The 70,590-nt window shown below is 42.0% G+C and overlaps 1 protein-coding gene across 3 annotated transcripts; it reads left to right on the top strand.

Annotated features, from left to right (window-relative positions):
- The first annotated feature begins 18,379 nt into the window (after positions 1–18,379).
- Positions 18,380–56,794, top strand: LOC139656398 (glycophorin-C-like). Of its 3 annotated transcripts, none has more exons than XM_071533957.1 (5): positions 18,380–18,521; positions 20,787–21,091; positions 50,681–50,713; positions 52,980–53,024; positions 53,732–56,794. In XM_071533957.1, the coding sequence occupies exons 2-5, from the start codon at positions 21,010–21,012 to the stop codon at positions 53,926–53,928; spliced, it is 357 nt and encodes a 118-aa protein (XP_071390058.1). In that variant the 5' UTR covers positions 18,380–18,521; positions 20,787–21,009; the 3' UTR covers positions 53,929–56,794. The 3 variants fall into 3 exon arrangements, with proteins under 3 accessions (XP_071390058.1, XP_071390060.1, XP_071390059.1); XM_071533959.1 differs by having other exon boundaries at positions 52,983–53,024; XM_071533958.1 differs by having other exon boundaries at positions 20,963–21,091.
- Positions 56,795–70,590: the final 13,796 nt, after the last annotated feature.

Here is a 70,590-nt window from a genome sequence, read left to right on the forward strand (position 1 = left end):
TATTTTAGGCATAGCATGGATGCACTTGAAAAGTGGTTGGTTCTAAGTGGAAGGACAGAAGAAAAATAGGATATCGAGCTCTGTGGACTTGCTTTGGTGTTTTGCCTTTCTCCTGACCTCTGTGAGGAGTGGAGGTCAGTACAGTACTGTGTTGTCAATGACAACAAAGACTGACTGTGCAGAATTATGTTTATTTCTGAGCCACAGATCTTTCTAGCGATGCCATTGGCTTGCTAGAATGTAAACAACAATTTAAACATGTCATTACAAAGTGCAGATAATATAATTTGGATGGAGAGCTTGTGAAACTGTGATGGTCAAGCGTCTCATTTGTGATTACTACAGCAGAATAACATGGAGCTGATATCACAATTCATTTTTCTGCCTCACGATACGCACATTTTTGTATTGCGATATATATTGAATTTCAATATATCGTCCCATCCCTAGTGTATATATCTTTCCACTGTATATTGGTGAATCTAGATTCTGCAGCAGAGGAACGTCATCTTGTTACCAAAAAGCCATTTTGCCGTAACAGAACGACTGCGCGGCGTGGGGTCGATCGAGTCCAAGCTCGCCGCACCGAACGGCCCGCAACAATTATATAAAAAGCATGTAAGTTCTGTAATTGAAACTGCATTATTACACTAACACTGAACCATTCCAAATAGGAGCTGTAGCAACATAAAGCAATCTAAAGGCTGAGATATTAGATTAGCACCATGACTAGAGGACGGTGCATGGTGAAACCACCATGAAATTAGATTTCAGTGGGGCAGGTCCGGTGAAATTGACTGGCTTTTGACACCGAGGCTTGCGTCAGCCTTCTCTGTCCCTCTTTTTCTCATCCGCCATTCACCTTATGGCATGTCTTCGCCGGGCTACTTTTGCTCTATGGGCCATTAAATAGTCTTGAAAGGCAAAGCGAGATCTACCGTCGAAGTCTGCATTAGACCACCTGCTGTCTGCTTGTGATGTAGCACTCAGCAGATTTTGTCAGGTGAGGTACTCATTTTGTTAGCCGGGACTCGGTTCACTGACAAACTGCTGCTCTGGCATTTGAGTTAACAGTCATGTAGATATTCATGGCCTAGCCTTTGAAGAAGCCGCACAAAAAATGTCACACACCCGCCGTCCCAGATCCTAGAGGCATGCATAATCCCTCACACACAGGTACAGCAATTGTTAAAAAAAAAAATCTAAGCATTCTTACTGTCTTCTGTCAGATGTTGTGGAAGCATAGGGTTGTGGAAAATGCCTGCTCAGCATCCTGGAAAAGGCTAAAGGAGGGAAGGCTTTGTAAACAGAAACATTATTTTGAAGAATGAATGCAGGCGTTGTCATGTCACGCTGTAGAAATTCAATGGGCTCACTTCAGCCAAGGTGAATGGATTATTTTCCAATAACATTGGTCCCTTGTTGCAGATTACTATGCTCCATTCAACTTTCATTACAATAGGTGGATGGGGTGCAATAGCATAGCTCAATAGGGTGCGTGACCCACTCAGAGAATAATGAATACTAGGCCTTTAGTGAGCCTACAGTGGCATTATCCCTATAGTAAATATTGTATGGATAGTCACTGTGCAGAGAAACATATTTTCCTGACACAATGCCATAATTCAAAAGCTAATTGACGCCATTGGACAACCACTGACCTGGTGACTTAAAAGGAAATCAGTGGATGATGCTGTTGAGGTCAGACCCAGGGCATATAGTCATCCAAGAAATGATATTCTGGGAAATAATTACCAAGTGTAATAGTGTCCTGATTTGTTTTCTATGTCTGATGAATGTAAACTTCAGTACCTGTTTACAGACAAAGTGTTTTCTCCTACCAACAGCATAGGAGGGTGCTTTATGGTTGATGTGTTAAAGGCACAGTCTGTGTCTCAGATGTGCCTAAGTTATGTTTTATAGCTGTAATGTCTAAGGAGCAGGATTGTGTTCATATTTGGTTTGACATTGTTTGACATGTATGGGGGTGTATTATATTTGTTCTTTCACTCTCACTATGTTATTGCTCTTGTTTGTTATGTTTGCAGTGTCTTGTAAGCCCATGCGGGCTGGGCACCTTTTGGTGCATGACACTTTGAAAAATAAATAAATTACTTACTTTACTTACTTACTAATAATAGCATTACCAGCACCAGTGCTTATTTCAGGGAAGAGGCAGGAAGTTTTACTCCAGAAACTGGATCAATATCGCCGTAAATGTGAATTACAGGCATGAAATATGTTTCCCTTTTTTAGGGAAAGATCTACAGTCATCCTTTTACATGCAAATGAACTCATTATTGATATAATACATTTAGAAAGATGCATAAATATGTTATCCCAATTATATATACAATAATCTCTCTGTTGTTGTTCAATGTTAACTGGGGGTATTGACAAGCTTAAATTAAAAGCCAGCCCACTGCCAACTTTCATGAATCGAATTACATACACACCCACAGGCTATGCCAAAAACCAAATTGAAGTAACAGTATTAAGTTCTGTTTATTATGTCAGGAGCCATTAATTTGCAGCCTACTTAATATCAAGCATGCTATCGGAAACTTGGCAAGAGAATGAGACGAAAGACAGGAGAGTGCTGATAAACAAAGAGTAAACAAAATCAACCAATTTCATGCGCTTTGGCAGGGGGAATCAGATTTCACACTGTCTGCTTAGTGGCTTTTAGTCTCACCGAGAATTTTGGAAAATGAATCGGTTCGACCTCATTCTCCCGAGGTGTTTGCACCTGTACGGAGGGGACATGGAAGTTTAATTTTTATCTCCGCCGGTTCCATTAGTGTTCCGCGATGCAGAAACGCAGTCAGGATTGGACTCTTTCTATTTGGTTTTGACACGGAGGCTCATTGTCTGCATTCACGAGACCCTGCCTCTCCTGTATACCGAACTGTGTTTACATGTTCCGTCTCCGAGTCAAACATTGTTCTCCGATAGAAACAACCGCCTCGATTTCCGCCGCGATCCCGCTTCTTTTCCGCCTCACTCCGGAGTTCACTGGAGGGAGAGGAGGTTGTATAAATGACGATCCTTCACAAATTGAATATACATTTGCGAGGACTCAAATCTCATTTCAAAACAGGACTCATCAGACAAATCGCGCTCTCCATCATGACTTGTGATTATTGGCTATTGCCCGTCCGACCGCCGCGCTATTACAACGATCTCTCGCCTCCGACTGAAGGACGTTCGGGGTCACGCCTGTTTTTCTTCCCGCAGCGAGCCACTCAGTCGCTCCGGTGAAGACTCTTCAAGACTTGTGTCAATCAGGACGGCGCATATGTGCCACGCACGACTGCTGAGGTACGGCCAATTCAATCCTCGCACAACACTCGAGTGGTATTAACCAGATAGGCCTTTGGGAATTGGCGCGCCCCGGTGAACAGCGCGGCGCAGAGGAGTGAATGTGCACTTGGAGGCGAGAGGAGGAGAGGCAGGAGGGTCTAATAATCTAACATCTCTTGCAGTGCGGCGCGGGGAGATGGAGTGCTCGCGCGTTCGTGTCTCTGAAATCATTAAAGGGGGGGGGGGGGGGGGGGGGGAAGATGTCGTCTGGAGAGAGCCCTCGTGATTGGCCCGGCGGATCGGCGGGGAGGAGGAGAGGAGGAGAGGCCCGGAGGTGCTCGGCAGCTCGGCCCCATGGGAGATCGGATCAATGGCGCGCTACCGGCCTCCCTCGGACAACATGTTGTACCGACTCAGACTGTTGCCCCCTGACGAGCCGATGTGTTAGGTCGGAAAAGAGCTACAACGGCGATGTTCGCAATGTTGATACTCCAAACACACACACTAGAGGCTATTATGGACTGAATACATATGAATACATTTAGCACCGCATACTCATTGACGTAATAGGATTTTGGACTAGATTTAGCGCTGTTATGGTTGTCGCAGGCATGACAGATATAATGAGTGTCTTGACACTGATTTTGAGCTGGTGGAACCAAATCAAGCAAGTCTAATTTAATCAGCGTAGATTTAGCATGGTCCTGCAGTGGATGAAACGCTGGCCTTTCCTAGAGACAGCTGCTAAAGTGGAGATCTGCAAGATCCTCGTTTTGCAGGATCCTTTTTTGTCTCCATCTTTGGTGCTCAGCGCTCCTTGCTGTGGTGTTTCTGCACTGCACTTCCCAGAGATCACCTGTCAACAGTGTGTCCAGTACTGTGACGTCTTTTTCCTTGGATTTTCTGTTGATGAAAGTTTGAGTTTCTCTTTTCTACTACCCAGTTCTTCTTCTATTTATTCCCAGGAAAGACCTACCTGACACCATAAAAACCTTCATGAAATGGCTAGTTTATAGGTTGAATCACTGTTGTGTCTCATAGCCTGCCAGAGTTTTGAAAGCCTTGTTGCTGAATTTGGGAGAAATTTTGTTGGGATGGGTCGACAGCATCTATCATGACACAGTTAATTGTTTTCAAGAGGCTCTTCCAGTCCAGCACTTATGGGGGAAAACATGGTGCCGGTGTGGACTAAAAGCTGAGGCTGCAGTGGCGTTTCCAGCTGCCACAATGACCCCGTGCCTCCAAAAATGAAAGGCTTCACTCTCACCGCCGCCGCCTCGCTCTCCCTAAGCCAATGTTTCTCCCTCTTTGAAGGGAGAGAGAGCAGAACAATATTAATGACGGCTGTTATGATCACTGTACTGTGCAAAACAATCCGAGGGCAGAAATAAACATTGAAATTTACTATGAGTGCTCTCTCTCTCTCTCCTTCTCTCTCTCTCTCTCTCTCTCTCTTCCTGTATGGATTTGTGGGACCAGTGAGTGGAGAATACGCCGAGCATGTTGTTTTGTCCCAGTTATAGATATTGTACGGGGCTTCATCACGGTCAGTGCATCTCTCTGTCAGCTCAACTTTTTCCTTCCCCATTGATGTTGATTCCCCCGCCGATCGTGGGGGAAATTTACATTTCAGTGATTAGCGCTGCACCTTGTTTTCCTGAAAGCCTCACAGAGGGTGTTTCTACAAGGTCAGAGTCGTGCAACCAAAAGCATGCTGGGAAGAGCAAACACACGGGGTAATTGATTTAACCGCGATGGTGGAGGCTCAGACATGGCTTACTGAGCTGCAGATTTATTACCTTATCTCCACATTTTAGCCTCTCCTCCACTGATTAAAGTCAGCAGCCAAAAAAAAAAAAATCATAATGGAGGTTAACTTAATGGCTGCATAGATATGGCTTGTTATGAGCCCTAGGGGTGTGGGAAATACTTAAACACACACCTAACACAAGAGTATGTATTTATATACACACTTGCATGCACACACATGTACTGTGTAAGCAGAAGCACATATGCACCTAAACACATACAACCTATGCTTTTGTCTATATTGCTGGCCGTAACATGAACCCAGAGCAGCTGGATCAGAGGGAAGAAAAGCCACACTGTTTAAAGTAAAAATAGTGATTCAACCTATAGCCAGTTCATGAAAGCTTTAACACCTTGAGCCAGATGTATAAAACTTTACGCATTGTTCCGTTTTATAAGTCTCAATCATCCTGAAACGTGTGTACGTGCACAAGCCACATGCCCACTCCCACAATTATCCATAAATAGATGTGGACACACCCCTGTTTACCCCTGTCCAACCTTGTTTGGACGTAAACGCCGATCATTATCATGAGCATGAGAAAATCAGGCAAACATCCTCTAACAGCGCCAAAGCAGCCGCTGCATCGTTACATACAGCTATATATTGTGAACCATAATAGATGATTGATTGATCACACAGCAGGTCTAATTTAGAATCCAATGTGTGTTATTCTTATTCCCACATTGCTGTATGGTTTGGGTGGCAATATGTAAATGTATTCACTAGAAAAAAGGATGTCAATGCACTCATCTATAAATGTTATTATATGCAACTCTATTGAGACCTAATAGGCTGCTATGGTACGCTGAAAAGATTAAGGCTCCAAAGAAAATGCCGCCCAAATTCCTTCTCTTTGCCACATTGCTATATCACACACACACAAAGTCTGTGTTCACAAGGTGTAAAGCGAGCCTGTCCTCCTCCAAAAAACGACCCCATAGGTTGTTTGTACAAGCAGCTTATTACGACCTGTAGTTACGTTTTAAAGTTTAGCGACCTCTAGCGGTCGTGTAAATAAGGACAATGTGCTACATTGGCCTGCGTCCACGTCAGGTGACTGTGAAGTTTCTCTCTCAACATTGAAATAGCACGGTGGAAAGTAAGGGAGTTCTGGTCGGGGATGGTGGATGGGCGTATACATTTGCCTTCGACGTCGGCAACCAGGGTTCGATTCCCAGTGTTTCCAAAGGACATACAACCGTGAGTCACATTTAAAAAAATTTTAATTTAACCATGACCAAACCATTTTCCTAACCTTAACCAAGTTGTTTTAGTTGCCTAACCATAACCATAACCTAAGTTGTTTTATTTGTCTAAACTTGACCATAACCTTAACCCTAACCCTAACCAAACTTGTTTTACTTGCCTAAATTTAACCAAAGTGGTTTTAATTGCCTAAATTTAACCATTAACCAACCTTTGGGACGTAATTCAATTTGTGGCGGAGGAACGCTTTCAAATTCGTCGAGGTCGTGTTCATTTCACGTATTTTTGTGAGATCACGTTGGAAACGCTCCTGTGGGTCGTATTAGAGGGTAGGAACAAACCACCTATGTGGTCGTATGGGTTGGAGGACTTGTTGTGTAAAGCATGAAGGAGCGCACATTCCCACGTCTTTTTTATAAATACCAATTTCTGTGTGGAACGTGGCGCATGCATTCTTTTTATATATATGCATCATTTATACATCTGCCCCTCGGTGTCTGGTAGCTCTTTCCAGGGAAAAATCTTCTGTCTCAGGGGAAGTGATGCGTTTTAAAGTTACCGGTTTGCTTGGAATAAGCAGAAGAAGGAAAGCTGGGTAGTTAGCATGAGCAGTGATAGCCACCATGGCTGAACAGACGAAGAGAAGAGAAACTCAAACTTCATCAACAGAAAATCCAAGCCCCGCCCACACTGGTTGATTGACAGGTGATCTGTGGGAAGCGCAGTGCAGAAACACCACAGCAACGAGCGCTGTGCACCAAAGACACAGGATTACCACTTTAACCCTCATCCTACCGACTGGAGTACCCGCAGACCCCAGAGGTGTACTTTTGTCATATCTCACAGGTGCTTTATTCTATCATTCTAATTTTTCATGACTTTGTCAATCAATTTGTTCCTAATGACTTCATATCATTGTTTTCTGTTTCTGTTTTACAGTTTTTTTTTTACGATTGCTAGCAACCTTTTATCAGTTCTGTAGTCACATTTTCATAACTCTTAACACAGTTAGCACAACATCGGTCTGTTGCGGGCCATACCATTAACACATTTCTTGTTCCTTTGACACAAAATGCATTCAGTGAACACATTTTAAAAACTCTTGAATTTCTTTTACACACAAGCTCAACCAAGCTCAACCAAGACCAAAACTATGGATTTTTACTGCCAAATTTACAAATGCTTGCACACTGTATGTCAGAACAGATAACCTCATGTTCTAAACCTAACTTACAGGCTAAAGTTGAAGTGAACAGCAGTTCACATTGTATCTTGAAACACAAATATATGTCCTATATTTTTTTTATTGCTATTGAGAAACAGCTGATTGAAGTTATGCAAATAGACCAATCACAGCTGAACAGGGGTGGATAAGGCACGCCAAAAGATACTTCCCAAGGTGCATAGCCAGAGAAAATATAAGGAGTGATGTGGCCAAATGCAGAAGACCGGGTAGATTAGAAAAGGACTGTGTATTTTTCTTTTTTTTCCTTCTGTGCCTTTTTCTGTTTGTATATTTTTACACAACTGTAACCAGCAGCTATATTGCAGATTTTTGTTGATCTCTTGCAGTAATTTCCTATTGCAAATAAAGCCTTTACTGCAGCAACTCTGTCACTTATTCTTTTTTCATATACTGTACATTCTATGAAGTAAAGATGAGTCATTCACTTTTGATATAGAATGTTTGGAAAAAAGAATAAAAAAAATGCATACATTTACTACACTCAACAAAAGAAAAATGTAGAGTGACTTCAAAAGAAACTGCAGTGCGAAAAATAATTGACTATCAATATACTGTCTATTGTATAAGGGTAGAACTGTAACATGTACTGTAAACACATGTAAAGTAATGCATTTTCTGTAATACCATCTGCTGTTAGTATTTTGTATGTCATTGTGCTATCATTGACTAAATGTTCCTGTTGGAAGAAAACATGTGCTAGTGTTTTGATAGAATTATTTGATTTTGAGACATGTTTGCAGTGTTTTGGTAGAGTTAGTGTATTTTGACATATTGAAGTATTCTTGCATTTTGAAAATCACTGTTGGTGTTTAGTTGACAATATGTGATTTTGAGCATAAAATTAACTGTTTTACCAACTGTGTGTTGTAGGTGAGTTGATGTGTGAAGAGTTTAGAAAAAGTATTATAAGTTTTGAAAAACGCTTGCTAGTGATCGTAAAAAACTGTAATTAGTGCTTTTTAAAAATACCAATGTATCGGGGTCCTCGGGGACCCCAGTCAAAAGCACCCAATTCCGCCTATGCAGTTTTAATAGATGGAACTATGTATTGAGTTCATGTTTGCCATGGGTCCTAATTTAAAGTATCACACACTATCAGGGGGGGGGTAGGGGCTCTCTGTCAGTCATTTTGAAGGAGACAGACACAGATTTCCTCATGTGCTCTGTGACCCTAAATACTGCTCTTCCTAAGGTAAGATGATGTTCAAAGTCAGAAATACAATACATCATTTAATAAACTGTAACTTTCCTAAAATAATAATAATCTGTTTTTTTTTTTCAGATGACATTAATTACATAACTAATAATGTTTTGAGAAGAAATAAGTTAACATTTTGCTATGATGGTTGTTTCTTACAGTAGTTTATTCTTGGGGTCCCCAGGGACCCCAGTCGGTAGTCCAGTATGTTAAATATGTTGGTAGGATGAGGGTTAAACACACATACTGTATATTCATACACACACACGCACACACACAGTCAATAAGTATCCATGCAAGCTCATAAACAAAAACAAACACTAACTGCCTCCCTCCCTCGCTCTCCAGATCTTTCTCCCTCTGTGCTGTGTTTATTGACCCCAGGCAGAGGCATTTGTGTGCATTCCCCCTGGACTGAAAAACATGTTAACACACACACACACACACACACACACACACACATACACACACACGCTGAGAGACCACATTTTACCCAGCAGAATCACTCACAGGACGATGGCAACTGTGTGGAAGAAAGTCCTGGTGGGTATACTGCTGGTTGTATAGTTGACCTTCTGCTGCAGCTGGCTACGTTGACACCTACTAGCCAACGCACACACACACACACACACACACACACTGTGATCTTTGCTTTGGTTCACCATGTTTCTCTCCCACCAGCGCGCATGTGTGTGTTGTATTGGCATTTGTGCAGCCGCTGTCACCCACCACCCCCCGGGCCAAACCAAGCGTCATAGATTTCCAGTCGTCTGGCATTAGCCTCTGACTCCCGCCTGAGTCTTAGCGGCTCCCCTCCGCTCTCGTTCACGCTTATCTGAGCCGCGTGTGCCAGAGAGGCGAGAGGAGGGAGGGAGGGAGGAGGTGGAGGAGGAGGGAGGAGGAGGATAGCGGAAGCCGAGGAAAAAAGGAGGGGACACATGCAGGGAATCCGGGGCCAGTAGACGTAATAAACGATAAGGAGAGTGGGAGGGGTAAAAAAAAGAGATTAAGGGGAAAGAGAGCGAGAGAGTGGGTGGCAGGGAAGGGGAGGGAGGAGGCGGGGAGGAGGGGGGGGGTGAAGCAGACCGAGCAGAGGAGGATGCAGAAGGAGGGAGAAGGAGAAAGAACGGACAGAGGAGGAGGAGGAGGGGGAAGTGGAGTGTGAGTGTGAGTGTGTGTGTGTGTGTGTGTGGGGAGTGGGGGGGGGGCTTTAAAGGGGAACTGGGGAAATAATGGAAGCACCGGAGCCAGAGCATTGTCAGTGTTGATAATGCGGTACACATTACGGCGTGAATGGAATCATTCAGGATGATGAGGGACACATTGTGCGCGAGATGATGACTGAGTATTCGGGTGAATTACAGACCTTTCGCGGCTCCAAAAGAAGGAGTGCGAGCGGGATTAAACCTTCACACTAATCATCAACTATTGTCTCTGTGGTCCGGGTGCATCAGAGTTAGCTAGGAGCCAGAGCTCCTCTTGTCGGTGCGTTCGGGTACTACAAAAGGCATCAAAAAAAAAACAGTGTGATGTGCCTATACACGTGTCTCTCCGCGCTTTAATCATGCTCCCTCCTTTTCCCGGACTCGTTGCAAGCCTGCCGTTGTTTGCGACGATGCTCATTCCGCCGTTCCTTGGTTTCTCCCGTGTAAATCTATCTGCATTGTAGACTCAAAGGGAACCCTACGGTAATGAGAAAGTTGCCTTCTATCGCTCTCCTCTCAGCCCTACAGCGGTGGCGGATGACTCAACCACAACAGCCTGTCGCGCTCCTGCGAGGCTACTCGCGGGGGGGTCGTGGAGAAGCCTTGAAGCCAATCTTACATCAGCTCCCTCTGAAATAGCACTCCAATTAAGTACAAAGCGCCGACGCTCTGTAACTCTGATAACACGCTGTCTGCGGCAATAAAAGGCGGAAAAATGGAGAGGTTCGCCACGAGATGTCTAGTTTGATACAGTGAGAGCCTCTCACACTGGCTGAAGCATGGGCCTAATATGAGCGGCTATAGGGAGAAGTGAGACGCAGCAGATGATTGGTACACAAGCAGATTGGATCTATATCTAAGAAAATCCCCACAGGCCGCCTCCGAAGAAAATATGTTGTTTTTACTTGATGAGTTTTCTCGGTGTTCGGGCAACCTTATCTACGGGGGGGAAATAATACAGGGAATTGCAACACGAGGAGTCATTTCACACCCCGCCCGCCTCCCTTCCCATCCGTCCCTTTTCCTCTCATAAAACTTTTAACCAAAATAGTCATTTCCATTCAAAGGGTTTGTGGATTTTTGGAGATTGCCGTCAGCTTTATCGAGCGATCCCTCTTCTTCTCTCCAGCCTTTTTCCGACACGTCTGCTTCTGGCGCCTGATGAGACGCAAGTACTGGCAGGCCTAAATAGCAGCCATCAGAATCCTCACCGGGGTGGCGCGTGGGTTGTGTGTGTGTGTGTGTGTGTGTGTGTGTGTGTGTGTGTGGTATGGCATCCAGCGCAAATCTCATTCTGTCGTTCTTCAACTTTCCCCCGGTGAAATAATCACGGGGAGAGATGGGAGCTGTGATTGTGATGAATGCGCTTCCCACTGTTCTCTCTAGCGCTCCAACTTTGCATTTCCTCTCCAACATGATGTATATGGTTGTCGTCCAATTCTCAACACAACTACTCCCACTTCCAGCCGACGGAGTTGACATTCGCCAAGTTGGCATTGCGAATACGAGAATGTGCCTAATGTAAATGGTCATTATATTAACACCAATTACAGTTTTTTTCTGCCTTTGTCTTTACCATATGTTGTGCTTAATGGCTCAGTCAGTAGAATTAGCCAGTTGACTCCATCAGACAGAATCACTTGAAATAAAAAGCAAATTAAGGTAGAAAAGAGCCATTGAACATGTTATATGCATCAATGTGACTTCCAATTTTTACATGCGGAGCAACTCATGGACCTGGAAACTAACTAACTAACTAACTCACTCACTCACTCACTCACTCACTCACTCACTCACTCACTCACTCACTCACTCACTCAATCACTCAATCACTCCCTCACTCAATCACTCTCACTCACTCAATCACTCACTCACTCACTTACTCACTCCCTCACTCAATCACTCACTCACTCACTCAGTCACTCCCTCACTCAATCACTCACTCAATCACTCACTCACTCACTCAATCACTCACTCACTCACTTACTCACTCAATCACTCACTCACTCACTTACTCACTCACTCCCTCACTCAATCACTTAATCACTCAATCACTCACTCACTCCCTCACTCCATCACTCACTCAGTCACTCCCTCACTCAATCACTCACTCCCTCACTCACTCAGGACTGGGTTAGGGCATGTACATGAGTAAACATCACATCAGGTAAAAGGAAAAATCATCGTCATGGTCGATGGATTTTGTGGATTTTGCTAGCAGAAAATCTAAATCTAAAACATCAGCGGTAAACATCAGGTTTTGGTGTCAGTCCCTCAGAATCAAAGAGCGAGGGCTTCTTTCTAGAGCCGCCATTTTGCACCGAGAGACGTTCAACAATCATACAGGGAGAAATCCATCGGAGAAGAGGAGAGAGACCAATTTCTCCACCCACAGGAGCAGGAGAGAGACCAGAATGCAATGCAGCTACAAGACAAGAAGTGTTTTGAAGTGTGTTGCGTAACAGACGCGACTCTCACTGTCTCTATTGTCATCGCTCTCTCAACATACATGTAAAACCCAGCGGGATGCAACAAGTCCAGGTGAGTTCTCTGGGGGGTGTCGAAAGGCATTCTGGGAAATGTAGGAAATCACTAACTGAAGGAGAAGTAGACAAGGCAGGATGAGAGAAAGTAGATGCACCAAAAAGTAAATGTATTGTATATCTATGTATATCTATATTGTATTGGACATCACAGATTGATTATATATTACAGTGGAAGTGTATCTGTTTTCTTTGAATACCTACATACTATTCCTATGCTCTAAAAGAAAATTGTTAGAATTACATTTTCCCTTTCCAGCACACACCCTATGACATGTGTCAAACAATATGGATCAACCAAAATAAAACATTTCAATTCATAATATGAAATCTGGCTGCCCAGATATCTGTAATGATGTCACTCACTGTAATATTCAACACCTGTTCCTGAAAGTAACATTTCAGAGTCGTGACCCAGATAACACTGTTTATGAATGTATCCTGCATCCTGTGTCTGTGCCAAGTTTTTTGTAATTATCAATAATGAAGAAGCTCACCAGAGGTGAAAAGGATGGATTTATATAAATCATATCGAGGGTTGATTGTTATGCAAAAGGTAAGATTCTGCCACAGTAAGATATCTCTTCATATGGTGCTAACTGGAAGCTGGTGTGTTTTTCCTGCTCATCCCTCACTGTGTATCTATATTAACACCAATGTATACAAAAGTATTATCATTAGTAGTAGTAGTATTACTATTATTATTATCATTGTTACAGTAATATTATTATTAATATTATTACCATCATTATTATTATTATTATTATTATTGTTGTTGCTGTTGTTGTTATTACTGTTGTTGCTGTTATGTTTTATTTGTATCTTTTTTTTTAATATATTACCGTACTGCTATCTACTACTATTACTACTATTCTAAAATAACACACAGCCTGTTCTGGAGTTTCTGGTGTTGTTGCCTTCGGATGACCTTGTTTGCTCCTAGTTTCTCCTAAAGCTATTATGGCTATAGGTGGCCTGTTGGGTGGCTCTAAAGCTGGTGACTTATGCTTGATTTATAGTACTGGGCCCTGGTGCACCCACAACTTCTGTTATATGAAACAGCGGTCTCTTATTGAGAAATAACACACCGCTGAACGCCTTCATTGGCAAGTCAGACCACGCAGCACCGGAGCGTTCAAGCTGCTCTCCAGTACAGTAAACCGCCAGTCCAGGAGAGGGAAAAACATCAATACCACTGGAAACATGGAAAATGTCAAAGGGCATAATTATGCTCAGTTTGGGCTCTCAATCGCTATTTGTGCATGTCTGTGTGTGTGCATGTGATGGCGGGTGTGTGTCTGTGTGTGTTTGCAGATGTGTGCGCCTACACAGATGTACAAGCGTGCCTCTTCTTCTCCCTGTAAGCTAATCATCAATAGTCTGTCTGGGCTCGCCTGGCTCGGGGAAGGTGGCTGTTTTCAGTAATTACAACAAACGCGCATCTCTCTAATGGGCGATAACACCCGGGTCCCGCCGCGCGTGACAAACCACCCAGAAACTTGAGCTGCGTTCACGAAACCCGCGGGATAATGGATACTGAATGGCGATCAATGGCATATCAATGGAGACGAGCTTACATCACGGCGGTGTGACTGATATATGTATCGCCGTTCGCCGCGCCACGCCTCGGCGCCCGCGTAAATTCACGAGGCCGCGCGATCCGACTGAGCGGGCCCCGTAATGAGCGGCACGGCCACGCGGAGCATCTTTTCGACGGCGCCGGGGCGACGCGCGAGACGAGACGAGGCGACGAGTATCTCCCCCCCCCCCCCCCCGCGTAATTAATGTAATAGCCGGAATGACAGGGAAACATCTGGCGGCGACGAACGGGGTGCGAAAACAGTTTGCCTGGCATCTGTACACTCTGACAACCACTAGTCAGTCTCATTTTTAAAGTAAAATGGCGGCAATTAAAAAGCGATTGTGTTCCGGATTGCCGAGCTTTGTTTATTTAGTGGTCCATCAATGTGTCAGGACGCCCCCGCCCCGCGGCTCGTGCTCCCGAGCGCGCCGTGTGTGTGAATGCAGCGTCACGCTAACTTCGTTTATGTATGATGTCGGGGGGTTTTTTTTGGGGGGGGTTTTTACGCCATTTAACATGCAGATGGTTTGCCGCTCCTTTGTTAGTCATGAGCTAAACAATGCTTGATTGCATTTCTTCCGCGAGGATGTGCGCTCGCCGGGTTGGAAGAGCAGCCATACATTATAAACGCGAGCGGTGGAATTATTCATGACGGCTTGTCAATTTGTGCTATTTCCAGGCAGCTCACACTATAGATTTCACCACTCTGCTTACATTATAATGAGTGAGAAGGACGGTCCAAGTTTGAAATTGTCATTTGCAACTGTGTGATGTTTCAGACAGCTTCCACTTGTAGCCATTTGCACTAGGTATATTTACTCATACATAGAACAATCACTTTCTCTCCTCATTATCATTTTGTTCCGTTCGGTTTCGTTGCAACTCGTCTTCTGGCCCCGCGAACAACAGCCCGCTTTTGTTCAGAGGAGCAAAAGCAAGTATTTTGGGTCATGATTTTGATTCATGCCTACAGTGATGTGTAGGCATGTTCGCCGTGTTTTGTCACATCGTGCCTGTGAGTGGGTGAGCGAAGCCGGAGAGCCGCGCAGTATATTATGAGCGCTCCGAGCAATGACATCTTAGATAAATGGTCAGATGATGAGAAAGCCCGCTCTCCCTGGGTTACCTGTCAGGATGAATATTCACCGCTCCCGAGGCTATGTTTACTCAGTCACACATATCAACACTACAGTTGCCTTCAAGTGTCTCCCAGAAAAGAATAGAGATGAATATATAAAAAAAAAAAAAAAAAAAGACGTGAGATGGGCTAAGATGACTGTGAACAGGGTTACGCATCCTTGTAACCTCCAGCTGGATGCATTCAAGCTTTCAAGTGCCACCTGGAGTAGAGCTGGGGTTTTTTTATATGCAATGTCCACATAACTGTCGATGTGCCCATTAGCAAAAAACCTTAACTCCCAAGCTGATTCAGGTACACTGCATTGTGGCTGAACTGGCATTCTGACCTCTCTGATGAAATGCAAATTGCTGTTGTTGCATTAAAGCCCCCCAAACTCCGCTTTTGGTGATTTTTGTGTTTTTACTTGAATTGCCAGGTTGGTCCCTTAGGTGTTGAGCAAGGTTTAAGCCCCCGGCGCCCAAGAAAGCATTTTAAAATCATTGCATAGCTTCAAAAATATGTACTCATCAGTTTGACAATAAGGTTGTTTCGAAAAGTTTACTTTGTGTGTGTGTGTGTGTGTGTCTATGTGTCAAGGAGAAATTATATAAAAAGATAAATTAATTCCAATTTGGGTGATTTTTCACTTTTTTTTCACTTCAGTTGAAGGATTACATGTGTGAAAGTGTGCAAACACATGGAACTCCCACTCCCACACACTACAATCACACCACCTTCCAGAAAAAGGATGATTGGCTGCATTAATGCTTTCTCGTCGGGGGTTGCACACTCGAGAAGTAGACGTGCTCCCACAATGCAACACCTGGCTCCGTCACTAATGTTATAATGATTTGTAATTGTAACTAATGATTTGTAATGGGTGAGATCGTAAAATACAGCTCTAAAATGACAGACTAGCATTTTTCCTTGGGTGCATTTGGTTAAAAGAGGTGAACCCACAGAGTTTGAATGGACAGAACGGTCCTTAGTGTTTGTCATGGTTATTTGGCTAGTAGGCCTACAGCATAAAATGGCGACTACGGAATTTTAAGGGTTAGTTGCTATAGCGACAACGCAAGTCTGGGCATTAAGGCCCTAAAGTGTCTCACTTTGTGCTCGAGTGCTTATCAAATTGTCAAAACTCAACTGACAGCTAATGTTAGCGACTAGGTTAACGTAGCATTATGAAAGATTGTGCTTCTCTCACTAGCTCTTCTAGTCAACATCAGCATATTATCAAACCTAGCTGGTAAGAATCATCAAACAGGTACCTTTAACTTAGTATAGCCCCTTAAATGCTATTAACTAATGTAGCTTAGCCTAAAAGTTAGCATTTGTCAACTTCAAACAGCTAACGGACATAAGCAGGAACAGATTAACTTGACTATAATCACTTCCACTCACTGTGCAGAGATGTCAAAACTGTTGAGCTACTGGTAAAAGAGCTCCACCTAGTGACAACTTCTTGCTGTAAAACCTCTCACCTCAGCGACTGCCATAAATCGGTTTAGACTATACGAAAGCTAGTCCAACAGTACACATAAAAATGGCCACCACTCCGACCATCCAGGAACGTAGATTTAAGTGGGAAAGCCCGTTCTATCCATTGAAGTTCTGTGTACACTACCTTCACCCAAGATATAGGTGTGACAACATGGTTCCAGTATGGGTTGATGGAGATACGAGGTTTTCAACAGCGTTGTTTAGCTACAACAGCTCTAATTCCATCCTGAAAAGGTAACAAAAGAGACTGCGTGGTCTCTTCTCATATCGGCACACTGTACATGAAACAGTTCAATCAAACCGTATTCAATAACGACGATCACAGTTCACCGTAGCTGTCCCCTGCTATCGTCTAGTTACTGTCATCCTTGCTCTTATCATCTTAGCATCCTGCCAAATATTCATCCTCCACTTGACAAATGTGTTTGTCAGAGGCTGCTGGATGAAATGTTGACTCAGTGCTGTGACATTCTATTTACCCATGTGGACCAGCGGCTACAGCTGGGCAGCCATGTGGCATCTGCTTCTTATAAAATGACACTCATGACACAATGCCTGCCATAATAGGCATCTTTTAACGTGACGAGGGACGTAAATGTTAATTGTTCACTGACGCTCATTAGATGAAATTTACAGAAGTGATGATGCGTCATGATTTAGCGTCATTCATATTATTTTCTCAGCTGAACTCCCCTATACATACATGCTAATTGGACATACTTTACTATGTAAAGTATGAATGCGATGCTCTCAATCCTTTCAATTTCCCATGCAGAATTCTGTGTGATTGGAAGGCGCTGTAGCCTTACTGCCCCATCTCACCAGCCATGAAGATGAAAGACTCGGAGGTCTTTTGTGATGCCTGGAACAGGAAGAGAGAAATGGGATTAGCAGCGGGTATATGCAGAGGATTTCAGCTGGAGCCTAGCTTCCATACGGGGATAACGACAATGAGCTGGCACATGCTGATCCAATACAAATCACCTCTTTATTTTCCACTGCAAATGCGTCTCCATTCCTTTTTATTTCCGAGTTCCCCGGAGATGCAAGTTTCATAAAGCATAATGAGTCCGCCAGGGTCATTGTCAAAGGAAAGCGTGATTGTCGATGATTTCAGTATGTGATCTATTAATAGCCGACTGTACCATATGTAATTATTCTGGTGATTACCTTCTTTTCCTGGCACTAAGTATGATGTCGAGCAAATTGTTGCATTGTGCAGCTGTTCTCTTTCCACACCGCTTTTCTCTTTGTGTCCTCATTAGCCCCGACTAGAACTGAAAAGAATTGTCCTCTTGAAGGCCAAATTTAGTTTTAGTGACCATTTCACAAGCTTGTGTCAGCGTCCAAACTCTGCTAATGAAATTATTTTATGACCCTCCTCCCTACATCCAAGTTCAGACAGCTGCAGATCCCTGACAAATAACTTTTGGCCGGAGGGAATTGCCCTACCCCCCACCCCCTCTCTTCTCTTCCTCTCTCCGAGTTCCTCCCTCTGCACCGAAGTGAAATCCAGCCTACACAACAGCTGTGGATTATTTGCATGGTGCTGGGTGGGGCCTGCCTGGCCATTGGTGGAGTGGAAGAGAAGGGGAATGAAAAAAAAAAACATAATTCACATGCGAGCCACCCTGTTCTAAAAACTTAGCTGAGTGGAGTTAATGGTGTGAGTGAAGAGAGGCCTTTGGATCACTGGAGATCAGCTTCTGCATAGCTGTGGGTAGAAGTCTGGAGAGAGGCTAGGCGAGCGGTGCAGGGCTGACGGAAAACTTGTTGCTGTGCGAGCGCCTGGACAGCCGGCGGTGAGTGCTCCTTTTAGGGTCATCTGTGGAAAGTGTATCTGCGGGTATATTTGAGGAGTCAGAGCGGTGTTTTGACAGTGCAAATTTAAAGAGTGTCTTGTAATAATCAATATGCTGAGGACTGGCCGGTTGTCAGTGCCATCGCTGTGGGCTGACCCCGCTGAGTCTTTTTATAAACACATCACCAGCGCCGAGGCATTCTGGAAGGAAATGTTCAGCTCAACTCAGAACTCAGAAGCATTCATTGTTTCTGAGAAAATACAACTTGTAGCATGCAATGTCGAGGCATCACAGCATGCAGGAGATATCGAGGCAATGCCAGTGTTCCTACAGAGTACTTTTCTTTACCATTCATTCACATTAAGGTTAGACCTATACATATTGTCCTTTTATTGAATATCAAACATCAGCCAGTCATGTCATCCACATCTGATATGCTGCAGGTTCCTCCCTGACCACAGATACAGAAAAAACAGTCTGGATAACCTGCAATGTTTCTGCAAATTAAAATCTTAATGTCATCTTAATGTCCTATTTTCAATGTATTTCTATGCCCTTGTAAAGCACTTTGAATTGCCTTGTGTCTAAATGGTGCTATATAAATAAAATTGACTCGCCTTGCCTTCATTTAAAGGCCTAATGTATCCCAGAGTTTCTCTACCATTGAATGTGTGGTGGGTCACTCTGCCTTAAAGACCTGCTAACCCTAAAAGAATTTCATTAGTCTGGGTTTCAATGGAGAGTTTTAGTATCCCATGATGGTGTAAATGCTCTTTCAGAGTTCTTTTCAAGCCTGATAAGAATACAATTATGCAGAGAAACATGGATGAAAATGGTCAAATTTAAATACAGTGAATATCAGCACTCAAAATCAGCTACTGGCACCTTCAATAAAAAAACATAAGTACTGGTATTGCCCTTTGCTGTGAATGACATTTGTCCTTAAGAAGTGTTAAACGGCAGTTAGAAATTAAAACTTTGTTCCAAACTGCCTCTACCTTCAGTTCAGAGCCAGCTTTAGGCCCTCACACAAAGCCACACAACCTGTTTGTCATGCAAATGAGCAGCTATCAACAGATTAACATCATACCTGCCTCACCAGCTGTCATTTATCTGCAGTATAGTGCATTTATCTAAAGCATAATCTGTCGTATAAAAATCCTGCAAAATGTGAAGCGTTTTGTTTTGTGCTGCAAAAATCATGAAACAGACCATGCAAATGATATCATTAAAATTGACACCTATAAAAATATGTTGTTTCTATGAGGACTGAACTGTAAAACATGGATAGATACAACAGGAAGCTAATCAGCTGAAAGGCTATTGGTGTGAGGAAAACTTGCTGGAGTGCTGTAGCTCCCAAGAGTCCATATCTAACTGTTTGACCCTGATAAGGCGCCACTCCATGCTCCCTCAAAGCCTCGCTTCCTCTGTTTACGGGAAAGCTGTTGGGTCAGCAGGCAACAGATACTGCTCGGTTGGGGGAGGGCTTATGGTCCAGATCCAATGGGATGGGATGGCCTAGCTCAGATTCCACTGGACCCACCCCACTACGCTTTCAGACAGATAATCAGCATGGCGACGTTTGTTCAACTGTTTTGCTCTAACTGACTAAATGAACTTTTCACTTCACTTCGGTTCAGTGTAATTCGATTACATTCAGTAAATCAATCCAGTGTAATTCAGTTTAATTAAATTCTGTCCCGTTTCATACAATTTAATTCAAATCTTTATTGTAACAAATCACCACTTCATATACCATAGAAACATCAAGAAAACACCAGGTAATGAGACTGGAAAGGGAGTCAATAGGTTGATTTAGTTAAAAAAAAAAACGTTGCTCATTACTTGTTACAAAGGCACAAGATGCTACATCATTACATGTGCAAATTAAGCAATCCATTTGTGGGATAAATGGATCTTTTACTCGACAAAAGGACATAAGCTCAAAACTGGCTTTAAAGGGGAGGTGGCGAGTGGGGGAGTGAAGTCTAAAGTAATAATCTGTGATATTTTGTCTGTTTGCCACTCAATCGAAATCAACATCAAGTAGTAAGATGTTAATCATTATTAGATGCAGTAAACTCCATATAAGACATGCAGTCACAACTTCAGCCCTAACCGTATGTGCATCTGGGTGCGCAGTGAAACTGTGTGTTTTAGTGTGGGGATACAGTAATTAGTTAAGTGAGTCTGTTGTATTTAGGCAAGTAAAGAGGAATTGAGAGATTAATGCACCATTTCCTCTCATTTCCTTTCCCACAGCAACGCGTAACCAGAGAGCCGTGTAACAGCCTGACACCCTTCACCTCCTAGCTCTCTCTCTCTCACTTTCACCCTTACTACTTACTATAGCTTTCTCTTTAACTGTCACCACACCTATAATTCTCTCCCTCTCTCTCTCTCTCTCTCCCTCTCTCTCTCTCATTCTGTCCTGTCAGCTGTCCCCCTCAATCCCCTCTCTGGACGTTCCAAAGACCATATTGGCATGGAGAACTCTTCAGTTATGGCATTTACCCCAACCCATCCTCAGGCAAAAGCAGAGGCCACGACACTGCCCATGCCGACCAGTGAGTATCCTTCAAAAGAGGCTTTGCAGTTGCATCACAAACCTCCCAGCAACCACAGCTGGCACCATCATAGAGGTCTGCTCGAGAACTGACTACGCAAATAGTAAAAGAGAGATATCTGACAAATATTGTTGTGGTGTCGGTGTAGATCCATTCAGCAGTGTTATAAGTAAAAGTGTTCTGAGTACACATCTGATAATGAAGATTTGTTATAGGAAACTGTCTTGTCTCTACTCTGAGAAGAAACAGCTCAGTTAACCTGAACAAACTGTTAGCTAGTTAACTAGCCAGCAGGTTAATTTGCAGCGTGATCTCACACAAATATGTGAAATTAACACAAACTCTGTAATGCAGATTTACGTGCTTTGGTCATGGTTAAATAGAAAAACGTAGAAAATAAAAATATGAAGCTGGGAACTGAGCCACTGTCACCGGCATTGAAGGCAAATGCAAACGCCCATCCACCACCCCGACCAGAACACCCTTACTTTCCACTGCGTTACTGCAATGTGACACTTCTTGTTTATATTCCTGATAACCATTTTGCGCTGGACACACTGAATGTGCCTCCAACATGTAATTTGGTGTTAACAGGTCGTGTTCATGTCACGTATCTGTGTGAAAGCAAGTTGCTAATTACGCAGAGCAGCCGATGTTAATGTTAACACGTGACTATAGCCACTACTAACACTAGTTTCTACATTAGCTTGTGTGCTAATCAGACGTTTACAACAAGACAGGGATAGTTAGCTAACCAGGTACTAAAAAGCTGACATCTAAACACAAAATTGATCAGATTTATCAGCGGCAAAATGATCAGTTCCCAAGACATCACAGAAATTGAGCACATCTATTCAGTCCTGTTGTGACGGCCAAGTCACAGAAAAGCAATCTGTGAAAAGCTGTTGATAAAGAGCTGTGGACCTCCAATAGCCGCCACAGGGTGCATTATGTCACCTGAAATACCGCCCACGCTCCTACCTGTAGTTTCAAGTTTTCCCTTTCTCCTAATATGAAAAAAAGCTATAATGGGTTTGACATTCAGAAACGCTGACTCCAATGTGACTGTCTACTCCATCTGCACTGGGGGATAGAGTTTGGAAAATAGTGTGCAGACTGGTGTGTAGTGGGACTGGGAAGTACAACAGCAGACTGACTTTCACCGCAGCTCTGGGGACACACATTGCCGACGCACATGACAGCCGACCTTGTTTGGCCGTGAGAGAGAGAGAGAGAGAGAGAAAAAGTTTGATGGCGCCAGAGATGTTTTGAGCATAAGGCTGGCGAAAAAGAAGTGTTTCACACTGAGTGCTTGAACTTTACTAGGTCAGGAGTCTTACAGCGAAATGAAAAACAAGCAGTCGTCATCTTTCACTTGCCACTCCAGGTGCTCGCATTGTCCTGTCTGCGTTTGCTGTAATTCTCCGCTCATGCCTCTGATTTGAATCGCAGTCATTGAGAAGCCAGACAATGACAAGATAGCTGTTGTTGATTCCCTGCCCTGTATGGCTGTCTCCCCCAAGGTGGAGCGCTTTTATTTATATAAAGACGACTGGGAATTTCACAAAACTTGAAGGGAACACAATTGATTGTGCACAGGGGGTGGCATTTTACTGCCAGCTGCGAATCAACACACCTTGCTGGAAGGCCATGTAGAATTGTATGGACAAGATACAGAAGAAAAGTATATACATTATGTCTTCAATGCCCCGCACGCACACATTGCAATTGTAAAGGACAAGACTCAGTGTGCTTTGTATTGTATGAGCTAGAGAGCGAGAACAGATGGCCACTATAATGGGCGTTAATCAACCTTTTCAGAGCCTCAGGCATGGAGTGGATAGCAAGGGGAGTGTCAGCCGAGTGACAGAGCGGTGTCTGGGTGAGCGGAAGAAGCGGCAGCAGCAACTGTGGCGTGCTATTAAAATGTGCTTCATGGGTTTGTACATAATTTGACGAAGCGTGAAGTTGACGCCGAGAGATTTCTCATTTTTTTCGTCATAGGACGGCCTCCAGAAAAACGGAGCAAACACAAATGTTGTTTGATAAAGCATGCGAGTATTTGTAAAAAAAAAAAATCCCCCAGCTGTAAAGCAGAACTTCATGTTATCAAGCTCAGTGCTAGAAAAGTGCTAGTTTAGTTTAGTTAGATTGTCTGGATCCGATACATGATTTGGTCAGAGCATTGTTTTGTGCAATTCCCCAAGGGCGGATATTTCATTTCACTGTTGGGGGGGGGGGGGGGCGGACAATAAACAGAAAAATTTCTCAAGAGTAATTCCTGAAGGGGACACCAAAGGTGCTGCCAAAAGTACTGTTGTATTAAATGTATATAGAGGAGACCCTTATGTCTTCATTTATTTCCAAAATTATACTCAAAATTACATAGTGGCAGCCATTTTACATGCAGTAAGAAAAAAAAAATATACTTAGAACCTAATTACGTAGGGTAAGTTAATCTTAAATATTATATTATAGAAATATTACTGTTACCATCTACAAAAGATAAAGTATTTTGGTATGAAAACCCGCATTTCAATTTAAAGTGGCATTTGTAATAAATCAAACCGCTTGAAAATCGGTCGAAAATTCAGCGAGTTATGATGATTTTAATTGTGGATAGACCTCCTGCCTCCATAGACAGACATGCATTAGGAGACGCGGCTGCCCCGTACCAATATGGCGGCCGCGTTGACGCAAAAGATTCAACCGCGAGGTAATGGAGCAAACAAATTATAGTCTGGTTACAATTGTAAATGTGTTTTATTCTATTGAGTGGTCGAAGTAAAGAAAAATGTCTGACACATCCTTTACAAAGTAGCTACTTACTGGAGGTCAGCCACCACTGACACACTTCCAGAGATCGCTCCACAGACACTCGTACCGAGGGCTGATGTGTGTGGGGGTTCATGTGTGTGGGGGTTCATGTGTGTGGGGGTTCGGGCAGTGGACCAAACCACTACCACTGTAAGGCATATGGGGGGGGGGGGGGGGGGGGCGCAATCTTTCGAAACTTAAAAACGCATTGTTTTGCGTCTATAATTAGCACAAGTGCTTTCAATGCATATTATTATATTATTTAAAATTATATAGATATGTTTACAATGATATATTGAGGGGGACAACTCTCTGTCCCCCCCCCCTTAATTTCCACCCATGCACTTCCTCCCACCTACACTACCCTGCATTTGAAGTCAAGTCAAGTCAAGTCAAATTTATTTATACAGCACATTTCATACACAGGGCAACACAATGTGCTTTACATAAAAAGACAATACAGTATGCATATGCAATATGCATCAACAAGTGTTAGTGCAGTTACACAAGAATCAGTGCAGAATATGCCAATGTCAAAATATACAAAACACACACACACAGACTCACACACACACACACACACACACATACACATTAAGAACTTAGCCATAGATTGTTGTGAAAAGAAAGGTTTTTAACCTGGTTTTAAAGGTGTTCAGTGTGGGGGCCTCTCTCAGGTCCTCAGGCAGGGCGTTCCATCTACTTGGGGCATAAATACAAAAGGCAGCATCCCCTGCTTTGGAGTTAGTACGAGGGACGGTTAAAAGACCGCTGCCTGTGGACCTGAGAGTTCTTGCTGGTTTGTATCTAATTAGCATGTCTGTTATATACTGAGGTGCAAGGCCATTTAGAGCTTTGTAAACAAGTAGTAGAATTTTAAAATCGATTCTAGTTTTGACAGGGAGCCAATGCAGGGATCTAAGAACCGGTGTAATGTGTTCAGACTTTTTAGTTCCGGTGAGAACGCGTGCAGCTGCATTTTGAATTAACTGTAGTCGCCGCACAGCTGATTTTGGGAGGCCGGTGAAAAGACCATTACAGTAGTCTAATCTACTTGTTATAAATGCATGAATTAATTTCTCAGAGTCTGATTTTGATAGAAAGCCCCTCAGTTTTGAAATGTTTTTTAGATGGTAGAAGGCTGATCTTGTGAGTTGATTGATATGGCTCTTAAAATTTAGATCGCCGTCTATGATTACACCCAGATTTCTAGCTTCACTTTTGCTCTCCAGAGACAGAGAACTGAGATGAGCTGCAATTTTCTGTCTCTGAGCCTTTGCACCAAAGATGAGTATTTCTGTTTTGTCTTTGTTCAGTTGTAAAAAGTTCTGTGACATCCATAGATTAATATCATCAATACACTGAGTTAGGGAATGTATGGGATCTAGGTCCTCGTGGGACAGGGATATGTACAGTTGTGAATCATCTGCATAATTATGGTAGTTTATTTTGTGTTTCTGTATGACATGTGCGAGTGGGAGCATATAGAGATTAAACAGCAGTGGTCCAAGAATCGAACCTTGGGGTACTCCACACATAATACTCACTCTTTCCGAGGCAAAGTCACCAATGGACACAAAGAACTGCCTGTCCTGTAGGTAGGATCTGAACCAGTTTAGAACCGGGCCGGATAGGCCGACCCATTTTTCTAACCTCTGTAGTAAAATGTCATGGTCAACAGTGTCGAAAGCGGCACTGAGATCCAGAAGCACAAGAACAGATAGTTTATTGGAGTCTGTGTTTATATGCAGATCATTCACAACTTTGATAAGTGCTGTTTCTGTGCTATGGTGGGATCGAAAACCAGATTGATAAGTGTCTAGAAGGCTGTTTGATGTTAGATAGTTATTAAGCTGAGAATAAACTGTTTTTTCAAGTATTTTGCTGAGGAAAGGTAAGTTGGAGATGGGCCTGTAGTTAGCAATAACTGTTGCATCAAGGTTACTCTTCTTCAGAAGTGGTTTAATGACAGCTGTTTTAAGCGCTGCAGGAAATATACCTGACTGAAGAGAGCAGTTAATCATTTCCAATACCTCAGGTGCTAAGCAGTCAAAAACAGTTTTAAAAAATGTGGTAGGGAGAGGATCCAAGCAGCAGGTGGAGGACCTGAGCTGCCCAACAAAATTGTCTAGTTGTTGTAGGTCTAGAGGGTCAAAATGAGACATGGCACAAGTAATATTCCTGGAGAACTGGAGGGTAGGTTCATTTATAGAACTTGAGGCACTAATGTTCTGTCTGATGGCAATAATTTTGTTATTGAAGAATGAGGCGAATTGCTCACATTTTTTAGTGGACAGCATCTCTGATGGGGTTGGACATGGTGGATTAATAAGTCGATCAACAGTAGAGAAGAGCACTTTACTATTGTTGATATTTTCATTAATGATTTTAGAGAAGAAGGATTCTCTGTTTAATTTCTTTGTTGTAGTAACTCAGTCTATCCTTGTAGATTTCATAGTGAACCTGAAGTTTTGTCTTTCTCCACTGTCGTTCTGCCTGGCGACACTTTCTCTTAAACTGCCTAACAACCACTCCATTTCTCCAGGGGGCTTTTTGTTTTTTTATGTTTTTAGTTTTAACAGGTGCAATGCTGTCAATGATATTTCGTACTTTTGAGTTGAAGTTGTTCACAGGATCCTCCGTTGGTGATGCCATGAACAATGGTAACTCATTTACAGTTTTCTTAAAGGTTTCAATTGTGTTATTATCAATGGTACGTTTTTTGATTGTTCGAGTACTCTTCTGTTGTACAGGAAAAGCAGACACATCAAAAAATATGCAACAGTGATCTGAGATAGCAACATCCATGACACAGGGTACGGAAATATTACGTCCTTTTGATATGACCAAGTCCAGAGTATGCCCCTTATTGTGGGTGGGGCCAGAAACATGCTGAGTGAGGTCAAATGCCTCCAGTAGGCTAATTAAGTTTCTGGCATCAGGGTCTGTTTGATTGTCAACGTGAATATTAAAATCACCTGAGATAATTAAACAATCGTAGTCAGTGGAGACCTTGGACAGTAGCTCAGAGAGTTCATCAAGAAAGCCACATTTAGATTTTGGTGGCCGATAGACAGTAATTATTAAAATCGCAGCACTACAGTGTATAGATACAGCAAGGTATTCAAAAGACGTGAATTCCCCGAGGGAGATTTCCTTGCAGCTATATATATCAGAGAAGACAGCAGCTATTCCACCGCCTCTCTTATCAGATCTAGTGGTATGGATGAACTTGAAGTTAGGAGGTGCAGTCTCAATGAGCGCGACTGCGCCATTTCTATCCAGCCAGGTCTCGGTCAGTAGGGTGAAGTCTAGGTTATAACATAATAGGTGAAGGTAATAACATAATGACAGCCAATACATTACACAGCCGGAAGTCAGTCATGTTCCTTTTAAATTGTGTACACCCACTTACAAAGTATGTTCTTCCCTAGCGATTTATTTTAAACTCCATTTTCAAGGCAGCGGACAAAGGACAAGAATTATATTTCTCCTCCACTACATGGCAAATTACCGGCTCTTGTGACGCACACGAGGTTTAAAGGATTACCAGTGCTTTCTTCACGGGCACATAGTGCCGTACAAAGGCAAACCGCAGTAACTACACATTTGGTCAAAATTGAGTTCATAGTTGGGCTCTGTACCATCTTATTTATCTTGTGACAAAGTGTCTGGGCTGAACTACCATTTGAGAGAAAAAGGACTGTCAAATTTGCAGTAACTACAAAATCCATGAGAAAACAAAGGCAGACCGCAGTATGTGAAGTTACTGCACTCTGGCTTGGTTTCACCGCGCTGCAACTGCTGTTACTACGACTTCAAGGGCCCAATCCCAAAGTCCGCACTCACAGACTCACGGACTTTGGCGCTCGTTCCCGACGAGTCCGCGAGGGTTCAGGTTCGTCCCACTGTGAAATCGGTAAGTGCTCGAGGGCTCACTGGCGGACTTCATGAGCCCTTTATGCAGACTTTCAGCAAGTCCGCATTTCTGTAGACTTTGCTTGAGGGAATTACCCACAGTTCATAGTGTTTGTGACGTTAATATTCATGTATGTGGAAAGTATCAGCGAAATACACCCGATAAAAAAGAAAAAAAAACCTAATTAAGGAAAAACCACAAAAAAAAAACAATTAACAAGAACTTAGAGAGAAACAGGAATGAAACGGTTGAAACTAGATGCAAGATACAGTTAAAAGAGAAAACATTGCAACATTAAAACAGAATAAACAGCTCATTTGAGAAAAAAGAAAATTACGTTTTCCTAAACGTTTAAGAAGGAAGTTAGATGCCGCTAATATAAGCAGCATGTAATATAGCCTTTTGCTTTCTTATTTGTGCTCATTAAGCTTTATTAAAAGTACCTTTTGTTTTCAATGTACCTCCTACTGTTTCTTTGTTATCTTTTTTTGACATATTTTTCATATTGTAATGATGTAGTGCAGATTAACCTCTAGTAGAATGAAGAGTATTTTCTACATCCATTAGCACAGTATAAACTTTGCAATGTTGCATGACATATACCTAGGCCTATTTAATATTATTCAACATTTTTTTCATTTTAGCTTAATAATGCTGTTTAGACAAAAGCGCAACAAAGAGTAAATTACAAATTGATTAATTGATGGGGGATAGTAACGTCTGACGTCGTCAAGGCAACACGTGATGCCACAAAGTGCTGTCCCATTCCTCCTGTACCATTTCGAGCCCTCATGACTTCTCACACTCAGGAAACTACAGCTGTGCACACAGGTGACGTCAATTAAGTCTGTGAGGGCTCAGGGCCCAGTCTGTAGGGGGGACACTGGGATTGGGCCAAGCTATGCAGTAATGGCGCTATCCAGAGGAAAACTCATGGTGGAACTTGCATTAAAAAACAAATACCCAGATAATGGTAAGCAAACTGGCAAGCTCACATTACATATATAAAATAAGGGCTAAGTTAATAGCACTGCCCTCTGCTGTTAGCGTAGAAATAGCCACCGGCTCACGTCATCTAATAGACTGAAAGAAGGATCTGATTCCTACCTGACTTGCTTGTAAGTCCTCTCTGATATCTCAATGATAATCCTTCAGTCAGTTCAATAACCCGATTCATTCCTCGATTGGGACATTACCACACAACGTGGCTAGCTAACCCAGCTCAAACTTCCCTGCTAGCTATCCTAGCTCGCTAATTAGCGCTATAGTTTCAGTCATTTGCAGAAGTCTGCGATCTGTCTTCTAAAATGTTTTCGAAGCGGGGGAAGAGGCAGCTGTCAGCTGGCATGGTTTGAAACCTATGTCAACGTTGAAATGATGATTATTATAATGCTGAGAGGAGCAGAAACTACACATGATGCTGACTGACTGACTGGAAATGCCATGTAACCCATCAAAATATCACTGTCACCGTCAGTCTAAATGATGTGAGATGACTGATGAAGCCAACCTGCAACTTGAAAACACTCATATTCTCTTCTTTTAGCCCAGCCTTCGCAGTAAATGTAGTCATTTATTTTTATTCAATAACTAGTCCATAGTGATGGGCGGACTCCAAACGGCGTTTTGAAACACTTCGACACTTTTGCGACACTGCCGTGTTGAAACAAACTTCGAGGCGTGTATCAAAGTGTCAAATTTATAGCAACTACTGATCTCGAATCAGTTGTCTTAACTTAGGCTCATACGAACTGACTGATTCAAACGAGATTTGGCTGATCTGCAGTCAGTAATTCCAAGTTTCCTGCAGATCACCTGATGTGCCTTCCCGCTAATATTTACAATAAACATAAATAAAAATGTCCAAATGTTGTATTTTCATGTAGGAGAGAAGAGTCATTTTCGCTGATATTCAGAGAGATTTAGTTGATTTGGAGAAATGGAGGGAGGAAGAAAGAGACGGTTACAAACAACTACAAATTGTTTTCTTCAATAAAAAAAATCCTGATAACATTCAGAATTTTCTATTCCATACACTACTTTTATACACAAATGTTTATTTCATACACAAATGAAGTTTACAGTATTTCATACACAAATCAAGATACAAGCATATAAATGCTTATATCTTATATGACTGTTTTGAAACGCATAGCACCAGCAAAAGAAAAACTCTGGCGCCGCAGCTGGCCACAACTCCAAAAATGCGCATAAACAGCGTAAATTTGGGAAAATAGAAAAATTAGCGTTGTCAGTCCCTGCCCATGCCAATGCTTAATGCCCATGTGCAGTTTCAGATTGATTGGCCAAACCATTGAGGAGCAAAATGGATGCAGACAGACAGACAGACAGACAGAAGGACAGAGTTTTCCTCATTTTATATAGTATATAGGAAGGATAGTAGGATTATATTTATATTCTGATTGAAAACCTGATTGCTTCATTGATTCATTTTACAGATAGATGGCATTTCTGAATATATGTGACCATTATGTTATATTTTCTTTTATTACCTCCGCAAAGGAGGTTATGTTTTCGGTGCCATTTGTTTGTCTGTCCGTCTGTCTGTCTGTTAGCAGGATTACAGAAAAACTACTGGCCCGATTTTCATGAAACTTGGTGGAAGGGTGTAGCATGGGCCAAGGAAGAACCCATTAAATTTTGGAGCGGATCCGGATCCGACTCACGAACAAGCAATAATAGCACGAACCTTGGCGAAGGTCTGCGCTCTCCGAGTGCAATTCTAGTATTCTGAATAAAATGGAAATATATTATATTATTAATATTTTATATTACCCAGCATCTGCCCCACTCTTCCCCCACATCCCTCCTATATCTTCTTAATGAACTAGGTGTTTCATATTGGCGAAACAATACCTGGATTATTTCAGCTGTACACTTAAAAATATTATATTATATATAAATTAATAAGGTAAACCATTGAATACGGCTGAAATAGGTTTCAAACAATTCCCATGAAACAGATAAAACAAAACAACGAATAGTACAAATACATAGATATTGGTAGTTACTGCACTTTGCCTTTGTAGAGCAGCATAGGTCTGTTGTCTTTTTCATAAAATGTCAAAGCCCATTCATACTTTTTGGATATGTGGCAGAACGAGGCTGTCGGAGAATGATTCAGTCATATGCAGCGGCTGTAAAAGCGTGGGGGATTTATTTTAAAATGAAGTGCTTTCAAATCATTCTGAGCTCAAAGAAACTTGGTATGCCTCAAGCTGTCACTTTCTGATAAATATGAACTCTGAAGTCTCCAATCTATGCGAAAGCAATGATTAAAGCATAACTCCGGCCATTTTTTGACCAGGACCCTATTTTCCCATATTTTTCCATCATAACTGTTGATTCTGGCCAAAATCTCATCAATTGCCTCTCTATAGAGCTACTAACGTCTTCCCATCCCAACGCTAAGGCACAAGCATCAAATCAAACACGATGTGGGTGCAGATTTATTCAGTGATTTGTAAGAGATAACCTTGTCTAGCTGGCCAAGTTAAAGCTAGGAATGTTATAAAAATAAGAATTGCTATAGTCTTGCTAGTTAGCATAAATTCAATAGTCATATACAGAAAGGAATGAAACGTACAGTTATATATAGAGTAATGACACCTGAAATCACTAAGGTATGCAATAAAAAAGGTTTTAAATTTAAATTATTATATAATTATAGTAGCAGTATAGTATATTAGGTATAGTACATTGAAGTGCTGAAAGTAACTTTTTATTATCCTATTTTCCTATTATTTATTATTATTATTATTAGTAGTAGTAGTAGTATTATGATTATTATTTTGTAGTTTGTTATTATTGTATTTCTTTTTTCTTTTTCTTTTGTATTTCTCTTTATTTTTTACCTGTTGTATGTGATATTTATGTGTGGACCCTATCCTAACCTATCCTATCCAAAAGTCAGTTTGCTAAGCAAGTTCAATGAAGTTGTCACAGTCTTTGCTGTACTTTGAATGGTGACATTGCCCTTGACTTTTAACTGTTTTTTTCACGTCAGCTATTATTTACTTGAGAAACGAGAGGAGCATAGATAATTGTACAAGACAGCTTGCTAGTCTCAAATCCTGCCTGTGTGACCACAGCGCACACAGGGTAAGCTTCAACTATTTAGAATTAGGACTGAGGTATTTGAGCATTGGTTTAAACCAGTTTCTCTTCTGGCGATTCTTTCCAAGTACAAAACCAGAACACAAAAAAGTATCACTTAGTGGTTGTCAATAGAGGTATCAGGGAGAGAGAGAAAGAGCCAGAGAGACAGCTCAAGCCATGCAGAGGCGTGAAGAGTTGACAGGTAGGAATTCATGTGAACTGCAATGTTATCCCATGCAGCGTCTCCCTGTGATTTGAGCTTTTCTTTGCAACATACATCTCCTTCGGTAATTCATACCAAGCGCAAGAACAAAATTAAACTAAAACAAGTTGTCAGCATGTCACATAGTGGTTGTCAATACAGCCATCGGAGAGAGAGAGAGAGAGAGAGCACCTCAGGCAGGGAGAGACGTGACCAGGTAAGCTGTAATATTATCAAATGGAGCATGTCATTGGTTTAGACAACTTATTCCTCTGGCAATCCATGCCAAGTGAAAGTAAAGGATGTCAGCGTATCGCATGGTGGGTGTCAATACAGGCAGAGATGGAGAGAGAGAGAGAGAGAGAGAGAGTCAATCCCAAAAATGTCTTCAACATATAATGAGACATGTTGGTAAAGACATATAAATGAAAATTATCTGATGTCATGCCTTTCTAACACAGTTATGATCCTACCTTGGTCATTACTTGAACACTTGTTTCCTTTGTCGGCCAACTGTGGCTACACTGCTGTATGAAGTAGTGCAAAATAAATAGTGAAAGTTGTCAGGTCATGGATAAACTGAAAATGTAGATGTCTATATAACATCTAAGTGTTTCTGATTGAACTTAATATTCACTATACCTCCATTCAAGAGAGCCAAAACAGAAAAGTCATAAAAACAATAACTATTCTAAAAGATTTGTGTGTATTTTTGTTATTTTATAGATTTTTTTAATGATACTTTTACCTTTAAATTTGCAGCCTACTGTACTTTGATCAAATGTAAATTATATTATACCTCTGAACCTTTTAATAAAAAAAAAAAGTTAAAAAAAAAAAAAAAAAAACTGATGAGATTTTGGTCAGAATCCATCATGATGTATGGTGGGGGAAAAAGGGTCCAGGTCGAAAATGGTCAGAGTTTTATGCTTTAAGCAAGCATTAAATTAGCTATTGCACTTGACTGCTAATGTCCCCAATGTGCTAGCTGGGAATTTGATTTTGACTTTAATTGACAATTACCTGCCATCATGCCTGCAGGCACAGCTCCTCCTCTGAAAGACCAGGCTCTAAATGTGAAGTCTTCCTGCGGACCGCCAGTACATCTCTGTCATAAAAACACTCCTGGTGATCGTCATTAAAAACATCTTCCCTCATCTTCAGTGGAATTAGTGTGTGTTAATATAACGCAACATCATCGCTGACTGTGTGCTTTCAGGTTTTCTCATTTATCCATGACGAGATAATAATATCTTCAAATTATCAGCGAACAGCTTGGGAGGCTGGCGTGCGGGATTTTTTTTTTATACAGTTATGCATATTTTTTATCCTTAATTTAGACCATATGTTCCAGAAAGACTCCACCTCAGCTCAAGTCAGTGTTATGTTATATTGAAACTAATGTAGTTGTACATTTGACTATTTACAGTAAATCAACTATGAGTCATTCACCAGATTCGTCATTCTTTCTATTGCCTTTCCTAACCCACAGCTCTGAACACATGAAGATTGTGGTCAGACACTTGCATGCTACTATGAACTGGTTATGAACTAAACTTTTCTAGTTTAGTTTATTAATAAGGATCCCCATTAGCGGTGCACAAAGTTGTCAGCTATTCTTTCTTGGGTCCCATTAAAACACAATATACATCCAAACCATATGCACAAAGTTTAAAACCAGGATGCAATAAAATGTAAAATTAGGACCACTTTGATATGGGCTACAGCATTGAAAGACAAGTAGAAATATTAATGACATAAGTCACATTTGTACAGTAAACAATGATTCGTTGTTATATATCATCAAATATTATCAAAAGTCTAAGGACAAACAAAAAAAAAAAAAAAGTGTGAGTCAAATACATATGTATAAAACAAATAGAATTAAAATCAAGCATTTGACCTTAACTCATAATCAAATTTATTTTAACAAGTTAAAAAAAATATAAGTAAATATGTAAAAAAAAAAAATTGCTATTGACAATTCCATAGTGAAATGGCTCGATATACAACTGTTGATTTGAGCAGATTAATTCTTGATCTGGGCAATACAAGGTGCTTGGTGCTTATGTGTAGTAGAGATATTTATTCATCTCTGAGAAAAACAGTGTGGTGTTGTGTCGATGACTATATTTCTAATAAACAAAAGCAGCCATAAATCAATTTTACTTTCAACAGTCGACCATGAAAGTTGCATATGCGTCTTTTCAACACTAACAGCTAAGTAGAAGCCTGCCAGCCTCATTTTGAACACGTTGAATTTCTTGCAGGTCTGTTTTTTTTGCAGCTGATGACCAGATAATAGCACGATAGTTCAAATGTGACAACAGTGAAATCTAACAATGTGTTTTTCAGCCAGTTCGTGGGCTTCCTGGCTCATGCACACAGACGGATATTGTATTTGTCATGTCCTCCGGTGCACGCGTGGGCGTGTGTGCGTTGTTCCGTGTGTCGATCCGTCCTTCCAGCCGTTCATGACGCTTATTAAACAAGAACAAGAAAGCTGTCCGGGACCTGCGGGACCGAGAGGGCTTAGGTGTCGATGCAGGATGTTGCCGTTGCCCCGACCGCCTTTGTCTGTTTGAACTCAGGCATGTCTGCTCTCTGCATGTCATACGGCGGCTTTTCATTAACCGGGATATAATAGAGAGGCTTGTGTGCTCATCGTGAGCCGTACTTTCAGCCTCCGTACGATGTTTCTGATGATATCTGCGCCGCATCTCCATGAAAATAGACCCGTCTTTTACAAAAACCCTGACCCTGTTTGCCTCAGACGAACGGAGAATTCGGCAACTCAGACGCGGCGCCATGTAGGACCGGAAACAACGGAGGGGATTCTCCATTTTTAGCATGAAAGCATGTGTCAGATGGAGCTGAGATGAGATGACAGTGGAGCTGACCTTGGCTTGTCTAAGGGCTGCCAGAGCTGACAAACCAGGGAGAGACTCCTTAGCGAGAGGTGGGGAGGCACCGACACAGCATGGAGATTTTCAAATTCTCCTCTCGCTCTCTCTTTCTCTCTCAACCTCTCTCTCTCTGTCAGTGTTTTGCGAGAAACTCCCCGGAAGGTAGAGGGAGGGAGGGAGGGAGAGGGGAGAAACGGAGAGAGCGAGCGAGGTCATGAGATGACAGAGCGATGGGGAGTTCGCCGGCTGGAGGAGGGAGACTCAGTCAGAGGCAGAGAAATGCAGAGTGACAGAATGAAACAGTGGGTGTGAGGCAGAGAAAGTACAGCAGACGCGCACTTCGAGTGGACGGGAATGAGATGGAGAAAAATCGATAAGTAAAAAAGTGGAAGCAGAGAAGAGTGAGTCAGAGAGGGAGCAAGAGAGAGAGAGAGAAAAAAAACCCCAGCTGGAATAGGAAACCACCTATTCCCAGCTTACTTGGAACAGGATGTGTTGAGTTTTAGAGCTGCGGGCTTTGGAGGTACTTTCTCCTACCGGGAGATGGGGGGGGGGGAGGAAAAGTGGAACTGCGGTGAAGATGTATTTGGAAATCAGTGGGGAGGAAAAGCGCAAAGGCAGAGAATGGCGTTTGGTGTCTGTTTATCTTAGAGCCCCCAGAGCCTCCTCCCCACTTCATCCTCCAGCGCTGCGGCGGAGATAAGAAGGCAGTTGTACAGTAACCCCACCAGACACTCCCTTCTCCTTATCCCTCATGCAGAGCCATGCAGGCAGCGACAGCCCATCGGTGGGGGGGATGCTGGACCGCACGTGTCCGGCAAGCTCTCCAATCCTCTTGGGGTAACACTCCCCCAGTAAACATACCATAAAATCATATACAAGTGCACCAGTAAACCATAGAAATGATGATTACACGTTGATAACAGACACATTATGTGACAAGAGCAGACCAAACTAACCATCAATCTTTGAAAGCTTCCAAGAGACTTAAAGCTACAATCTGCAACTTTTCTCCTTGAAAAAAGGACAAAGTGTATTGTTCGTCCCGCCCTCCTCCCACTCAGTTGGCCAAGTTCCAGCCCCACAATTGCCAGTCATCTTGATGATGTCATCTAGCCTGAGGCTGAGGGAACAACATCTGTAAAGCCTCCACAGGCGTTGAAAAAGCAGAAGGTGCACAATCTGCCACTAAAAAAGCAACGCTGATGTTCACCATGTTTTTGAGCATTTCGCTTTGCTGTTCTTTCTTTTCTTACTGCTTTCCTCCATTGTTGTTGTTGTTGTCTTTATGACTTCCTTGCTCACTAGCCTCACTTTGATAGCCACACCCAGCTCACTGCTGGCCACGCCGATACGACACACCCACAAAAACGTCCCAACATCTTTGAAAAGCCAATTTGAGGCAAAGGAGATTTAGGTATGAACACACAGGGAAACAGAGAGACACAGGCTGCAAATGTAGAATACACCTTTTTTTATTTATCCGTATTTTAATGTGGAAAAGCTGCATATTGAGGCTTTAACTCTCTCAAATACTTCTCTCGGCAAATTTTTGAACACGGTTCAGACAAACCTCTCAGGGTTTGTTCAAACGAAGCAACAACATTCCCTCCCGCCCACTGAAATCTGCCATGCTCTATAAGGCTCAGCTTGTTTGCATCCTCTTCCTAATTCAGTAGTCTCTCTGTGGTCTGTCCACTGTAGTTAGAACAACAGAGAACAGGGCTTTTTTTTTTTGTTTGTTTTCACTCATCCCCATGGGCGGCGAGGCAGCAGGGAGCACGAGACCCCGCTGCACCATCTGTCCCCAGTCAGCCCCGGCCACGCCTGGAGCCAGTCATCTGATCCTGTCATAAGATTTCATAGCTATTAACAAGCTGGCTCTGGCTCTACGCTTTCCCATGGCCCCGGTCAGCCGCTGGCTCGCTGAACTTTTCCAATATATGAGGGAGAAACAACGGCGAGCGATGCTGAGAAAGTCCTGTCCTCCAGTGTTGCAGACGTGTGGTTGGGAGAGATATGGAGCGGAGAACCTCCATTTCCAAAGTCCCAGCCAGATGCAGCTGGACACAAGGCAGCCAGGAAGAAAGGATGAGAGCTGAAAACCTCTTTCCAGGACAAATGTGTGTGTGGGTGTGCGTGTGTGCGTGCAAGCATTTGTGTGTATAGTGTTTGCATGCTCTTGTACTTGGGCATCTGTGTGCATATATTCAGACATGCGTCGTGCATGGATATGTGTGTGTGTGTGTGTGTGTGTGTGTGTGTGCCCTCATCTTCTGCTGAGCTGCAGGGTCATCCAAACACAGTGTGAATTGTGAAGCGGGACCAGAGTTTTACCGAGTCTGACAGTATTCCCTTGAGGATGTCCTGCCCTAGAGAGGAAGTCGCCGCAACACTGATACCATTGTTCAGCTTTCGTTAACTAACAATTCACAGAACACACAGCTGAACTCGGAGAACGGGGAACAAAATCTGGCAAAACTAAAATAAAGTCAGGATTACACATTATTATTATCATGTTTTCCTGAGATCCATCTCTATGATACCTCTAGCCTTTGTCTCTCTGTGAACACAAAAGATAAAAAGTCTCATTATTGCTTCTAAGACTTCTTGAACCGAATATATTATTCACCCCGCAATTAAAACAATTTCTACACAACAATTTCTCCCTGATTCATATATGCTTTTGCCTCAGATTATTTTGCCTTTCTCTGATTTCATGACATGATTAATGGCTTTTCCTTTTCAACGTGTTCAAAGGTGCCGTAGGTGCTGTAATTGAATGGTACTCAAATAATTCCTTTGAGGTTTTGTTAGATGCCGTTATTCACTCTATAATATATGTTTTTCTTGTTTTTTGCATGCAGGGTCTTTGAAAATAATTATGGCCTTCCCCTTATGACTCAAAGTCTCAGCAAGCCGCCACTAAACAATACCAGGATTAGATCCGACCTCTAAATCGTGTTTAAAGAGGCTTGAGACCCCATTTAAAGGCGCACTATAGGTGAGATTTTGGTGTATTTTATGTAAAAACACTCCCATCGAGACACCTGAAAATGTGAGTCTCAGTCCTCTAACAAGAGAACTGAAGTACGGTTCGTTAAGAGTGAGAACGTAATCCAAACCAACTACAGGAAACAACCCCACCATGCAAGGGTTTATAGAAGGAGATGGATGTTGACATCTGATTGCCAGCAGTTCCTCAAGCTTAGAAGGCCTAGATAACAAAATGAAGTGAGGGCAAACCACAGTCTGAACTGATGTTCATATTCAGCTATTTCTTCATGTGTTTCTAACTGCTGTGGACACCAGAAAAGGTCAATTAAGAGTAAGTCCATCAGGCTTAGGTAAAGTTACAGGAACTGGAATCAGATTTGTTTTGTCAGGACACAAAATATCATCTTTAGAGATTGAATTATGTCCAATAATACAAGTTGTTCCATGGTTTTAAAGTGCCAATATGAGTTTTAGTTTTTCAGTTTCATGAAACCATAAGACAATAAAGAAATTCTATCTTAACTGCTGCTACAATGGTTAGACAGTAGGCTTACAAGCTCTTACAGCCAATTTCATATTGCTTCACCACAGGACTATCTTATTCCACTGAACTGAAAAAGAGATTATATCTCATTAAGAAAAGCCTCTCAAACCTTTTATCCAACAGCCTGTACCTTCCCGGTGTAAGCACCAAGCTTCCTAAGCTGAATAGTTGCTCCACTGGCACGTTGGGTGAGATCGGGGTGTTGCATTTTATGTATGTTTTTTTATCCTTGGGAACTGGTCGAGGATCTCCATCCCCAAATCCTGCCCTCAGATAGTCCATCACTTCTTCTGTCCACTGTCTACTCAGTAGGTGTTCTCAGACTCTGATTCAAATGTAAAAAAGTCCTTCTCACTGCTGGTAAAGGCTGTGGGCACAGGTAGAGAGGTGGTCTTGTCTTCCCTGGGGGGCAGTGCGCGACATTTGGCCATCAACAGTGCTTTAGTGCTCTCTCCTCACCTTCTCTCTTAAGAACCTCAGTTTAAACTTCGGCAACATCAGGGTTTGACTGCCTAAAATACTAAATTAAATTAGATTAGTTAGTTAAATATATCATTTGTTGCAGCAGAAAAGATTGGGCCAGTAATAGGGTACAGGTCCTAAGTGAATTATGCAAGAGGCATGGCTCCCAAGGCCACGGTTATCCTAATTGGCTGTAAAAACGGACTATGCAAATTATATTGAAAATAAATCAGGGTAAGGGCTATATCATACTGTCACTGACCTACCTGTGCAATGGCATCAGGGAGGCCAGCTGTCATCTTAGAAAGGCCGTCTTTCAGGGCAAGAGTCTTTGAAATCTATGCTTCAAGGGTCAGTGAAGAGCCATAGAAATAGAAACAGTGCCATAGAAACGGCCTTAGAAACAGTGATCCTCACCTTGTGCTTCAAGAGGCTTCATGGCAGCACGATACTCCTTTAGGAATTGGTACTCCTTGTCGGTGAAGCACTTAAATCCCAGTTTGACGCTCAAGCCATTCAGCTCGCTAATGGGGATCTCGGTGATTCAAGAAACTGCTTCGTAGAAAGAATTCCACCTTGTGCACCAGGAGCGTTCTAGAACTCACCTCCTCCAGTTCTGACACCACTTGCCTTGGTCCAGAGCACGGTGCACTTGGCAGTATCAGTTCAACAGACTGCTTTAGTATCTGGATTGGCTGTTAAACACCTTTCCGGCACCATAGGTGGAGATAAGGTGGATAGTACGGGATCTGTATTGAGGGGGAAGAGAATGCTGAACTCTACTTGTTACTGGGAAAAATTAATATATTACTATTAACACATTACCGCCCAACACTGTCCACCAGACACTAAGTAAAAGACATTTACTTTACAGATTTCCGGGTAATGAAGTCCTTCAACTTTCAAAAATTCAAACAGTTGCCACTTGGGGCTGCCAAAGTGCAAAGTTGCCAATTGCAGCTTCTGTACTGTATATGCTGAATGAGCATGAGTGCATGATTTTAGCTATGATTGTTAGTTTATCCTATAAATGGAAATATCAGCGTTTGCCTAAACTGCCTTGGGCTATTTAGTTATCACAATTCAGACCAGCAGAATCCCAAACCAACCCTTCCAGGTCTGTTTTCCAATATGATTTTTCAGTCTGCGCTCCTGAAACATAATATTCTTCTCAGTTCACTAAATAACTATGTGGCCCACTGACCTGTGAGGTCATATCCAATTTCCCAGATGTCACCACAACTCTCTCAGGACTTCATAATCTATCCCACTGAAATTATATGATATGATATGAAATACTGAATATTATTTCTCACTTGCATTTTTAATGTACATCTTGACTTGGCAGATACATCTTTTGTATTTGTCTGCTGGCCATCCATCCTGAGCACCAGCATTATCATCCACATTCATTTTTCTATAAAGTAAAATATCTGCCTAAATCATCCTACACAATGTATCTCATTCATTCCACTCCCAGTTCATAGACACAGGAAAAAAAAATAACATCTGAGACATCTCTCTTCTTTCTGAAAAACAAGCAAAATATTCCCATCCCTGTAGAAAGGTGTTGCATATGGCAAATGTGTGAAAATGGGTGTAAATCAAATTCCAGAAATGTGAGTCTTCAAATCTCAACCGGAGTGTGACACTGTTCTATCGCTCTTTCTCTCAACAACTTCCTCTTGTTGCACTGTCAAAATTTAAGGTCACACGGCAGGCTGGGAGGTTTCTCCTTAACAAATGTTGCTGTGGGAATTGGGGGGCGGCCTAATTCATTGCCCTGACAGCCTCTGGGACTGCTGAATAAGTGAAGCTACACGTCAGGAAGAAAGAGAATTCGTTTTGTGTTAATCAGAACGGAGACATCGCAAGGCACCATGAGTCTTCCTAATGGCGGCATCTTAAATGATCAGATTTATCATGCGCTAATCTCCGTGCTTTCCCCCCCGCCGACTCCCAGTGTATTCCGCAACAGTCCGACGATTACGCCGCCTCGAACCAGAGGCGCTTTAATTTTGCGACAGAGCTCGCAGAGGGAGCCGAGGGAGCGCATGTGAGGCAGTTGGAGTCGGATAGAGAGCCAACAGCTGAACAAAGTCAGATACGCTACAAAGCTTAGGAAGAATGTGGGGGGAGAGGTAGATAAGTGAAAAAGGTGTGGACTGCCAAATATTTGAGAGGCAGCGTAATGGTGCAGTACTGATGGCCCACTTGTGGATAAACAAGAGGGACTGCCAAGTTGGGGCTGCTCTCAATCCCCTCGCATGCATCGTTCATTTCTACCCCCCCCCCACCCTCAGCCCTCCACTTTTCCTACCTGGGTAAACATTCCCCCCCCCCCAGAAAGGATTTCTGTGAAGAATTGTCCCTGGCTGTGTTTACATGCCAGACAATACTGTTGTACTATTGTCCATACTCTGGTTAAGGTCTTACTCCGGTTAAGCTGTTTACATGAACCTTTGTGATTGAGTCTCTCTGGTTCCAGTTAACAGAATGTTCTCCCTCCCTGTTAGACTGTGAATAATAGCCTATTTCTAAAAGAAATGCTGATCCCAATAGTAATCTGTGCAGTGTTTTTTGTTGACATCTAAATGCACCCCTAATGCTGTGCTGTGTCTTAGTTTTGGCAGACGGTGAAAACCAAAAAGTGAAAGCAGTGAGATGTTTCCTTTCCACAGTAACATGTTTAATATGAGAGTAAGCCAGGCATCTTCACCATGTTTCTCATAAGCAGAGTGATTTTACCAGGTTATTTTAACCCAGTTATGCTGTTAATGTGTCGACCCAAAACCAGCGCCCTGTCTCACAAAGCAAGCTCAACATCGTCAGCCATAGCTACCAAACTTGGACTGACTGATAGACTGAATGACTTGACTTTGGCTCCTGATGAACACTAGCAAAGAGCACTATTTAATAGAAGCTCTCTTTTAGGCGATAGCCAGATTGGGCAGATGGCCTGGAAACACTACAAACATTTAATATATCTCTGATATAATAATTCATCATGGAAAGGGGCTCTGCCGGTCTCTAAACACTGTTGCCTTGTGAAGAGTCCTTCTTACTATCTGTTCATTCAATAGCATCCCCCTGTACAGTTCTTTTTATTACTCGTTTCATTCATTGGAATGCAATGTTTTTGTTCATATCGAGTTTTGGAGATGGAATTGTTGCTATAAAAGTAATTTAAAACAGGTCACAGGATCCTCTGGGAGTGGTGATGCCATTTTTCCAGAGAGCTGATTGGTGATAGCCAGGACATAGGTATGCAGCCCAAGTCAACATGGTGATGAGTCACTGTTGTGAGACAGAAAACAGGGTTAAGACCAAAGTTAGCTCACTAACTCTCTAACCCACTAAACTCGCTTTGTGAGACAGGCCCCTGGTTACTTGTACATGTAAACAAAGTCATCTGTTGAAACATTTTGATGATGTCTGTGAACTTGTACATAACAGTAACATAACAGTTAGGTATTGCACTGGTTGTTGTTATGGCAAAGAGCAGAAAGTAATCACAGAGGGGTAACGGGCATCAGGGATGAACATGGCACACACGCCGACATTCCACCTTGTTAATTTGCTCCAACACACATAACATTTATCTAACTTTCCACACAAAAAGTGCAACATTTAACAAACAATCTCTGGTGCCTAGAAGTGTTGCCTTAAGGACCAATTTTCTGATACCATCTTTCACACAATCATGCCATGAGTGAGAAGAAATACAGCTCACTTTTCACCAGCTTGATGCAATCTGATATTACAAAACCAAAAATAGCAATAGGTTGGTAAAGCCTTTGCAATGTAACAAAGAATCTGTCTGCCAAGTTTTGAATCCAATCTCTAAATCCAGTAATGGGTTGAAATATAGGGCTTTAATGTAGGTTTATTCAAGGGCACCAGGACAGCTTCTGTTGGATTCAGCATGACATGACATGACATGACATGACATGACATATAGCATAACATAAAATAGCATGAGATAACATGACATGAAACATGACATATGTAATTTGTTGGCATATGTTACTGCCACTGTTACTGCCATGCTCTAAAACTCAATTTTATAACCACTGTGCATTCAGTTTGAAGTAAAATAAACAAAACACTTAATTGATAATGATTTCATTTAATTTACAAAGACAACATCTGATATCTTAACCAGATGTTAAGCAGAAGTCAATGGATGCTCAAACAACTGAAAATAATTGGCTTGCCATCATTCAGTGGCACGTGTTTTGCTTAGCCAGCTGAGCTAAATAATCATGGAAGGAATGTCTGCTCTATGCTTTGCACAGGGGTCATTATTCATTATTTTTATTCATAGAAATGTTATCATACTGCCAAATTGCCCTAGCTAGCATTATGACTTTGATAGGAATCTCTTGCATTCCATCAAAGAATATATTGCTGTTGAGGAGATTACAATATTGCCCTTCCTGATCATCAGTGTCTGAAATAGCAGAAGAGTGTAGCTCATTAAAATGGGTTGATTAGTTATGCCTGGCAGGCCATTTCCAGATTGCAAGAAAGTGAGAGAGAGAGAGAAAGAGAGGGCGGGGGGAGGAGAAAGAGGACTTTATTAAAATCTGAAGCCATTCAGCATCCCTCAGGCAATCATTTAGTTTCATTAACCTCTGCAGAGATGATGATCAACCTGCATCACTGCTGATGTAACGTCAACATCACTGCAGCTTTGGCGGCGAGCCCACTGTACCCTCATGCAACATGTATGGCAAAAGAGTTCTCCGAAGACTCGTTTGCTTACTGATTCTTAATGCTTCACTCCCGCCTATCCTTGAGCGCAACACTGCATAGATTGCAGAAATGACTAATATGGGGAATGCATGTAATGAATCCATTAGGGATCAGTATTTAGCTAATGAACTCGGCGCTGTCTGTATGACTCCCTGGGCTGGAGAAATACCTCCCTCAGCCACTTTCCTCTGTCTCTCCTACTCATAAGGTGATTCTGAGGTCAGCGCGTGTGTGAGGAATATTTGCTCGAGGCAAGGATGCCCTGGTCTGCTCATAGGAAGCAGACATTTTTATTGATGTGGTCCAATATAAGTGTCATTAACAATATTGCTGTATACTGACAAAATTCAGTTTTTAAAGGGGCCGTAAGTAACCCATGACTTCTATCGAGCGGTAGCCCGTTGACACAAATAACAAACTTGAGACGAGTAAGCAACCTAATTAGAGCAGAGATCCCACTGCAACGTCTAGTGAAAAGGTGATATATCACCATGCTGAAAACACATCTGATTCCAGTCACTGTAACTTTAACTAAGCATGATGGACTTGAATGTGCTCTTTGCTATAATTGACCTTCTCTAGTGTTCATACCAGTTAACGCTACCCAAGCACAAGGAACTGCAGGCTATCAGATTTGGTTTGTTGTCTCCTGTGCAAACGAACCAAACTAAAGGAGCAAATGTTGCAGAGTTTGAGTAAATTGCACCAAACATGCTGGTGCGAACTCGTCCTTATTGCATCTTTAAGCCTTATGCTGTGCTGACAGCCTGCCCTATCTTTTAATGTTACAGGGTCTCAGGAAACCAAGCTTAGCAGTTCTTTAAATAAAACTGAGTACAAAGCTGCACTGCACAGAGGTTCAGTCAAATGTGTTTTCTTCTTGGGTGGACCATGGAATGCCCCCTTATTGAATAGTCCATTTAAAAATGACTTTTATTAATGGCCTTACTCTTGTAGTGCCTTTATTGTGAGGCATCCATAAAAAATATGTTTTGGTCCCAATGTGAAATGACAAGGAAGATGAATGATGGAGTCAAAGTGATTTTTTTTAGTACCTGCAGGGTGCAGAGAGACACATTCTTATGAATAATAAATCAAAGTTTTTTTTTTTGTTTTTTTTTTAAGTCATAAAGTCAAATAGAGCAGAAGCAGAGATATTGAGGGAATGAAAAAAGGCAGATAAGAGGAGCTCTATTAAAACACCCCACCAAGGATCAAAACAGTTTATATTTACTCTCTTAATGCTCTCTACAGTCACAGTTTTATACTGTAAAGAAAGTTCATTGTTTATTATAGCAATAACACTCGAGAGGGCGTTATTTTCTATAATTATGGGTATAATGGTGATGCAGTATGTAACAGGCACAGATGAGTACCATCAGCATCACCAAAGTAGCCATAATAACAATATAGAATACCATCAAGCGTATTATGGCTTTTATACAAGTTACCAACGCACGTGTAAGTTACTGTCTAAAAAGTTCTCCAAAGTTATATGCATACATAGATTAAAAAACAAGAGAAAGCAAGAAAGATCAGTCACTAGCTCCCTACCATGCCATGCAAGAGTTAGCACAGTGACCAGTAAAGCAGGGTTAGCCACAGGGAGCTCAAATGGAAACGTAGGCCGAAGCCTCTCGATGGTTGACTAGTGGCTAAGTGGCTAACGCGCTTTTCCATTGACCAAAAAGTAGTCTGTCTTCTGCAACTAAACAAAGCAATGAATGGGGTTAGATTCACGTCTTTGCACACAACGTAGTAGAAGCCTTTAGACGATCTGCACCTTTCTGTTATTTTAGGGTGTAGAAAAAAGTTACAGCAAAGACTTTGTTTGCAACAATGGAGAACTACAACCAAAGATGCTCTAAACACACAAGATGACGCATTACACGTTGCGCCAATGGTATGAAATGGTATAAACTTCCTGTCTCCTAAGTGGGCGTGGTCACCTCCCCCCCCCCATCCCCCCACCTCGTTTGGAAGTGTAGTGAACGTTGTGTGGATGGATGCGTTGCATGATGTTTTAACTTTTAATTCATGGTTTCACGTATAAGTCCCTTTAAATTTCTGTTTATCCAGTTGGAAAGCGACGTCGGCAGCACTGCAGTGAAATCGACTGATGGGATATAGGATGATGTTTCGAGATCTCGCGAGAGTGTGTTGCTGAGACAGAGACAGGTCTCGAACAAAGTTAATTTTCTCCTGATTTGTCTGTCTGAAAAAGGCCATTTTAGTGTCAGAATGTTCGGAAGATATGTGGCTTGTGGAATAATGGGTCCAATATTTACTTCGGTGACTATGGGGCGAAAGAATCGGTCATAATCTGTGCTCATGTTCACTTCTCCCATTGGAGTGAATGGACTCAGGACCTGCCACTAGTCTCCTAAAGGGGCGGGGCAGTGGCCAAACCCACATGACACAGATACAGGAAATGACTTGTTTCTAAACCGTCTCTCGCTGAATCCAAATGTCCACCCTCCGGTCTTGTGGACTGAGCCCTCGCGGACTTCAGTCGTACGCACCGTGACGTGTTCGATGTCATCACGTCAAGTCTGTGAGGGCGCGAGACTACGAGGCTATACAAGCCGCTGATAGACAGGACTCAAGGCTGTTTCACTCGTTGCTGTGGAAACGTTCAAAGCAACAGTGTAGCGACAACTACAATCATGTCCACAGTGATCGCTGCCACGATCGTGGTCGAGATCGCTCGTGTCATGATGTGGTTGAATATTATTTCTGGCCTACATGATTCAAGTAACGTTTTAATAAAGTCATTGTTTTACACATTCATAAGTCCTTTTTGTTTTTCTGTTCGGCAATTGGGAAAACTACACCGTCACGGCCGTATTGCAATGAATTGTGGGTAATTAAATCAGTGAAGTCTGGTGAAGTCTGCACCCCAAGCGGACTCTCTGGAAGTCTGCAGAAAGTCCACTTGAGGCCCCTTCTGGACTGGATGAATTGTGGATTTAGACAGCCCTCAGCACTCGCAGACTTCCCGGGAACGCGCCCGCAAAGTCCGCGAGTCTGCAAGTGCGGTGAAGTCCGGACATTTGGATTCAGCTTCTGATACAACAGAGAATGTACCAACTGTTGCTAGCGGGGCTGATCCTCCTGAGTAGGGAGTAGGTTGTCGCTCATGGCTAGGTTTTCACTTTGTGAGATGCAATTTGGGACTTCAATCGTATGAGTTCAGGCTCCTGATAGTAACTGTTTACATTTTGTCACAGTAGCCTATGAAGCTGTAGCTAGGTAGCTAGCTATCGTAGCTTGTTCCCTTTGCAGGAGATGGAACAAAAGCTAGTGTGGCTAGGCTAAAAGGTAGTGTAGTTCGGTAACTAATTTTGTCATTCATGTAAATAATGAATTGATTTTTGTGAAATTAAGCCAAGTGAGATGTGTTGATGCTTACTAGCCTACAACATATTTCAAAATCAAAGCCACATGCTTTTTAGATGTTTTCTATGAAGTAACCTCCCATACACTGAAACAGGGTAAAGTCGGCCCTACGGTTGACGTAAATGACGTCGACATGGGCTCCCTGTACTTTACTGGATTTATCAGCACTGCTGGAACACATCTTTTACTAATTAGATCAGCGTCACACACTCAAGATGGCACTGTTGAAGTATCATGTCAGAATTGGAATCTGACCAGCCGCTTTCTGCCACCTGGCATCTCATCACGTTTTGCTACTGGGAAAACAGCAGTGCCACAGTGGGACCGGTAATATATATATATATATATTTTTTAAGATTTATTTTAGGCATTTTATGCTTTATAGATAGAGACAGTATGAGAGAGAGACAGGAAGGTAGAGAGAGGGAGGGGAGGACATGCAGCAAATGACCGCGGACCGGATTCAAACCCGGGTCGCTGCGGCCGGTAATATAAAACCTCCTTGGGTGGAACTCCAGGTGTAAAGCAAAGTCAAGACTCAACAGCGGCATCTTGAGTCCGTTGGCTAACTAATCTGATTGCTTGGCCTGTAAAATGGTTATTATTTAAGCACTTAGGTCATATAAACACAGACAGGACTTTTCAACAAACGACAAAGTTCAGAATCAGCTCTCTGTATGCTGGCAACTGCAGTATTATCCAATTTGAACATAGTGAACCTCTCCAGCACACACCTGCCACAACTCCAGCAGTGTAGCAGTGTGCATTTCATTTTAAATGCCACTTGGTGTTTTCATTTTTTTCCCCCCTTACTCAGGCAGCTGCATGAGTGACTGTTGTGTTAAATAATAGAAGACAAGCATCCATGCCTGTGTAGGGAACCAAAAAGAAGAGTAGAGAAAGCGACAGAGAGACGGTGGGAGAGAGAAGAGAGGGGGAAAGAGAGAGACAGCCAGCGAGAGGGTGAGATGGAAAGAGAGAGCAAAGGGACAAAGGGTGGAAAGTGGTGGTGGTGGTGGTGGTGGTTGGAGGGGATGAGTTAGCCAGGCATTTAGTGGATATTTTCACCCTCAGTTAGACATGCGAGACGGCACACAGATGAGCCGCATGTTGATGGAAATGGGAACTCTGGCGCAGTCACCAGACAACGACAGGTGGGAAATGAAAGCGCTGCTCACCCCCCACAGATAAAGAGAAGTTTTAAAATTCACAAACCATCATTTGAATAGTCTGCTTACGGAATACTGGGGATTTGAAAAACTGCTTTGAAGATAGTATTTATAGGCTATTCCCATTTTCGTAAACCATTGCCAAGCAAAAGTTCTGCTCTGTGTCTGGCACTTGGAATTGCAAAAGTGGCCAATTCACTAAAGCTGTTTGCTCGTCCCCTCTCCACTGAGTACATTATGCCCTCAATGCCAAACCCCACTCGGTCATTTCCCATTAAATTGATTCAGCAGGGGGCCGACAACTTTAGGACCCCACTAGCCTATACTATTAAAGAGAATAACAAACATTTACACCAAGTATGGACTGATAGCAACGTGATGGCTATTGATGGCAGACATCATTGTGCTTTGACAGAATGGCCGGCCTGAAGCACCAGCTGCCAAGTTCAGGGGTATTTTTGTCATGGCTGCTAGCTGCCGCATTCAACTCTCCAGACTTATCACAACACCATTAAATGCACAACTCATGCCAGTCTGTCCTGAGAGGGCCCAGAAATTGACTGGCCAACTGCAGCACTGCAACACTGGAAAAACTCCCCGAGAACTCAAACTCTATCTGCACAAAGCGATAACATTCTTGTTTAGATTGTCCGCATGGCACGATAGGCCGGGAAGCAAGACGGCAGCCAATCTCGCATGTAATGTGTGTTATTTATTTTCCGTGGGATGCCCCCCCCCCCCCTATTTTGGACCATATTTAGTCACACAGTCACAAGAGTTAAATTGCAGCCAGGCTTCTGCATATATTTATTTCCTGAGAATATCATATCAGCACAGTGTCAGCCACAGTGCTACAGGGTGGAATTAATTTGGCTTCCAGTTTCTACAGCCTTCCTACCGGGAGACACTTACCAGCCCCGCTTCAGAGCCGGCTTTGGGCGAGATTAACGGCACTTCTGGGAATGCGATGAAAGCGGTGTATCGCGCTCCCGGGGCAAGCTATTCTGCCGATGTCTCCGCGAAATGTGCGAAAGCCAAAAGAGGGGGAGAGTCAGAGATGTCGCTCTTAATTCTCTGTGGCATCCGATAGCCCACTGTAACCCCTCCTAGGCCCTTTGCGCCGCCTGCCAGTCGGTCCCTCTGGGTTCACCGATGGGAAGAGGAATCTGCCCTTAGAAGTGGCTTACTCGTCCCCAGCAGAGCCAAAGCAGATGTCCCCTCTCCACGCTGTAGTGGCGAGCGGGATCGCGCTAACAAGGCTAATGAGGAGACACCTCCAGGCAAGACAGGCCCCCCGTGTTTGCTTGGCAAATTTATTTGGGATTTGCGCTCTCTGCCCGCTTACGTTCACTCCTGCCCTGATTAGGGAAAGACCACAGAAATCTCCTCTCGCCTGGATTACGAAGACTTCCGGAACACTTCCTCTGTTATATTACCAGCTCAGAAGCAGCAGCTTAAACTATTGAGCTGCATCATCTATGATTATCAATCTAGCCTGGAGCAAAGCTTCTTTTTTTTTTTCTTTTCAGGGGTTACTGTGAGTTTCTTCACTGTCTGTTTGAAATTGCACATGCAGTCCTAGACCATTGTCGCTCTCAAAGCAATTATGTGTCTTACAAGGACAGATAATTGCATAATTGTCTGATATGAATACACAGGTGCTCTTTGGAGGGACGGGTTGAATCAAACTGATATTAGAAAACTTTGAATCCTTCATTTGCTGGGGAAAAAAAAAAATTCCATACAGCAAAAGTGATCCAAAAAGAAAACAAAGGCAGTCTAGCTCAAGCGGAAAAAAAGAAGAAGATAAAAAGCCCTTATTACATGGGCTGCAAGACAATTAAAAATAACCAAAGCATGTCAACCTAATGGTCTTCATCAGGGTCATACAGATTAGTATCCTAGTATCAATTCTGTGTCTTGTGTGGAGAAACATTCATTTATTAGGTGGCTTTGCATATTTGCGATTACGCGATTATTCAACATTATAAGCATTCAATTATTACTTACAGCGAGTAATTATCAAGACAAGCTTTTTAAGCTATGATTTAAAGATGCTGCTGGGAGTTTGGAGCGCTCTGATAAGATGTAACAGTACAAAACCACAGAACCATCAGAAAAGGCCTTTTCATCAAGCCTTTTTGGGGCCTCCTGAATCATCCCCACCCACCCACCCACCCACCCAGTCGTTATACGCCTGGTTGCTTAGCTACAGTACAGTATGTTTTATCTTGAAGTACTATGATTTCTCTCTCTTTCCTCCGGGTGACTAATCCTTGTATCCTATTTATCAACAGGTATCAGTGAAACAACCACAGCAACCCCTGTCGGTAAGTTATTTTTGTTCCCCTGTTTTTCATGACCTCCAAGAGGGATTTTGTATTCTGTGTCGTGGGATGCATTCTGATGCTCATCTCACGCTCAGGAAATTGTGCTGAGGCATTTTCTCCCTGCTAAGGACACTTCTGTCTGCTCTGGTTTTTTCTTCCCCCCAACAGTAGTCGATTTGAGGGGGGATGCGAGGGGATGCCATCCCCCTTGGAATAACAGTTGTCAAAAACCATCCCCTTTGTAAAACTGCTATCCCCCCTTTCATCCCTCTCTATGGCAAGATATCATTCAATCAAGAAATGTGTGAGCCACTTATTGATATTTAATCATTTTAGAGAATATAGCGCATCTGGATTTTTTTTTGACTAGCAACAAATCTTTTCACAGAGGAAAAAAGCAGAATATATGTCACTGGGCCGGAACGCATCGGGACGGCCTTCCGAAAGTGAATTTGACAACGGAACGCGCGTTCCGGTTCTGAAAAAATAAACAGAACGCTTAAACAACTGGTTCATTTCGTTTTAACAGCAAAGTTTGCTGGCCGGGCGGTGTTTGGACCTTCGGGCCAATCACAGTGCTTAAAAACGGAAAACTCCACCCAACCGGGAAGCCGGGACACATTAAACAAACACAATCAAGTGACAGGCACAGACAGTCTAATCTGAGCAGCGGAGCTGTCAGGTTGTGTTGTGAAAATGTAGAGAAAGAAGAATCTAGACTGAATTTAACTAAATACTGACAGAAATATAAAAGTAAACTGACAGAAATATTGTAATTTTCACATGATCTATCTTTGTAACTGAAATTACTGTAACTATTGCTACCTAGCATGGCAAGGGGAGTGAAGGAATATGTAGCTATCTATTTTATCTTATCTAAACTTTAAATGTATAGTTATCAAACCTCCACGAGCTCCTGCTCACCTTGTGATCCTCTGCATCTGACCCGTCCTAACTGTTCAGGAGCAGTGGGCAGCCACAGTGCAGCGCCCGGGTACCAACTCCAATCCTGAGGCCAGAGCCTTGGTTAAGGGCAATGGCAGTATCTGACCTCACATCCCTAACATGCATGTCTTTTGAGTATAGAATTACCTTTGTGCTGTTACAATATAAACAAAAGGGTAAACAGCTGGTCCCCCACCCTCCACGCTGTCTTCCTCACTATCAAATTGTTTGTCCCCATAAGACCCCACCATCCCCCCTGAAATTTGTGTACAAATCGACTACTGCCCCCCCACCATCTGATAAATGGGAGTGAATACGACACGCTGAAAGGTATTATTTTGCCAGAGTTATCTATTCAACGAAGATAAAAGAGATCCATCCCCTCTCGGCCTGTTGGCAGTGTGGTGAATCGAGAGGCGAAAGGTCTGCCGAGCCGCGCATCGAAAAACAGCTAGTCACGTTCGGAGCGGGAAAGCGCTAATGAAGTTCCGGCGCTTCGTGAGACGGTAAGCGTCCCCGAGTGAGCGGGCGCGGGACGCCCCCCCCCCCACCCGGATGCACACAGCGGCGGCAAAGCAGTGCTCGTTTGCTCCGTTGAAATTAAACTCTTAATTTGGTCCGTGTTATTGAAAGACCCCCCACCCACGGCGATATTCCACACCGCCGTCCCATCGCATCGCTCATTCACTCACTCCGGTTCCCATAACCTGCACCCGCAATAACCCCCCCCCCCCCCCCCCATCTCTATCCCAAATGAGCAAGTCCTGTAATTCTGCTTTAATTGCACGGAACATGTCCGCATCGTAAACAATGCAGCGCGATGAGAATTTAATGAGTGGGCGAACACCTAGATGTTTTCAGGTGATTAGGCATTAATGAGCCCGTCTTTTAATTGCACACATCGGGTTCCCCATTAACAACGCCTGCCTATGCACGTTATGGGACGAAGCCCCCCGGTTTTAGATCTCGCAATGCGTTTCACAAAAAAAGCGCGGGGGGAAAAAAGGCGGCCGACCGTCCTTCAGAGAAAGTCAAGTCAAGGCGGGCAGATGTTGCCTGCGCAATAATTCATGATTACCTTTAATCACTTTCCGTAATGAGCGCTTTGTCCCCCGGTGACGGAGACAAAGAAGCTCTCCCCGCACACCGGGAAGACGGCTGTCTGTAAAAAACAAACCCTGATGAAAAATTCACATTTGTTAAAATAACAAAGTCAAAGTCTGGGGGAAATGAATCTAGATTTATAGTAGATTTATGGCAGGAATCTTTTCATGTGTTGTTCTTCTGATAATTTTTTTTTTTTTTTTTTTCCCCGCTGCAGCAGATTATGACATGGACGACAACTACTTTGATGCCATTCTAGGAGGTGAGTTCAAATACATAGTTATGTCTGGGCCATTCGAAACATTCCCACTGGTTTTTCTCTCTGCAAGCCTCATTTGTGTTTTGCTACAGAGAATGACTTGATGCTAGAGGCAGACATCAGCCATGGTTCAATAAAAACTGAAGGCAGCATAGTTGTCTCTTTCTTAGAGAGGACCAGCGCTGTCTGCTAAATGTATTGGAACAAAGCCTTTTAAAGCCATTCTGAAGTTAGCCAACCAACAGGCAGGACCGCTGATGCTTTTTTTATGGTCCAGAACATTCTCCGTGTCTCCCAACAGTCCTTAAAAATGTATTTACACAAACACTTTGCTCTTCATCTGCCAGTGGAGAACATTTTCCTTCCACAATAAACCGATGAAGAATTTTGAGGTGAAAAATAGCTTTAAAAGTTGCGATTTGGAGCCAAAGCAGAATGCCTCAAATCATAGATTAGGAAAAAAATAACAACACTTCACTTCTAAAGCCATGTATTTGGTTCAGCCCAAGTACAACATTCTCCATAATTTCATAGGAATGTAAGTACATTATATTGTAGTTGCTGGTGATATGTGGAGCATTCTATAGATGTGTATGTCACGCGTAATGGAGCGTAGCTTCAATGTGAAATGCCTTCAGACTTTTGAATTGTAAAATGTCACCCTAGGCCCGGGCTCTGGCTCTAACACCTTCATCTGTCTCCATTTGCAGCTGTCATCGCTGCCGTCGTCCTGGTGCTTATCTGTCTGGCGGTCGTCGTGATCCGCTACATGTACAGGCACAAGGGCACCTACCACACCAACGAGGCCAAGGGCACGGAGTTTGCCGAAACAGCGGACGCGGCGCTCCGCGGCGACCCGGCCCTGCGGGACGCCGTGGACGAGAGCAAGAAGGAGTACTTCATCTGAGAGCGTGTGAGCCGCCGCCGCCGCCACCGCTGTTTCCACTGGACACGAGTCTTCCAATTAATGTGTCTGTTTTTTTAATGTGGATTTTTGAATTGGAGGATGAAAGCTGGAGGACGCTGTTGGTGAACAATAGAAAGAATGCCTCTCAGCAAATGAGCATCTGCTCCTACTTTGCCTTTTTCCCATTTGAACTCAGTGGGACTGATCTGACATCAATTTGCCGGTGAAACATCAGAAGCATCTGCAGATGATAGGCACTTGGTGTCTGTTTCTCTCTGTGTTGTAGTTTAAGACTGGATATGCCACACCATATATAGTATAGCATTACAAGCCAGCCAGATGAATGATCCAAAGCAAAAAAAATACTGTATGGTATCAAGCTTTTGTGTCATGTAGTTATATTTGCCGTGGCTACACTGCCTCCCGTGTCAGCGAGGATCTGAGAAAGCAGGCCCAATAAGAAATCCATGGAAACAGCACTCTTGCAAAGAAATGTAAATCGGATACAGGGAAACGATCCCCAACTCAAGCAGAATGTGAAAGAATGCAGAAACTTGCTTCTCAAACACCAGTTGGTGTCCCAGGTCGAATGAAACCAAATGTTTACAAGGAAGAAACACAGTGACTTCGGAGGGACGCTGCGATGTCAAGTGTAAGCATGGATGTCTTCATGTGATCTTACCTCGCACCGCTCGGCCCGCGCAGCGTTTTATTGCTTCAGTGTATTGCATGAATGGTCTAATGGTGGAGTTCAGGATGAATGCACAGCAGCCTTGGTAGCTTGAGACAGAGATGAGGAGAGAAGACACAAACAGAGAGGCCCGGAAAAACACAAGCAAACAATCCAGAGTCCCTGATGCGTTCAGGGTGTGTTGGAGTATCAAGCCATTCCTCATGAGTAGTTCACTGCAAAGAATCTCCATCTTAATAAGTCTTTTAGTCTATTATTGAGTCCTAAAATCCTAATTTCCTTGAGATAATTTCACTTTTTTCCAATGCAGCTTCACTCGTTTCAGGGACTTTCTCGAATCAGTATCTTAGAATAAGGCAGATCACTGCACTACTATCAAGAAAATGACACTTGATTCTAGAGAATTCTTGAAACAAGTTGATTTGCATTGGAAACAAGTGAACTGATCTCACAGATTCTCTCAGATTTTTTCACTTATTTGAAGAAAATGAGGATTATAGGACTCAATATTAGACTGAATGACTTGTTAAGATGGAGATTGTTTGCATTGGATTGGTTGCACATGCTCCGCTTCATGGTTAGTCACAAGCAAACGCATAACACCACACATACAAATTCCTGCATCCTCAGTTTGCCTGAAGGAATGACTCACTTTAACTTCATCGCAAATCAATAAAAGACTTCAAACTGCAGCTCAGAAGAGTTACAAGGTTTGTGTTCCTGATGTATGTGTGGAATGATGATTAGATTTGACCCGTCGCTCTGACCTTGCTGGGATTGGTCTCTCTCGGCGAAGATAATACAACGGAGCCCGAGGCGCACGTTTCTGAGGATGTTCTGTTGCGATTCCGGTCAAGGCTAGGAACTTATTAGCCGAAATTAAGTTGTTCAACACTGTATCTCCATTTGAAAATGCCTTTGTAGAGAAAAAAGATTAAAGCACATCTAAAGTAAATACCAGTTAAGGGCTAGCGACCTTCACTGAGAAGAGAAACAGCGATCAGTTGGTATTATTTTGTTTCTTTCAGCAGGGCAAAACAAAATGGAAAAAGCTGAGGGTTTTTTTTTTTTTTCGTTCTTTCATTAATTTTATTGCCGCTGAAAATAAGCCCCCGAGCTAAAAATCTCATTTTTATTTCTCCAGCCCCTGTTGTTCCTATCAATACCCACTGGTAAATATGAAGACCTGGAACGCTCCCTTACACTCCTTATATTCTGGGATTTAAAAAGAAAAACATTTGAAATGCATGGGAGACATTTTCGCTCACATAGCGATGGGTCTAAGAAGAGCAAATCCTCCAGTTGCTTTAATAACTGCTGCACAGGCAGGTGTGATTAACTCGCTGCAAATAACTGCAAGATATACATGGTGATATCATTATTTACCACACACACACACACACACTTGCCCAGTCCCATTATAGGCTAACTATCGGGCTAGACACTCACACTTTCATCTCGAACCATTATTATGCAGCTCCATCTACTTGATAATTCTCTCTGTAATTCACTCTGAAAGCAACTGCAGGCTTTTGTGATAATGGAGAATACTCCTGGCAGTGCTCTCTTCGAGTTATTGACCTCGGTCCCAAACTTTGTTTAGAACTTCGGAATCTTTTTCTCTGCAAAGTACACCGTTTTTAGTTGGGGGTTTTTTTTATGGTATAATGGAGGGCTTTCAGAGGCAGAGCTTTTCTTCCAGAAGCAGAGGGAGGCCAGTTGGTCTCAGCAGTAGCAGTAGTAACTTCTTCTCCTTCTTCTTCTGCTGCTACTATTTCTTTTTTTTTCCCTCCCGCATCAAGGGACAACCGGACTGAAATGGTAAGAATTCACCCTTTTTACGAATGTTTCCTGTGAATGTTTTCTGAGCCGGTGAAATATTCATGGATCTGCATTATTTTGATGCTCAAATGTTTTATTCATCCCCATGAGGTAAATCCAACTAAAAGCAAATAAAAGGCATTCCGAGTCAAACAAGCACTATTTCCAAGTTTTTGAAAATGACATATATAAATGTATTAATAAGTGAAAAGTGCCGCTCGGGTTCAGGAGGCTTTACCGCTTGTATCTGTCGAGCCGTGAAAGGCCTTCGGTATTCGGCGTGTGCAGAGCCACCGGTTGTCCGTCTTAGTGCTTTGAGTGTGTGTGTACTTCTGTTCATCAATAAATACTATGAGCCCGACTTGGCAGAAACTCTCACTGGAAACGTTTCAAATGTGTCTATCTCTAAAGAAGATTTCCCTGAATGCAGTGAAGGTTTCTTGGCTGCTTCCGTGTTAAGTGACAGCTTATGAATCTGTTTACTCCAGCCTGATTCAAAAGGAAATCTCTGTTCTTAAAAGGAAAGGGAACTTCTGAAAGCTGGGAATGAATCATTCTCTCTGGCATCACCAGTATAATGGAAATGATTTTCAACAGCAGCAATAACTTCAAGCAAATGTTTCATTGTATAGCCAGGGAAAATGTATGCATATACAGTATTTTCACTGACTATACAATTAAACATTTGAATTATGAAATTAAGAATACATAATAATGCTGAGAATGCATCTGTACCAATAGCTTAGTATCAAAAGATTCATAAGATGTAATGTCGCTCATTGCAGCAGCAGTAATAGCATACAGCAGAGAAAAAGAGAACACAGAGAATACAAAATAAGCAATAAAAACAATAGGAAGTGATAAAAATAATAAAATAGAGTAATAAAATAGAATGTAAACAGACATATGTTCATGTCAACATGTTTATTAGACTGTATTGATGGGGAAAGTATGGATGAATGTATGGACTGAGAGTTTTTACTGCATTCACTTACAGTTACATAACTGAAATATGAATTAATCAAAGGTTTGGACGCACCACATTTTTCTTATTTTTTTACTATTTTCCACATTTTAGAATAATAATTAAGACATCAAAACTATGAAATAAAACAAATGGAATTATGCAGTGACCAAAAAAAAGTGTCAAAACTATCTTATCTCCCTTTGCCTTGATGGAAAGGCAAAGGCTTTGGAAAGAAATTCATGCAATGGATCAACTTCACTATTTATATTTGTTTAAGAAACACATTTTAAGCATTTAAGCAGAAGTCTTTATATCAAAATGGCTTTAAGAGAATGAAAAACATAGAACATTCAATCAGGTGTGTCCAAACTTTTGACGGGCAGTATATGTATATATATATACATATACAGTACTGTGCAAAAGTCTTAGGCACCCTAGATTTTTTATATAAATTTCTTAGAAGTCTTAGATGTTTATTTGTTTTCTGCATTAGTGTGACTGCTGTTTATTGTAAATTTTTGATATTCAGAAACTTTTCATTTCATTAGTTTTGAAAGCATCTTTGCTTTATGGATTTCTTTGACATATGCCTAAGACTTTTGCACAGTACTGTATATACATATATATATATATACACATACATACATACATACATACATATATGGAAAAACTGAAGGAGCAGATATGTGAATCTACAGTAATATGCAGAGGTGAGATGTAACAAAGTAAAAATACTTCATTACTGTACTTAAGTATGATTTTCAAGTATCTGTACTTTACTCAAGTTTTTCTTTCACTGAAGACTTTTTACTTTTACTCGCTACATGTCACAAGAAAAATCTGTACTTTCTACTCACTACATTTTCAAAACAGACTGGTTACTCTCGGGAAATCATCAACTGATTTTCTAAAAAAAAAAATATTTTCAGCATCAGACGGCTTCCATCCCGGAAGCAGCTGATCAAGAGCCAGATGTGATCGGCTGCTTGTTCAGCAAAGTGACACCAAAAATTAGGGAAAGGGACAGAGAGAGAGAAGCAACATGAAGAAGAGAGAAGCAACAAGAGAGAGAGAATTAACGTTAGTGAACTCAGCTGCTAGAATTAACGTTTGTAATTTGAGCTGCAGACTCTTTCTCATCTGGGATTCAGAGGAACGCTCAACAGAAAACCAGTTTAGAACATTAGAAATGACTTTTTTAGAGAACGACTTTTACTTTTATACTTTAAGTAAATTTAAGTCCACGTACTTTTATACTTTGACTTGAGTAAAGGATTTGAAATGGTACTTCAACTTCCACCAGAGTGTATTTTTAAATGAGTATTTGCACTTTTACTTGAGTAGGGAATCTGCGTACTTCTACCACCTCTGGTAATATGCATGATGTGCAAATAGTGCATCATCACCTTAAAGCCCCCAGAAGGCCTTATAAGCACAATGAATGAAAACCGTGTTAAAAAAATATGACAACCCTGCAGTGTAGATTGGCAGCGCCGCCCCCGCTGCTCCCACTGAAGGCTGTAAAGGAAAGTGCTGGAGTTTTAGGGAAGCTGACTTATATCATCAAGGCCGGCGACCGCCTCAGACCCCCATGTGAAGAGAGACACAATAGGTCCCGGTTGGGAGCAGACAAGAGAGTTACAGCCTCCAATTGATCTCTCCTCAGGAAGCGCAGCAGATAATTCACAATGGAAGACGGCGGCCACATCGAGACACTTCTGGCCAGAATGCTCCGATTGTATCCGGCCTCCTCACTCGGCTTGAGCTCTCGGCCAGGGGGGAAGGCGAAGAAGACGAAGAAGAAGAAGAAGCCGTGCAGCTGTATTTTTTTTTTTTTTTTTTATGCGGGTGCCTGAGCTTCCTCTGCCAAGTCATTTCATTTCGATAAGAGGGCCCCAGCGCTGCCGGCCCCCATGGCGCTCATCTTTGTGTTGGGATTTGCTCAGACTCTGCAGATTGCTGGACCCCTCCCCTCACCATCCTCCCTCCCCCCCCTCTGTCTCAACTCTCCACTCTAGAGTGTGTGTACCGAATCTCCCCTTGGAGTCTGGGGGAGGAAGAAAAAAAAAAAAAAAAGCACGGGTGACTTTTTCCAAAGACAAATTGCTTTCTTGAAAGTTTATTTTAGTATTTTAGTCTAAAGGCACAGTCGTAGGGGAAAAAAAAAAAAAAAAAAAAACCGAGATAAGGAGGGGAGGGAAAAAAAATCATTTAAATGTTCTCCTTTGTGATAAAAGCTTAGCGCGGTTGTATGATTCTGTGCTTTGTGAGGCTCGGCGGCGGCGGCACATTGTGACGGGGTTTGTCGTGTCACAGTGGAGCAGCCACAGGGAGCGTTTCAGGTGTTTTTCAGAGCAGCAATTAAGCCAAACTCAAACACTGCCTTTTCTCCACACTGCTTGTTTAGCAGGTATCGACAGTATTGACATTGCTTCTCCTTCTTCATTAACTGGCTCTATATACAGGTGGAGCTCTCACTCCCACTCTTTGAGCCTCTTAACGATGCTCTCGTATGGTTACTGTGGCACGATTATGGTTATTGCAGAGGCCAAATCCTAGAAATGTGTTTGTCGATATATTTATCACTTCATGGTTAGTTGTTCTATGTCCGGTATTATGACTGTAAAAAAGAATTTGGGAACTCAGAACTAAGCACATCCTGAGAAAAAAACCCATTTCAAAATGTATGAATAATTAAGTATAACAGCAACAACTTTATATTATTTTATACTTTTATACTTATACTTCATATTATTTGCAAAAGGGTTCAACTTTGTGGTGTTAAGTGGAGCTTCAAGCCTCGCTGCATCACTGACATTGATCATACTGCATGCACAAAGTGTAATATGAATTTAGAGTAACAAGATAATTATGAATAATACAGCGCAATATAGCGTTTTAAAGAAACAAGATAATTATGAATAATAGAATGCATACTTTTTAATGAGACTGGAGTCTGGACTTGTTACAACTGTTAATGTAATGACTTCTCATTAACGTAATAAAACACTGAGGTAAACGTTTTCAGCTAATAGTGTAATAATCCTGTTAATGAAACATATTTTCCATTAATATATAAAAGTGACCTACCATCAATATAGCAACTTTTTCCTGTTAAGGTAATAATTAGGGCATTATTGGGTCTTATTACACATTATATTATAACATTTTGAAATGTAATCCATTTACAAGACCTATATGGATCTCTTTTTCAGATTTCAGATTTTCAAATCTGTGAATGGGTGACAATTGTGTATTGGATTTTGACTTTTATTACACTATCAATTCATTTTTCTTACATTAATTGGAAATTCATTAACAGGATTATCACATAACTTATTATTTTGTTAATGCATTACATTAACAGGATTATTACATGAACAGGGTTACTTTACCACCACTTGTTTTTTATTCCAAAAAAGTGAGAACTGTAGAGGAGCTAACTTGCTGCTCAGTGCTCCGGTGCTCCGTCTGTTTAATTGGTTTCACACTTTTGATTAAATCTTCATTCTGATGCTGGTTTGTTTTAGAGGAAGCAAGTGACAGATATTCACACTGAAGGTGTCATGGTGCCAGGGGTGCCATAGATACCCCCTCCGTTGGTATTTTTAGACATGATAACCTTAACCATGAACATGAACACAAGGTGGCATGCTGGCCAGAAGCACATTTTTACATTCAATTACTATAGACTCTGTAACAACACCCAACTAACAGCAGTGGTACTCAGGTTACAGTACCTTTTATTTTTATTTTTTTCTTGTTTTTGTTTCTTCTGTACTTTACTTCTCCAGTAACTTAAGTCATTTTAAAGCAATTTCAATCAGGAGAGACTAGGTTGAATGCTCAAATGAAAACTTTATTCAGAAGTGAAACATGATGGAAACTTTGGCGTAAGCTGCATGGAGGAACTCCTCCCGTGAGTCCCGTTCATGAAGTTAGGAGCACATCCGTGGATGGACATAGGAATTAGGAAGCTCCGTCCCCCCCCGGGGAGTTCCTCTGGAGCCTGGACATCGGTGGTGATGGGGTGGAGGAGGGACGAAGGTAAGCACAGCGACTGGAATGACAGCAGCATACAGCATAGATCTGTGAGTAGCACAATAGCATAATAGGTGACGTGTTTATAACTAAACAGAAAGCATGAATGAAACAAGAGAGAGGTGGGTGGATTTAGTCTTGAAATTGCGTAAACTTCACTAGTCCTTTTATGTGAGTTTTATGTAAAAATATGCAGAGTAGAGCGTCCCATCCCCACTAATTGACACAGGGACCTCTACGCCTGTAGGAAGCGACAAATCATAACGTAAAGGACATGTTCGTTCATTTTGGACCTATATGTAATTTGTCTCTTACCTACATCGAAGGCAAGTGGTCTGAAAACTATACATGCCTCATTTTTGGTACATCATTTATTGCCAGGTTTTAACATACATAAGTACGTGTACTTTACTGAGATAACGTGTTTTGTTTTATTTGTGTTATTTCATGTAACAAATAAAATCTATATTTGTGGAACTGCATGTGTTGGAAGACCCCAACATTAGCTTGAAGAACTGTTTCTACTTCCACAACATTAACATTCTTGGCATTCTTGAAAAGTTAAAATTTTTCAACATTTGATTGTTTGACTTAGGTTTCCATGCAAATATTAGGAAAGATCTCTAGTTTTGATGTTGCTTTGTTTGCTGAGAGCTGCTGTTTCTTTGTTAACGATGGACGTGTTGGCTAACGTTAGTTAGCATTTTTTTAAGTTGTAACATTAGCTAGCAAGCTAACTTACCTTCGCTACTGTTATTGCTTTTCTATTAGTAATGTTAGGTTGCGGAGGGTGGTAACAGACCTTGTTTTGTACAAGTTGGCCAACTTCTGAGCAGTTTATTTCACTATTAATTTAGGTTTTTATCAAAACTTGAAATTTGAGTGTTCATTCTCTTTTCTTGTTGTGGGCCCTTGTTTGTATCATGATTTGTTGATTGGTCTGCTAGCTAGCTATTGTCTTGTTGCCTTGATTTTAATAGGGACTATTTTAGTGAAAGTTGTTGGTGCGTTCTGTAACTTGCTTGTATCCTTATATAAAATATGGGTGGGTCATACTGCTAATAAAATGCACTGAAATCAATGCAAAATTGAGGCAGTAGACCTAGTAGATTGTACTGTATGTTATAAAGCAGTGGTCACCAACCTTTTCCAACTCAAGATCACCTATGATGTCAACAGAGAAAGGCTAGATCTACCCGCTCAAATTCACTGAGAAAAAAACTAATATTTACTTTTCAATTGATATAATTTAATTTTACCCACATTTAAGCCAGTAGATACAGCCTTCAATCTTTCAAAGTGATAAAAGGGAAAGAATGAAACACATCATGATAGTAGGATTTCATTTTTAATCCTATTATTAAAGGTTTACATTTGTATGTTGATACAAACTTAAGAACTTCTGCAAGTATAAAATGCATAAAAACCTTTTTGAAAATGATAAAGGTCACATTTGCATTTAGGCTGGGACAACTTATGTAGCCTAATACAAAACAAAACTCATGAAAAGTTGAAACTTTCTTTTTAAATGAAACACCAGTATAAGACTGGAACAATGTATGCAAGTATAAAACACATACATAACATAAAATGGGTCCTCTCTTGTCTTTCTATTCCCAGAGTCAAAACAATTATTGTTGACAACACAATCACTCACTCACTCACTCACTCACTCACTCACTCACTCACTCACTCACTCACATACACACACACACACACACACACAAGTCAAAATAGTGGCTGTACTCACATCAATATTTGACAATATTTACAATTCTTACAACTATAGTTGTCACAGTGGCTGTACTTACTCAGGTCAATCAATGAGCTGTGACTGATTGCTCTCAGCCAGTGTTTTAAAGTTTGGTTCATAACTTGACAAGGCCAACCTCATGCAGTCAGTGAGGTGTGAGTCAGTGAGGCGGCTCCTGTGCTTGGATTTGATCAGCTTCATTTGCGAAAAAGCCATTTCACAAAGATAGGTAGACCCAAAGCAGGCCCTCACTTTCAGTGCACAGGATGACAGAAGAGGAAATGTGTCACTGTTTACAAGGCCCCAGAAGTCACTGTCTTTTGACCTTGCTTTCAATACGATGTCATTCTGAAGATCCAGTATCTCCATGTCAACTCCGGCTGGCAAACTGAACACCTCCTCGAATTTTTCAGCTACCTGCTCCACGTTGATGGGCGTAGCGCTCTGGCTGGAAAGCCTCCTGGTCGCCAATGCGCTGCAACATTTTTTCTAAGTTTGGAAAATGCGCAAGTCTCTTGTTCTGTAGCTGGCTTTTCCACATCCCGACCTTCGCCTTGAAGGACTTCACGGAGCTCAACATATGTGACAGGTCTCTCTCTCTCCCTTGCAGGTCACAGTTGAGCGCGTTCAATTTCGCCGTCAGGTCAGTTAGGAACCCGAGGTCCAGCAGGCATGCATCGTTTGACAATTCTGGATAGTCGCCGTCCTTTCTCGTTGACAGAAATTGTCTGATTTCAGGCAACAAGTCCACAAAGCGCTGCAGGACCTTACCCACCTGACATTTGTGTGGAGGAGAAGGTCTCCGTAGGCAGCCTCCAGATCCTCCAGTAGCGATTTAAAACAGCCGGTGTTGGAGCGCATGGGCGCGGATGGCGTTAACCACTTTAACAACCAGTGGCATAACATGTGAAAAGTCCATCGCTTTACCAACCGGGGCTTGTTGGTGGATCACACAGTGGTAATTTACAAAAGCAGGAAAGTCGGGGTCATTGCGGCAGAGTGACACAAACCCTGCACGCACACCAACCACTGCAGGTGCTCCATCTCATCGCAATCAGTTTCTGAATGGGGATGCCGTTTTCCCGCACATACTGTTTGAAATGTTCGTACATATCCATAACCAGTCGATCGCGATCGACAGGTTGGTGACCCCTGTTATAAAGTGATTATGCGTTCATGTGCTATTGAATATATTGGAAAAACAAATACCCGATTTCGGACTTTCCCACCAGCACATAAACGTACAATGAGCTAAGGTCAAAATAGGCTTTGGAAATAATTATGTTTTGATGTTGTAATAATTAGGCCCCCCTGACGAAAATTAAATGCCCACCCACTGATTGCGCCAGGTCTGCACACACACACACACACACACACACAAAAACAGTCACACACACATATTTCATAAATGATAGACTCATTTGTTACATTTGTTACAATCACAACTAATGCACATGGATGAAAAACTGATCCAGTTTGTGTCAATGAGGTGTCTTTGCCTATTACAGCAGTGTTTTTATTCTGATTCTTATTTACCATTCAAAATGCCAAATAAATGACATTCCCAAATAAGATTTCACCCTGAATAACAAAACCTGGCCTCGCGACACACACACACACACACATACACACACACACACACACACACACACACACATACACACACACTGCACATTTAAATCTGACAGAATGAGCAACCATTGTGTTTTAGCAGTTCATTGACATAGTGTGTTTTAAAAGTCAGGTGAATTGAAATTACCAACTCACCACAGTCATTTGAACAGCCTACGTGCCTGTTGCTAAGACTGCTGTAGTATTTTATCAGGCTGTGTGTGCCAAAGAAGTCAAACCGGTCCGATTTCTCAGCATTGGATGAAAATTATTAGATTTATTAAACAGCATCTTGAACTGCCATTTCCATTAAAAACAAAAAAAGGCTAGCAAATTATAAGTGTCAGACTATTGGAAACATTCTAAATGCCAATGTCATTAGGGAAAATTGAGGTAGCCTCCCTCTTTTTTGTGGTCATGGATTTCCTGACTTTTAGTGCTGAAGATGGAAAAATAAAATACAATTACGATAAACACCCCCTCAGGCTCTATCTGTGCACGTGCCTCCCAGTTGGCACGTGCACAGATAGAGCCTGAGGGGGGGTGCCAGTAGTACACTAGTCTAAAAAGTGCAGTCTTTGATGTGTCTTTACTTGAATGCTCATCTCTCAGCCTTGTAAATCCACAACATTTGTTGTTGTGATGGCACGTTCTTACGCTGCAGCAGAAAAACAATGTGCCTGTCACCGTCACAAACACTGGCCACTACTACGCTTTGTACTGTCATCATGTACAATTTGGGGAATCAATTACCTGTGGAATCCCTTCTGATACACATCAAAAGCAGTGGGAAAGGGAAATAATGAAATATGCATGTATCAAAAAAACTCACAGAAGCTTAAGAAGGGAATGCCATGATCCCATACACCCCATTTTTCAATTATTATTAATCCCTTCTTATTCAAAATTGCATAATCTCAGTTATTTAATCACTAGTCACTGTTGCATAATATCAACTATATGTAATCACTGATCATTCACTGTTGCATAATCTCAGTTGGTGTATGAATATTGCAAGGCAGTCCTACCATAGGATCCAGCCTTTAGATATCATTCAGAATTATTCTGATATTTGACAGCATAGGATCAGAGAGTAGCTAATCATGAGAAAGTCTTGTAGAATTATGTATTTTTATTCCGCTTGATCAAAATGTGGAATAGTGGTATAGCACTGTTGTTGTTGTGAACCCAATGAGCCCCTGGTGCCAGGGTGTAAATCACCTTATCTATGTTATACCACTGAATAGTCTCCTCTGCTCTCTTCAGTCTATCTTGTGCCATTTTTAGAAAAAAATCTAATATCGATTGATTTCCATTCCTGCTTCTGAGTAGCTCCAGGCTATTTCAGTCTAGGTTTTTACCTGCTAACCTTTCCATTCCTTTGACGGCTTCCTTGATTTCTCTACCTGCCACTGGGCTCCACATGACTGTCTGGACTGACCCCTGAAGAAGAAGAAGAAGCACAGATCAGTGGGAAAGTCCCTGCGCTCCCTCAATCCGCCGCTTGTTCTCTCCTCAGTATATTTTAGACCCGTCAGAGTCTGCAGTTTGGACAGACCCGTAGCTTCTTTTCCCTCCACTATTGTTCTGCTGACTTTTGCACTTTGCTTTTCCATATTTGTAGTTGAGACCATGCCTGCATCTGTTTCTGTGCTAACTCCGTGAGTCATCTCCCACCCCTGCTCCCACAGACTCGAGGGGTATTCTTCCCTCCTCGCCTGTTTCTAGCCTTTGAGAGTGTATCTTCAGCATGCAGAGCCAGCCTCGGATGCCGCTTCCGTGGCTTGCTAGGCCATGACATAGGCTGTCATGGCCTAGCAAGCCATAACAGGGTTTGATTTCCCCCCGTTTGCTTGTCTTTCCACACTGTCATATGGACTGCACCTATCTGGGGACGCATCACTAACCACAACCTCTATATACTGACAGATAGAGAGGGCCTGTTAAAGCCCTCTAAATGCTCACGTTGTACTGTTTTATCTGAAACATTCATTCATTCAATCATTTTTCATACCCACGTATTCCTATACAGGGTTACGGGGAGCTGGAGCCTATCCCAGCATGCACTGGGCGGGAGGGAGGGAAATACCCACTGCCAGCCTTGTGTGTGTGCGGCTTCTTTCTCATTTCTACTTAAATGTGTAAATCTTTGGCCTCGCTGAATTCCCTTCTTTTGAAAACCAAAAACACATTTTTGAAAATCAGCACAAAATGTTCTAACATTATGTGATTTATTACATTCACAAGGAATTCCTCCACCCAAGGGACATGATTAAATAAGTTACTAAAACGTAAATAGGTTGTATAATACATGATGAGCATGGTCCCTTGTTAATTTCTCTATTTTGTGGTTGTGGTAGGTGTGTTAAAAATGAGCTATAAATAGTGAAACATGATGTACAATATAAACATAATATGTCCATCAAATGTATGTAGTGTACTGTATGTTGCATTCAAAAATATCTTCTGTATGTGCAGTTCATATTCTATAATGCAAGCATATTACATTATTTTACATGCTTCATAATTTTACATACATTTTGCCCTGTTTTTTCCAATATGGTACAAAGAATTTGCTCACTGCAGCGTATGCAATAATGATTTCTTTTCTCGTTTTAAGATAGAATCAAAGCTTAATTCAATTTATACTTAACCAGCACCATTCCATGACATGCACTGAGATATTCAGTGAGGGCCAGTCAAACAAGGTATTTGTGTGAGGATATACAAAATGAGATCTGAGTCTTCTGGATGGGATGTAGTCTTTTTTTTTCACAGTCACAGTCCTTGGGGCTTTATATGCTGAATCAGCCTGTGATCCAGCCCTAATCACTGTGTTTGAGGGGCCAATTATGTAGAGCCCACCAAACCCCTAAAGGCACAATTATCAGAAGAAAGGACTGAGTTATCGTCATTTATCTACCATGGATATTTCATGACGGCGAACCAATTTTTGCTCCAGTTTTGAGTCGTGGGGGTGGAGCCAAACGGGTAAAGGCCTTCAAATTCTATTAGGTTTTTGTCTCTACTATTTGCAAGATAATGGACTACCGTACGTCTATGTTTTCTCTCTCCAATAATAGCTGAGATTATATGGCAAATATTTATACAGGATCAATTCATGTTGAGCTTAATTGACAGCTAGGATCTTGTAAGCAATTAATTAGTATATCATTGTGTGCCTCTGCTATCTAAAGCAAACATCCCCATGCCCATACATACACTCGATGCAACATGGGAACGTTCTTGATGACTGTGGAAAAAACACTGCATGGAGGCTATGCTTTACAAGGTTAGGAGTTAACTGCTGTGTAAGCTGATACGGGCATTTCCAGGGAATACTGGTTTGTACTCCAGTTGTTGCTGTTGGCAAATGAGGCAAAGCATTACATTATGTTGAGTGATAGCAGGCTCCATGCTAACACTTTAGCATACGGTATGTTGAGTTATAGCAGGCTCCATGCTAACACTTTAGCATACACTATGTTGAGTGATAGAGATAGTGCATAAAATAGGCCAAACCTTAAACATGCCTAAAAAGCTGTTGTGTGGTGGGCTGCACAGCCAACAAACTTAAAAACTGTGAATTACAGTTTTTTGTTCTCCCGAGTAAAACAAGGAGCCGTTAAGAAGAAAAATGGGGATCTAGGCTGTAAGGAGAGAGGCGCTGACAGTGGTACATGGTAGAAGACGGGGGAAACTTTTATAAGTAAATACACTTATAATGTGGCCAGTATTTTGTCAATGGTAAGTAAGTTACCAGTAATTATCTAGTTATATTCTTGTAAGATAACCTGTAGGCTGTTAAAATGTGTTTAAAAGCTGCATGCTGTCCTAACATGCTGTCCTGGTTGCTACCAGTTCCTCTCTATAAAACAGATGAGTGTGTTCATGTGTGGGTCTCAGGATAGTTTGCTCTGTATTGACTGCCAGTCCAGGGTGCAAAAGTAATGAGAAATCTCACTGACTTGCTAGCTAACATAAGATAGTTAACTTAGCAACAATCCACTTTAATGTCACGTCAGCGTCACTCAAACTTATAGTCTGAAATGCATAGCTGGATTTAAAATGTTTAAATATGAAGTGAAATTATTCAAGGTCAGCTTATTATCTTACCTGGTGATTAAATTAAGTAGTGGTAAATGTCTAAAGTAAAAAGCATTTCACTTCAGGCCACTGTGTGGGATCATTTATCCAGCTTTAATGGAGTAATGAAAATGGACATTGATGGAGGCCAATTAAGTTTTGCCAGTTTGTTGGCGATATTGTTTTCCCCCATGGTGGGCGTGGCTTTTTAAGTATGACGCACTCCACAGTGTGTCTACAGTAGGCTCCATGCTAACACTTTAGCATACACTATGTTGAATGGTAGTAGGTCATATCTGATCTCACAGAAAACTGTCAAATGAACACGACTTGTTAACACCAAATTACGTGTTGGTGGCGCATAAAGTGTTAAAAATACATTTTCCCTGCACAAAACGCTTATGTGAAGGAGACACGACTATATACAGGAAGTAGTGTCACAGTGAAGTAGCGTGGTGGAAATAGGGTGACAGATGAGTGTATACGTTTGACTTCAATCTTGGCGACTAGGGTTCGTTTCCCAACGTTTATGAAGGACATATCTACCATGAGTTACATTTTCATTTTTAGCAAAAGTTTTTACCATGACCAAAGCCTTTCCCTAACCTTCACCAAAGTTGTTTTTCTTGCCTAAACTTAACTGTTAGCTAACGTTTGGAACATAATTAAATTTGTGGCAGAGGAACGTATTTCAATTTGTGGTGGGAGAGTGTAATTCAATTTGTGGTGGAGGAATGTTATTTTTACATAATAAATCTGCGTTTCAGAGTTTGTGTTCATTTCACATATTTTTGTGAGATCATGTTCTAGTAGGCTCCAACACACTAGCACAGTGGTTCTCAACCTTTTTGGATTGTGACCCCATTTTCATGTTGTTTCATTAGATTCATTATCAGAGAAGGCCTAGAGGCTGAAAACTGTTCAGTGTTTCACAAGAAAAAAAAGAATGCAAAAAATAAAAGATAAATTTATGTAGTAGCAATATGCTATTTTCCTATCCCATAAATCATCTTGTGACCCCCCAAAATTGGGAGGCACTGGGGGGTCCCGACCCCCAGGTTGAGAACCACTGCACTAGCATAACCTAGGTGAGTGGCCACGTTATCTCAAAAGTGAGAAAATCAAAATGTGTAGCAGCTCTGAAGTTAAATGGTAATTTCTTACATGACATGTGGCCAAGTCTGAAGTGAAGGTGGTGGGCGATGGGAGACTGTGCACCGCTAAAAATAACTGCACAGTGGATGAACATGTGGTTTGACATTTTTCAAATGTATTAATTTATAGCCATATAATAAAAAGCACAAAATAGGTATTTATTATTAAAAGGTCAGTCTTTTCACTTTGGATAATGATAGTAGCCAATTATAACTAAGTGTTAGCATGGAGCCTACTATCACATAGTGTATGCTAAAGTGTTAGCATGGACCACTGGAGCCAATGATCTATCAGGGACACATGGATGGTTTTAGTGTCTATGTTAATTTAATGGCAAACAGGACAATCTACTACAAACTTGGTGTATTTATTTAAAAGATAATTCCGGCTATTTTCAATCTGAGCCTTATTTTCCTGGTTTTTGCCATCATACAAAGCAATTGTGATCAAAATTGTGTCACTACATCACTGTACTTCACCTTTGAAGCATACCCCCAGTAGATGATTGGCTCCAGTGCTCCATTATCCTTTAAGATG

Source organism: Centroberyx affinis, unplaced genomic scaffold (genome assembly GCF_046629955.1).
Source record: "Centroberyx affinis isolate AG114_WGS23_722 - 3 ecotype Tasmania unplaced genomic scaffold, CSIRO-AGI_Caff_v1 ptg002470l_1, whole genome shotgun sequence".
NCBI classification, from domain to species: Eukaryota; Metazoa; Chordata; class Actinopteri; order Beryciformes; family Berycidae; genus Centroberyx; species Centroberyx affinis.

Coding starts and splice junctions, on each gene's coding strand:
- LOC139656398 (XM_071533957.1), top strand. CDS start 21,010: ATGGAGAACTCTTCAGTTATGGCATTTACCCCAACCCATCCTCAGGCA. Junction 21,092..50,680: donor GACACTGCCCATGCCGACCA/GTGAGTATCCTT, acceptor ATTTATCAACAG/GTATCAGTGAAACAACCACA. Junction 50,714..52,979: donor AACCACAGCAACCCCTGTCG/GTAAGTTATTTT, acceptor TCCCCGCTGCAG/CAGATTATGACATGGACGAC.